We start from the raw sequence: 72,089 nt of genomic DNA, 5'->3' as shown, positions 1-72,089 counted from the left end.
TTGAGCCAAGTCTTACTTGATTAGAAGTCTCTTTTTTTTTTTTTTACATTTTTTTATTAATTTATTCATATTACATCTCAGTTGTTAGCCCATCCCATGTATCCTCCCATTCCTCCCTTCCTCCCACTTCCCCCCTACTCCCCTCCCCTCCCCTAAGTCTGTGTCTGAGGGGGACCTCCTCCCCCTGAATATGCTCATACGGTATCAAGTCTCTCCTTGGTGACCTATTATCTTTCCTCTGAGTGCCACCAGGCATCTCCATCCAAGGGACATGTTCAAATATGGGGCACCAGAGTTTGTGTGAAAGTTAGATCTCCTTCTCCACTCAACAGTGGAGAATGTCCATCGGCTAGTCCAGGTAGGGGTTCAAGGTTTACTGCCTATTTTTTCCTTGGCTGTTGCCACAGTTTGCGGAGGACCCCAGGGCCCAGACTCGCCTGTCACATCGTTGGCTGACCCCAGGGCCAGTTGTGAGGACGGTAGAAACCACAGAAGCTCCAAAGGGATTGTTTTATTTTGTTATAGGGATATCTTCTTTTTTATCTTCTTGAGGGGGAAAAAAAACCAAAAAACTGAGCCATGAGACCTAGCTTAAGTGAAGTATCAGGAAATAGAGGCGGGGTGTGTGTGTGTGGGGGGGAGGAGATACTGTGGGCTACACACAAGGACAGTCTTCCAGAGTCTCTGGGCAGGGGAGGGCGTGAGAAGGAGGATCTGAGGAAAACTGAAACACAGCCTTCAGACCAGCTAGTTCTACCTTAGTTAGAAAAGTAAAACAGGGGGCGTTACAAATTCAGAGCCCATCCTAGAGCCTGCCTCAGTTTTGGGAGCTCCCTGCTCACTAGCAGTCAGAGAGAACACCAAATTGTAGACCTACGACCCAGGGAGTGAGAAAAGGCTGGGGAAGGCTACACCTGGCAGCAGTGGTATTAGCATGCCAGAGGGTAAACATCCTCTGTCCTTGGTGCTGGCTACTCAGCGCTCACTATACAGTGGAGCAAATGCAAGACCCAGCTTATAAAGACCCTTCTTGATTTGGCAGCTGAGCAGACTATGATTTTCTGTGAACTGCACCCATGGGAAACCACGAAGTTGTCACAGCACTGCACATTGTTAGGAGAATGCTGTAGACTGCAGGAAAAAAAAATACTTTAAGCCGTAATTGTGTGTAGTGTTCAGTGAGGTGAGCACTATCTTTAAAATTTTTTATTCGTTGCCAATCTTGCATATATATTTTTGTACACACACACACACACACACACACACACACACACACACGATCAAAATCCCTACCCATTTTCTCCCTTTCCCTTCCCCCTTCCATTAAATCCCTCCTTCTTACCAGGTCTTGTGCAGGACATCACTGCTGAGACTACAGTGTTTTATGGCATTCTTTCTCGTCTGTCAGCTCTTGCGTTGTTTCTGATTTCTTTTCTGTGGTGTTTCCTAGGCCTTAGAGAGAGGAATATAGATGTCCTCTCAAGACTGAGCACCCAAAGTTTATTTCTTCAGCAGGTATGCAGTGATAAGCCTGTGCATCAAGTATTATCCACTGCATACAGAAGCTTCCCTGATCAGTGCTGAGATCAGCAGTAATTTACGGACATAAATATAAATATTTGGGAAGAAGTTGACAACATCCCAACTTAGCAAAACAACCCTTGTAGGTTTCCCCTTAGGGCCTGTGACTTCTCCAGCCATGGGCTTTAGACATAAATTCCCTCTTGTGGAGCATGACTCATATCTGATTAGAAGGTGACTTATTTCTCCCATAACAGCTATGCCACTGTTGCACAGTGGGGCACAGACTGCTTAGCCTAGCAGTGTTAAAATTCTTAGTGAGCACAGCTGAATAAGACTATTGATAGCTTTTCCCTGCCGGTGGCCTGAACAGCACCTCCTGGGTCTATACAACTAAAGTGTGTGGTCGAACACTGTTGTTTCGTTCCAGCAGGCAACCTAGAGGAATTGTAAGAGTTTGTTTTATTTTGGGGGGCCCTGGAAGCTTCCCTCACTAGCACATCACGAGGTGCTACCTCACACCCAGAACTAGGGTGTTTGTTTAATAACCAGTGGCTCCTACTGGCAACATAGTACAGACGCGCAGGTAGCTCTATTCAAACTCTCTTTTAATTGTTATAGTTTTAACTGGGCTTACAGTGTAGCCACTTTCCATCCAGCTTTTGTGTACATCCTTCATATTTGTTAGCCCTCCTCCCTTGTTCCTTCTTACTCTCATACCCAGCTTTTCAGTCTTATTAACTCTGTCCACCTCAAGTCCCCTTTCCAGCTTCTGCAGGGACTCCAAGTTAAACACACATATAAGCAATAGAAGCTAGGACTCACACGCGTGGCATTTGTCTTTCTGTGCCCAGGATATCTCACTCCATATGTTTCCTAGTTCTGTTCACTTACCTGTAGTTTTCATCATTTCAATTTTCTTTAGAGCGGAATAGCATTCCATTGTGCAAATACAGCACATTTTCATTATCCACTCATGACTTGATGGAGATGTAGGCTGATCCCACGTCCTAGCTATTGTTAATATGGCAACAATGAAGGTGGATGTTCTCCGTGGCAGGATATAGAGTTCTTTAGGGCACTGGTATAACTGGGTCTTATGACAGGTCTATTTTTATTTTTATTTTTTTAAGTTTTAAATTTTGGCTTTTTCAAGACAGGGTTTCTCTGTGTGTGTAGCCTTGGCTGTCCTAGACTCACTGTTGTAGACCAGGCCGGCCTCGAACTCACAGTGATCCACCTGCCTCTGCCTCCCAAGTGCTGGGAGGCATGTGCTACCACGCCCGGCCAGCAGGTCTATTTTTAGTTTTTTGATAACTTCCACATGGATTTTCAGAGTGACTGCACCAGTGCCCAACACTTGCTGCCTTCCTCTGGCCAGCATTTGCTCTCATTTGTTTTCTGTCTGAGACAGAATCTCGAAGTAGTTTTAATTTTCATTTTCCTGACAGCTAATTCTATTGAAAACTTAAATAAAACTATCATTAGACATTTGTATTTCTTCTTCTTCTTCTTCTTCTTCTTCTTCTTCTTCTTCTTCTTCTTCTTCTTTTTCTTCTTCTTCTTCTTCTTGGACTAATAAACTCATTTTTATTATATTGTTTGCTTTTTTGGTGTTTAGACTTTTTGAGTTCCTTGTGTATTCTAGATATTAATCTTCTGTCATATGTATAGATAACAAAGATTTTCTCCCCTTCTGTAGGCAGTTTCTCATTCAACTGACAGTTTCCTTTGGTGCACAGACTCTTCTCAGTTTGCTAAATCTTGGAGACACTGAGGAAATCCTAGCCCATGCATGTGTGCTGGATAATTTTATGTCAAACTTGAGGGACCCTCAATTGAGAAAATGCCTCCATAATGTAGGGCATTGTATTAATTAGTGCTTGATGGGGGAGGTCCCAGGTCATCGTGGGCAGAGCCACCCCTGGGCTGCTGATCCTGGCTTCTGTAAGAAAAAAGCAGGTTGAGCAAGCCATGTGAAGTAGGCCAGTGAGCAGCACCCCCCATGGCCTCTGCATCAGTGTCTGCCTACAGGTCCCAGCGTCCTGTCCTGACTTCCTTCAATGATGGACAAGGATGAGGAAGTGTAAGCTGAGTAAGCTCTTTCCTCCATAACTTGCCTTTTGGTCATGGTGTTTCATCATAGCAGTAGAAGTCCCAACAAAGCGCACGTGTCTTGTAGGCTGCACCCTGTCTGCCCCTCTAGTAGTTTTAGTGGTTCAGGGTCTTTGATCCGTTCAGAGATGAATTTTGTTTAGGGTGAGATCTAGTCTCTATGTACAGACATTCCATTTATTGAATTTGCTGTTATTTTTTTCTAACGTGTATTTTTGACAATTTGGTAAAAAAAAAATCAGGTGGCTGAAGTTACCTGGATTTGTATCTTTTTATTCCATTCAATTGACCTATGTGAATGTTCTTATCACGGTGGCTCTGCCATATAATTTAAAATCCAGTATGATGGCATCTCTAGCAGCGCTTTTGTGATGGTTTCGCTGGCTGTCTTTGGTTCTTTATTCTTATGTATAAATTTAATTGTTTTCTTTACTATTTCTGTGAAGAGCGATACTTAGAGTTTGTTTGGAATTGCACTGAATTTGTAGATTTCTTTCGGAGGGATGGCCATTTTCACACAATTCCTCCGATTCATGAGTATGGGAGTCCTTCTGTTTTCAACTTTCTTTTTCTTTCTTTGGTATTTTAACATTTTCATTGTAAGGTCAGAAAATTGGCCAAGTTGTTTGTAATAAAGCCCCAACAACTTGTATGATTCTGGGAATGTACATAGTAGAGGGAGAGAACTGATTCCGTTAAGTAGTCCTCTAACGTTCACGTGTGTACCATGGTTTGTACATGTGTGTGTGTGTACTGTGAATAGATAAATAAATAAATAAATAAATGTAAAAAATTAAAAATTCCACTGTAAGTGCCTTTCATTTCCTTGGTTAAGTTTACTTCAATATATTTTATTTTATTATTTTATTGAGACTATTAGGAACGGTATTGTTTCCCAAACTTCTTTCCCAATATGTTCCGCATTGGTATAAAAAAAAAAAGGCTATTGATTTTATTTTCTGAGACAGGGCCTCACTACATAGCTCTGTCTGTCCTGGAACACATTTCGTAGGAGAGGCTGGTCTCATAGTCAAAGACCCACCTGTGTTGGCATTAAAGGCCTGCATGTCGTGCCTGGCAGATATTGGTGTTTGCATGCTAGTTTTGAATCTTGCCAATTTGCTGAAAGTATTTATCAGCTCTAGGAGTTTTCTGGTGGAGTCTTTAGTAACTCTTAAATACAAATGAGAATACTTTAATTTTTTTCCTATCCTACGTGTACTCCTTTTATTTTCATCTCTTGTCTTACTGGCCTAAGACTTCAGGGATTACGCTGAATAGGAGTGGATGTGGGTGTGGTAAACATCCTTTTCTTGTTTGTAATTTTAGTGGGATGCTTAGAGCTTATCTCTGCTTAGTATGTGTTTATTTATAATGTATGTTCTTTATTAGGTTGATATATATATTTTTTTACTCTAGTCTCTCTAGGGCTTTAAAAAAAATCTCACAAATGCATATTGGTTTTTTCCCCCCAAAGGCCTTTTTTTTATCTGTTGAGATGATCATATATTTTTTGTCTTTGAAGCCATTTATGTAATGACTTAAATTTATTGATTTATATGTATTAAGCCATCCTTGTGTCTCTGAAATGAAGCCCACTTGCTTATAATGGATGATCTTTTTAATGTGTTCTTGATTTTGTTTTGCCAAAGAACATAGACTGGCCTGCTTTTGTGGCTTTTTTTTTTTAATGGTAACTGTGGCTCAGCCTTCTCAGAGATGGAACTGTTCTTTGCCATGTGGTTGTGTATCTTTGTCTACTTCTTTTTAGTGTTCCTTTAGTCTAAACTTTATGTCCTCCTGTTTTTAATCCATACATTTCCTCACTTCTGTTTTCATGACTTTCCTGTACTTTCTGTTTTTCAGATCAATATTAATAAATAACCTTGTCTTTTTGGTTGTGAGCATAGCGTTTAGTGGCTGATCCATCTCTCCAGCCTCTAATTAGTAAGATTACACTAATTTTTTCTTTCAACTCACTTCCATAGTAACTAACATATTAGTATACAGGGTACATACACACTATGTAAGGGATGAATAGTTTTAGTTATCAATTACCGTCTTTTCATAGTGTGTCTATCCTGTTGGGGCAGATGGTGCTCTGCTGTCAGAGAGACACTAGAATCAAGCCTGGATGCTCCCATCACTAGTCTAATGGAGGAAAATTCCACCTGGGACTGCACAACAGCCCATTGTCTCTTGTAGTTTGTAAAATACTTCTACTGGAAGAAGGAATGTGACATAAATTTATTTTTTAAATGTTCAAGAGATGCCTGCATGGAAGAACAATGCTTCTCTGATAACATAGGAGTTATTAAATGAAAGTATCACTATTAGGCATAGGTTACCTTCCTATACATTATTGGTCAGTGAAGTCCCACAAGCACCCAGAACAATACAGGCTACTGCCATTGCTCTTGGTTGCCCATCACAAATGGTAGTTAGACCCTACCAGTAAAGACACCACCTGCTTTGGTTGCAGGACTTGAATTGGCTAGGAAATTCTCTGCATTCTGGCTAGCTTTAATGGTGCTGGAAGGCTCTATGGAGACTTTTGGGGGAAAAAAACTTTGTTTAGTAATGGACTCTGAGTGGTACAATACTGACCTTTTAGGCAAGATGCGTTCATTGGTGCAATAGTGACAGCCAGCTGTTCCCTTGATTAGGTTTAGAGGCTGATCTGAAGAAAAGAATCATGCCCGTTACTGTAACTTATGGCTAAGAGAGCCACAGGAAAATATCCTTGGTGAATATAGTTGTAGAAATTATCAATAAAAGGTACATGTATTAGCTTCTTTCCTCATGGCTGTTACAAAATACAAAAGGAACTAAAGAAAGGAATGGTGTATTTAGGGTTACAGTTTGATAATATAGCCTTTTGTGATGGGGAAGGATGGCAGGAATTGAAGGAGCTGGTCACATTGTATTTGCAGTCAGGAAACATGGAGCAATGCATGCTGGCATTTAGCTTTCTTTCCCCTTTTTACTTAGTCCAGAGTATCAGCCCGACTGCCTCTTTTTCTATTAACTCCTGTGCTTAAAATATATATTAAAAGTAACTTTTCATGTACATCAACTCTGCTTTATTCTTGGTTGTTTTCTGTGCTGTAGTCAAAGACCCTGCGTTATCGGAGTGGAGATGTCTAGGAAGAACTCCCTGCGCAGCTGGAAACAGCAGAGAGTTGGGTCTCTACACCCAGCATTCCTGGTACATGGTCTCATCTGGAATGTGAATTTGGCAGGCTCAATAAATTATTTTGTTAACTTTCTAAAGTTTTGGCTTGATAGAGTTTTGGGGTTTTTTCTTTGTTTTTTGTTTTTTGTTTTTTGTTTTTTTTATTATGATTATCTGTACGTTTTTGGATGATATGACCTGAGCACACAATGATGATAATAGGCAAAAATTAGGTAAAGTGTACTCCCATACAGCATTCTCGAGTGCCAGGTGTTGATGTGATTTTGATTTGATAATCACTTTCACAATCCTTCAAGCTGACAGTGAAAAGAAAAAAAAAGACTCACACTTTGTTTAACTTTTTTCACATGACTTATTTCATTTAACAGTTTTCTTTGGGTTCATCCCTCTTATAGGAAATAACAAATATTTCCCCTTTAGAACTCAAACCGTGACACACGCCTTTAATCCCAGCACTTGGGAGGCAGAGGCAGGCGGATCGCTGTGAGTTCAAGGCCAGCCTGGTCTACAAAGTGAGTCTAGGACAGCCAAAGCTATCACAGAGAAACCTTGTCTCGAAAACCCAAAAAAAAACAAAACAAAACAAAACAAAAAACCTCAAACAGTATTTTATTATGTACCTGTGACACTTTTTCTTTATCTGTTGATCAGTTTTTGGACACGTACTTAGTTTGCTTTTATTTGTAGTCTGCTGTGGACAACACTAAAAGGAACCTGTCAACATATATAGCTCTTTTGTACACGGATTTCATGCTGGTTCTGCAGAGGGCTGGAGGGAACATATGGTAACGCCAGTGTTAATTTTTTTCAGGATCCTCCAGACTGCTTCCTATAATGGTTTACCAATTTATATTCCCACTGGCATGCAAGAGTTCTCTTTCCTCCACACAGCAATTCCTCCCAACAAAGATCCCAAATGTCAGCTGAAGTGAGAAAGCCTGTGCTAGGGAGTGGATGCTCTCTGCAAAGCAGAACCGTATGCAGGCTCTTGGAGATTCTTGGAGCTGCATGCACACTTTGGCTTTGCTTCTTCTATGGGTGCAGCTCAGTCATTTTCAACTTCCATTGCAAAGGGAGCAATGGTTGTAAGGCTATGTGTATAAAACTATGTGAAATGTGTTTTATAGATGCTTTAAGAATTTCCCAAGGATAACACCCTTGTACTGGCTGGTTTTGCGTGTCAGCTTTACACGAGTTAGAGTCGTCACAGAGAAAGGAATCTTAGCTGAGGAGATGCCTCCATAAGATCCAGCTGCAGGGCATTTTCTCAATTAGCAACCAATGTGGGAGGGATCAGCCCATTGTGGGCGGTGGTATTTCTGGGCTCTTGGTCCTGGGTTCTATAAGAAGGAAGGCTGAACAAGCCGGGGGAAGTAATCCAGTAAGCAGCACCCCTCCGTGGCCTCTGCATCAGCTCCCGCCTCCAGGATCCTGCCGTGTTTGAGTTCCTGTCCTGACTTCCTTTAATAATGAACAGCAACACGGAAGTGGAAGCTGATTAAAGCTTTTCTTCCCCAACTTGCTTTTTGGTCACGGCGTTTCGTTGCAGCAAGAGGAAACGTAAGTAAGAAAACCCGCTATGAAATTTTTGCCTTATGCATTCATATCAGAACCTCGCTTACTGTTTATAGCAGCCACAGGGACTCAGAAAGGCAAAATCTAATATCTCATTGTGTTGATAAGAAAACTGGGCTTGAAAAGGAAAAACATGACTTGATTAAGATCTTTACAGATAATAAATATCTAAGCCTATCTCTAACCTACATGGGCTTCACATTCCACTGTTCCATCTCAGCTGTACACAAGGTATTATAAAGCTTAGTGGTGGTGGTGCACACCTTTAGTCCCAGCGCTTGGAAGTCAGAGGCAGGTGAGTGGGTCTCTGTGAGTTTCAAGTCAGCCTGGTTTACAGGACAAGTTCCAGGACAGCCAAAGCTACATAGAGAAATCCTGTATTGAAAAACCAAACCAAACCAAACCAACACCCCCAAAGAAAACAAAAAACACCCCAAACAACAACAACAACAACAACAACAACAACAACAACAACAACAACAACCAAGCCTAAAAGACTTAATTGACATTGGACAGGCACTGTGTTAGATATTGGATATACATGAGGATGTGGTAATGAGCCCACTAGTGTGAGAAAGATGAAGTTCAGAGTGCAGCGACAGGGTAAGCTTGTGTAGAAACAATGTGATAAGAGAGAAATTAATCCAAAGAAAATCTTTAAGGTGTCTGTTTCTGGGAAGAGGTGAATAGGAAGACGGTGGCTAAGATTTAATCAAAACTAGATTCTAGTAGAGCTATTCTGCTTTATGATTAATGTTTCCTTTATTTTCTGTGGTTCCAATATACTGTTTCAAAGAAAAAACCTCTGTGCCACTCTCAATTAAAGATTAATGATAGATATCCAAGGATATGTTGTGTTCTGGGTTTATGTGTGTACTGGATTTATGTGTGGGCAGCTAAGAGACTCCTTTTCCTCAAGAGCTGGTGGGTTTTGTTTGTTGTTTGCTTGTTTTTTGTTTTGTTTTTTGTTTTACAGGGTTTCTCTGTGTATCCTTGGCTGTACTGCACTCACTTTGTAGACCAGACTGGCCTTGAACTCACAGAGATCACCTGCCTCTGCCTCACTGAGTGTTGGGATTAATGGTGTGTGTCACTGAGCCTGGCAAGCTAGTGGTTTGCATTCTCTTTGGTTTGTAGAATGGAGCAGAGATGTTACAGCTATTCCTGTGTGAACAATATTGAGAAGCACTCTGCTATTGACCATGTTGTCACTCTTTTCCCCACAGAGCCAACTTCTAGAACACATGTGGAAAAATAATGATAGATATAGTCACATTCAGGACTAGGATGGTCCTGAAATGTATTATCCTATGAGTTTGTTCTACATACAAATCTCTAGCCAACAATGAAAAGCTTACACATACAACAACATCCAATAAATACTGACCGGATGCCCATGCACATCCACACTTTGCACCTTGCTGAGGAAGTTCTTCCTTCCTTCCTTCTTTCTTTCCTTCCTTCCTTCCTTCTTTTCTTCCTTCCTTCCTTTCTACCTTCCTTCCTCCCTTCCTTCCTATCTTCCTACCTACCTTCCTTCCTACCTGCTTTCCTTTTTATTTGGCTTCCATTTATCTTTTAAGGGCAAGCTTATATTTCCATTAATTCAACGATTTATCTATCTATCTATTTACTTTGTTTTCTGAGGCAGACTCTCACAATGTAGATTGGCTGGCCTGGAACTCACTATGTAGACCAACACAGCTTCAAAATTATAAATATCTGCCTGCCTCTGCCTCCCAAGTGCTAGGATTAAAGGTGTGCGCCATCATACCTGGGCATTCAGCAATTAGTAGATTTTCATCGAGTACTCACAGAGCGCCTATTCTCTACAAGGCATCCAGGACACAACCCTGATTAAAATACTCAGTTGCTGTCCCTCATGGAGCTTACTTTCTGATTCCAAAACACACTGTGAAAAATTAATAACAAAATTTATAAGTCTGTGATAAATGTTTTAGAAGGATAAGTGTACAACAAGTGATCATAAGTCAGTGTAATGTGACCTTGTAGACAGTGTGAAGGGAACAGAAGATTCAGAAATGTTTCTGAGAACAAGGTGTTGATAGAGGATAGGGGTGAGGAAATCAAGGCCAGGAAAGGCCACTGCGGATAGAAGGGACCTCTTTCTCCTCATCCTTGTCATCGTCTCCTCCTCCTCCTTCTCCTCCTCCTTCCCCTCCTGCTTCTTTCCAAGACAGGGTTTCTCTGTGTAGCTTTGGCTGTTCTGGACTTGCTTTGTAGACCAGGCTGTCCTTAAAAATCACAGCAATCCATCTGCCTCTCCTCCCTGAGTTCTGGGATTAAAGGCATGCATCACCATGCCCAGCTAGAAGGGACTTCTCCTCCTCCTCTTCCTCCTCCTCCTCCTCCTCCTCCTCCTCCTCCTTTTAAAGATTTACTTATTTATTATTTTGTATGCAGTGCTCTGCCTGTGTATACATGTGCAGGCCAGAAGAGGGCATCAGATTGCATTATAGATGGTTGTGAGCCACCATGTGGTTGCTAGGAATTGAACTCATGACCTTTGGAAGAACAGTCAGTGCTCTCAACCTCTGAGCCATCTCTCCAGCCTAGAAGGGACTTCTTATGTGGAGGATTTCAGCAGTAAAGTGATCATGGGAAGTCTGAGGCGAGGAAAAGGCCATGGTGGCTACTGGGCAGGACCACAGAGCTGGAGACTAATGTACTCTCAACATAGGGCCAGCCAGAACATTCTATGTTGTGATGGCAAGGGTTTCTGCTTTTATTCTAATAACAAAATACACGACTGAAGAGGTTTGAACAGTAAGGGGGAAGGGACTTGATATTCTTGTTTTACAACTCACTGTGTGCTATTTTCACAGTCAGTATGCCTGCTGGAAGTTATAGCTTTTACTAGGGGCCTTGGAGAGCAGAGCATGTGACCAGAGGGATGGGGGGGGGGGACAAGACTCATAGGGCACATTAGTGATGGCCAGTGGCACAGGTTGAGTTGTATCAGGGTCACATCTTTCTTGTTTTGTGATTTCCTCCTGGCATGCTACTTCTAGGGTGCAGACATCTGGAAGGGCAGGTGACCACATGGACCTTTGCTAGTCACATGGAATGGAATGAGGATAGCCACAGACTGTGGGCATTAACCAGTGAGGAATGGCAGGGTATGATGTCCTGTCACGGAAGAAAATGGAAGCAGAGGCGACTGACACAAACTGACATGATTTCATCATTTTCTATTGGGGAGAGTCTTATTGTGAGGATATTGGAGGAACTGATTTGAAAGCAACAGTATCTTTTAGTAATGGGGGTATGCAAAGTTAGGGGAGGTGTTGGCTGAGCCTGGGAAGAGATGAGTGGGGATCACATCAAAGCCCTGGGCCACTCCCTAAGGTCGTGTAAGGTGTGTAATGCAAGACTGAAGGACATATTCTTTACGTTTCTGGAGTTGAGAGAGGTGGACCGTCCCAAGGAATGAAAGCATAGACCATTGGATGGCAATCCCATGTAGGTGCTAAATCGCCAGGAAAGTGAGCAAGAACTGAGTGAGGTATTGTATGCCACCATTTTTGCACACGAGAGAAGGCCAGAAGGCGGGACCACCAAGTGGAAAGGGATCTGGCCTGAGGGAAGAGCTGTCCCCATTTGAAGCAGCATTGAAGATGACGTCATCTCCTGACTGTGATACAAGAACTTGTTTCGACACCTGCAAGAGGTTTTCTTATGAACTGTGTTTGTTGACAGCCGATTATCAGCCTTTGATTATCTTACTATAGAGGGCACAGTGGAAAGGTTTGCAAGGGAGGGGACAATTGGGCTTTGGCTCTGTGGTCAGGAACCAAGACGGGAATGACAGTGGAAGTGAGGACTCACGGAGGAGTAGATAAAGTCAAAGATGAAGGAAAGATCTAGACGCAGGACCTCTGAGTTCACAGCCTATGCTTGTCATTAGTCAGGGTCTTAGCCTCTGCACCATGTGTCTTAGGGTCAGGAGAGCCTTTGCTGGGAGGGGCCAGCTCGTGCTCTGCAGGATGCATAAGGACAGCCCAGCCTTTTACTTAGGGGATGCCGGTGGCAAATGTAGGCAAATCAAACCTGCCTCCAGATATTACTAAATACCAGTCAGGGGAGGGATTAAAATTGTTCCAGTTTTAAGCTATGAGCCACGGAGTGCATCTAACTCAAGGCTGTGGTGCCTAAGCATTGAAGTGCTTACAGCTGAGAACTATCAGTGTCGATGTCTTTGTACTTTCATGTACTTTGTTTTAGAAGACGGCAGCTTATATACATGAGATTTTTAGTCAAACAGGAGATGGTAGATTGCCCATCGTAGAAAGAGGCCGTTGTCATTGCTTTACAGAGGGGATTCTTCATTTAGAATTCTTTCCCACAAAATAGCCTCGGAATAAAAGCTTCTAACAGGAAATAAAGGGGAGAGGTGTTAAAGTGCAAAGCAGTTCTAACAGTCTGGGTAAAATGAAAGCGAGTGGGTTTCTTTTGTAACTGTCCCCAGAGCCATTTGGCATGAGCACAAAGCTTTGAGAGCTCTCCTCTGTGGAGAGCTGGCCTGCAGTGCCTGGGTGAGCAGAGCCTCAGAGGCGCTTGGCATAGCTCCTGCTGACTTCATGCCCCGTGCCAGTTGGACACGATTCATTGGGCTGTGTTTGGTGCCAAGGACTGGGTGGGAAAAGGGAAGTAAGTTTAAACAAAAGAGGGGGGTGAAGTGCCTGAAGTTAGGCTTTTTGCAGCATTCCTTAAGTGCTGTCTGTCAGCTGCACCGGAGATGCAAACACTTCTACTGCAGTCGTAGCCCTTTTGGGGAAATGGCAGAACATACTGAACATGGCGATAGTGTCACCTCTACCCGCCAGACAAAAGGCTTCATTGTATAACAAAATAAAACATGTTTCTCCTTCCAGTTGCTGCCTTGTGACAGCCTTAAAAATGAGCGTACAAAGGAGCTATCCAGAAACTTGGCAGAAGTTGTTTTCGACATGTTCCTTCCAAAATATCTGATTGGAAAGGGTTCTCAGCTGGTTTTCCTGGCTTGCTGGGCAGTTTGCAAACAATCTCTTTTTCTGGTCAGTTGTGAAGTAGGAGGGATTAACAGCAGTAGTTGGATCTTGTTTCTGATATTTTTAGACATACTTCATCCAAGCTGATTAATTGTCAGTGTGGATGGCAAGTGCCAGCTCTTGTCATGACTACAGAGTTCACATCTGGACTCCTGAGATGGTAGAGTCCCCGCTGTGAGGCTCCTTACCTCTCTCCCTTCCAGTGGCACACGTCAGGGACACTTTCCAGCATCTTAATGAATTATGATGTTAGATGTTAATCTTTCATCTCCACAGTTTCTTTGGGTTTTTAGATATCCTTAGGAATCAGATACCCCATGTAACCTGAAGAAGAAATTTATCCTCCCCAGTAAAAAAAAAAAAAATCCCTAACTGAGATATTCTTCTAGTAAAAAAAAAAAACCAAACCAAACCAAAATAAAAAAACAAAAAAACTCTAAGGTCAGGAGATACAGCCAACTTCTCACAAGTATAAAACTGAATAGCTTACCGCAAGTGTCACAGATTGGATGATTCCACTCATAACATTCCAGAGTGATAAAGAGAGAGATAGGATGAGCAATGGTTGAACCACTGGGGTGACTGGGGATGGCATAAAGGAATTCCTTTGTGAGAACGGAGAGATGCCTTATCTAGATGAAAGATATGGTCACACCCACCCCACACCCCATTATACACATGCCAGAAAACAAAACCACCAACAGTCCATGCAATGAAAAGAAATGAAATCAGAGGAAGGCTGGTACTTTGGGTAACTGTGCAGAGTTATTATAGATTCCGTGGTTTTTCATTAACTGTGTGGCCTAAGTATAGATTTCTTGTTTTTTTTTTTTTTTAATAAGGTATATAAAATGCCACCGTTAGGAGAAACTGGATGGTAATACATAGAAATTCTTTATACTATTTTTGTGACTGATTATGAATCTTAAGAATTATTTCAAAAAATTAAAAATAAGCTATAAAACCAACTTCATGTCAGACAGCCTGATAGGTGATTAAGAAATGCATGAGATGAATGACTCAGTAAGGAAAAATTCAGCATTATGTTAATGATTTAGAAGACAATGAAAAAAGACTTTTAAATTTTCTCTTTTTGGTACAAGGACTTGCGACACAGCCAGGCTGCCTTTGAACTTGCAGTTCAAGTCCTGCCTCTGTCTCCCAAGTGCTGGAATTACAGGTGTGTGCTGCTATGGCTGGCTAGGTAGCATTTCTGAGAACTTAGTACCAAATATTGGTCAGGGCACTTTGATATTCACAGGAGCCTTCCTTAAAAATAAAACTTGTGGGGCTGGAGAGATGGCTCAGTGGTTAAGAGTGCCGCCTGCTCTTCCAAAGGTCCTGAGTTCAAATCCCAGCAACCACATGGTATCTCACAACCATCTATAATGTGATCTGATACCCTCTTCTGCAGATAAAGCACTCATGTACAATAAATAAATAAATTAAAAAAATAAAACTTGTAGTTTGAAAGTATAATTTTGTGTATTTGGTAAAATTGTAAAGAAAAGAGAATTACTAATGATGCCAGTAATATTTAATGCTGAGGACAGGAGAGCAGTGTTGCTGAGGGGTTGGAATGGTGAGGCTTGTGTGTGTACACATATATACATATATGTACATATTTTTCTATATGGATGTTTACTTTAATTTTTAAATTAAAATTTACATTAATTTTAATTAATTAAATAATTAATTAATTCTTAAGCATGTGTGAGCTCACCTGTACACATCCTATCGAGCACATTTGGAAGTTGCAAGACACTTGGCAGGAGATGCTTCTCTTTCCAGTGTGAGGCTGCCTTCTACTGCAGTGATCAGACAACAGGGACGAAGCAACTTACAGGAGAAGGAGTTTAATTGTGGCTTCTACTTCCACAGGGTTGGAGTCTATGTCCATCATGGCAGAGGGCATGGTGTCAGGCAGGCCCGGTGCTGCAGCAGGGCACGGGCACACACACACACACACACACACACACACACACACACACACAGAGAGAGAGAGAGAGAGAGAGAGAGAGAGAGAGAGAGAGAGATGCAGAGAGAAAGACAGAGAGAGAAGAGAAGAGAAGAGAGACAGAGAGAAGAGAAGAGAGAGACAGAGACAGAGGCAGAGAGACAGAGAAAGACAGAGAGAGAGACAGAGAAAGAGAGAGAGACAGAGAGACTCAGAATGGTGGGAGTCATTTGAAACTTCAAAGCCTGCTCCTGTCCCTATGACACATTTCCTCCAACAAGTCCACACCTCTGAATCCTTCCAAAACAGTTCCAGCAACGGGGGTGGCTGGGGGGGGGGAGGGGCAAGCATGCAAACATGTGAACCTATGGGTGCCATTCTCATTCAAACCTACCGCATCAGGCTTGGTAGTAAGTGCTTTTGCTCACTGAGCCATCTTGCCAGCTCATTAGCCATTAGTGTTAAGCAATGTATACACACATGCAGATGTAGTTTTAGAAGTTAATAAATGGAGTCTTGCTATGCATTACTCTCTGATGGAGATTTCTCACTCACCAGTGTGTCTTACAGATCTTTCTGTTGGAGTCACATGTTCTGCCTCAGTGGTATCAAGTGATGACATCACAAGACTCACTGCTCTGGGTGATGGGCTACATGTTGCAGACAAGGATGAGTGAAGATCCAGTTCATATGGCTTGGGCCATATGTGTGACCCTCATGTCTCTACATTTGAAGAAACACTGTCAAAGTGGCTGCCAAAGAAGCCTGCACTGAGTTTCCTTCCCACAGTCACGCGTGTTTATTCATTTTGCATCATCCTCCCTATAAATAACTTTTAGCAATCTGAGAATTCTTCTCAATCAAAGAGATATTTAAAAAAAACATCATAATGTTTGACACACATTTTCTATAATTCTTAGTGAGGTTTTATATTACTTATAATGTTAATTTCCCATTTGTACCCTATCTGGTTATATCTGTTTTCCTTTTTATTGAAAAAGTTTTTCTTTTCTTTTCTATCTCTTTCTTTCTTTCTTTCTTTCTTTCTTTCTTTCTTTCTTTCTTTCTCTTCTGATTTTTAGACATTGCTTGTAGTGGGATAGTGGGAGTGACTTTGTTTCAAAACAAGATTTCTCTGTGTAGCCTTGGCTGTCCCGGACTCACTTTGTACACTAGGCTGGTCTTGAACTCAACAGAGATCTACCTGCCTCTGCCTCCCAGAGTGCTGGGAAGGAGTGGCTTTTTATGGTGCAAGTATTTCATTTTGGTCTGTTGCTTTGCTTTAATATTTACTGGGTGTAGTTTTCTTTCAATACACTTTAAACATTGAGTTGTAAACTCAGTAGCTTTAAAAATATTTTGTGTCTGGCTAAAGAAAACTTCTTCCAAGATCATAAAATTATCTTAAATTTTTCATAGTCAACTCTTTAGCCAGAGTTCATTCCCGCCCCCCACCCCCCACTTTCTTTCTAGATAAGGTCTTTCACTGGAGCAGGCTTAGGCAGCTTGGCCAGTGAGTCCCCGAGAGCCACCTGTGTCCATCTTTATAGTGCCAGGAACAAAAGTGAGCACTACCATGCCCTGCTTTTTTAGGAAGTGTGAGTTCATGCAAAGCAAGCACCTTACTGATTAAGTTATTACCCGACTCTTCAGTCAGGAGGAGTCAATTCTTCAACTGTAGTTTAAGAATGTAGCTTTGTGCCATTTTTCTTGAATGGATGTCCACTCATCTTTTCTTTTTTGTGTACTGTTTGTTTTTCTTCTGAAACTTTATTCTCCTGTTTATTCTGTGGCCTACATACTCTGTAAAATAATACCATTTTATTTTACCTAGGTAATTTGTATATGTGTGTGTGTGTGTGTGTGTGTGTGTGTGTGTGTGTGTGTGTGTGCATGCGTGTATGCACTCTTGGTCCTCTGAGACACTCTTATTTTACTCTTTTAAGTTCTACAGAAAACCCTGTTGAGTAGTATTCCATAGTGTAAATGTACCACAGTTTCTTAGTCCATTCTTCTACTGTGGGACATTTAGGCTGTTTCCATGTTCTGCCTATTATGTATAAAGCAGCTATGAACATGGTTGAGCATATGTCCCTGTTGTGTGGTAGGGCATTTTCTGGGTGTATTCCAAGGAGTGGAATAGCTGGGTCTTGAGGAAGCCCTATTCCCAATTTTCTGAGATAGCACCAGATAGATTTCCAAAGTGGCTGTACTAGTTTGCATTCCCACCAGCAATGAAGGAGTGTTCCTCTCTCCCCACATCCTCACCAGCATGTGGTGTCGCTTGAATTTTTGATCTTAGCCATTCTGATGGGTGTAAGATGGAATCTCAGTGTCGTTTTGATTTGCATTTCTCTGATGACTAACGAGGACGAGCATTTCTTTAAGTATTTCTCAGCCATTTGATATTCCTCTGTTGAGAATTCTCTGTTTAGTTCTGAGCCCCATTTCTCAATTGGGTTGTTTGGTTTTGTGGTGCTTAATTTCTTGAGTTCTTTATATATTTTGGATATTAGACCTTTGTCAGATGAAGGGTTGGTGAAGACCTTTTCCCAGTCTGTAGGGAAGTGGGAGGGAGGGAGGATAGGAGGATACAAGGGAAGGGCTAATAATTGAGATGTAATATGAATAAATTAATAAAAAGTTTTTAAAGAAAAAAAAAGAAAACCCTGTTGAGGTGTTTACTGTATTTCTTTGAATTAAAAGTTAATTATAGGCTTGATAATTTATAAATGCTGGTCTTCCTTTCATTTGGAAAATGAACTCTTAGTCTGTTAGTTAAAATGTTTTCTGCGTATTTTCATTTATAGTTTTCATTGGTTGGGGTATTTAAATATTTTCTAACAACTTTTGTTAGTTCTTTTTCTGGAGTAAAAAGTTACTGATTTTATAATATTATCTTTGTAATTGGTGACCTTGAGGAACCATTTTAGTTATCTGTGGCTTTTCTATTCTTTTCTTTGATTAAAAAATATAATCTGATAGCTACCTGGTAGCAATAAAAATGTTTTGTGTTTTGAATTTTTAAAACTTTATTTACTTTTCTAATTTTATTAATTAAAGTATCTAATATTTTAGAATGTATTTGATGTATTAGACTTTATTTTTCCTGGCATGAATCATAATCATACATTTCTAGTTTTTGATCCCCAAGTATAATGTCTATTATAATAATTTTATTAAGTAGGAGACTCTTTTCCTGATATAGTGAGGTGAGGCAGTACATGTCTGCACTGTGAATACTGGGCTTACCAAACACTATTTAGGTTTTCCTACCTCAGATAATAAGTCCTGGAACATTTTGAGCAAGGTATCTTTAAAATCTTCCATTTTATGATAAAGAGATCGCCCACTTTAGCTACTGAAGGCGATCAAGTTATAGTCCCTCATCAAAACCACCTATTATTCAGAAAAAGATAGAAACAGATGGAGAGCAATTTTAAAAAATTGTAGCCTTACCTTTGCAAATCTGTTCTTAATGCTCTGTTGTATATAGAGCATTTAAGAGTCCTTATATACAGATGGAAATGTGTCTTTCCCTGTGAAATGGGACCATCTATCACTACAACTGTTTACTAAATATCAGGCACATCATTGCATTTTATTGTTTACCAACTATTATTTTATGTTACTTTATGTAACTAATTTTTATTTTTCATGCCTGGAAGTGTTATCAGTCTCACCTTCCTGAGGAGTGATGCCTGCAGAGACACTACTCATTAAACAGTCTCCAAGCTCACTCTCTACCACTTTACTAAACACATTGTTTTATAACTTAGTTTGGAAAAAAAGCACATAGATTTTTTTCTTGATAATAACTATCTATATCAGAAGAGGTGAGTACTCCAAAAAATTTATATATTTGTAATAAGTGTGTGTTTTCACCTTATATATCAAATATAGGACTGTATATCATATCAAATTACATGTATCTAATATACCATATTTAAATTACATGTATGTTTACACTTTATATCACATATGTAATATAATACACATTAAGCACATATCACATCATATATAAATACTTATATATTTTGTCAGAACAAACAAAATAAATAATACTGTATTGACATTTAGTAACCACATTTTGTTGAAACTTATAATGAGTTAAACATTGTTTTGGGCACTAGACCTAAATAAGACATGGTTTCTGAGACTCTAGTCAATGTAGTGGTGTGGGGACTTGTAATTAAAACAATTACTAATTACAAAAAAAATAGTTATAGGGTCCCAAGTGTGCACTGAGCATGGCGACTGGTCTTGCCTGACAGACACATGACAGAATTTCTGAGGGTGTACTGTAGATAGAGAAACTGGTAGGCTGGATGCTCAGTCTATGAAATCACATTAAGTAGAATTGGATCTAAGCACCCTCTGAGAGCTATACTGACCTAGCATCCTTCTTACTAGAATCCCTACGATTGGGCTCTCCTCGCTATGCCAAATCGTCAGAATGAATTAAACATGTAATCAGAAGGCTTATTGTGTGCTACTGGAATGCTTTGCTGAACAAGAAATTAAGTGAAAATGAAATAATTTCCTCTCTCAAATATTGTATGCTCCAGGCTTCACGAGACCCATTAGCACTGTAGGACTGCACAGAGGAGATCTACATTACTTATAACACACGAGATACTGAAGGCTCCTTTAACTTCAGGCAAATAAGCACGATAGCATTTTCTGTCCTTAGCTCTTCACTTAGTAATTTTGCTTCCCCCTTCCTAAAGCCTACAGATAATTTTTTTGAGACTTCAGAGTAGGCAGTCATTTTAAAGAAGCAGTTTATTCGCTCAGTATTTTGAGTAAGTCAAACCTAGCATCGTCGCAACACTGGAGTGAGAATTCCACCAGGGCTCTGCTTTGCTTGCAGTCAGGCCCAGTGGGTTCTATAAATGTGAAAATTCTTATCAGTGTGACAAGGAGGAAAAGGTCATTGTCTTTTGCTGGACATTTGCAATGGCTCTTGAGCCTCATTACTTCTGATCTGGTAATTGGGGATCAATGGCATTAACTACTTTTCTCAGTGCGAGCTTGCAGAGGGAAAAGCCAGATCAGAGGTGGAGCTTCCTGGTACTGGAATATCAGCTTTCCCCACGTATCACCACAAACTTTTACTTTTTTATTTTCTAGAATGGGCTTCAGATTCTTTTGAGTATTTTCAGGTTGAAAAGTGTGGTGCATCCATGCCCACACCTCAATCCCTTACGTCCAGGTGAACGTGGGGCCACCCTAACTAATAGATAAGATACAAGTGACACGATGTGACATCGGAAGCAAAAGTTCTTCCTTGTTTACCAGAACATTTGTTCATGGACTCCTGAGCCACCGTGACAGGAACCTGAGTGTGCAGATGTCACCGTGCTGTTCAGAAACCCAAGACATATGGAGTGGCAGCGTGTGCGAGCACCGCAGGTGACGGCTCTAGCTAAACACGGACTTTGGAGACGTCCCGGTTCATATGCCAGACACTTTTCATAATTGAAGAAGCCGCCGATGATTCCAGCCTCCAACTCTTCATCTGCCTCAGACATGTGTCTCTTCCTACCTGAAGCTCCGGACCACACCCTGGAGAAGGCAGGGAGACCATCCGCGCGTGCATTTCTGACCCCAGAATAATGAGCGTCATAAAATTCTTACTGTTTTGTGCCACTAGATTTGGAGTGACTTCTCATGCAGCAGTGTTTTATAAAGTTGGGAAGAGCCTTACTATTACCTGATCCACCTTTCTGTCTCACTGTCAGAATCTCATTTGGTTTCCTTTGTATCTCCCCCTGTCTGCATTCACCTCTGCTGGGCACTGAACATAGGACCTTGCATATGTAGGCGAGCATTTTGCTGTTGAGCTACGCTTGCTGTCTTATCCAGAATCTCAGCCATTTCTTGTAGAGACGCTCCAACACACTAGGAGTAAGTCTATTGTAGGTTTTGAACTTTTTCAAACCTATTTTATTTGGGGTTCTTTAATGCTTACACCTTCCTTCCAACCCACATACCTTAGACTTAGGAGAGGAAAGAGGTTAATAGGAACAGAAGAAGTAGACTTTTTAAAATGCTCGGTTCCTTGCAGCGATTCCACTGGCATAGTTGGCAGGATTCCAATACACCAGTTAAACAGTAAAGCAGCAATTCAGTGAAGGTGACTGTAACTGCAGCCACTGCAACCCGGAGCAGCAGCCGGAGCTGGAAGCCTGGAAGCCTTCACTGGAGCGGTTCTCTCTAGAAGCACCTTGAAGTGAAGTGATGAACAGCTAAGACCAAAAAAAAAAAAAAAAGCCCCATTTCTTGTTTGGGGCTTGTATGTCTCCTCTCAGAGTCCGTACCAGGTTGTTTATCAGTTGGCAAAGACCGTGCCTCCCTGCAAGAGGCGGTTTCTCTTCCAGTGGACAAACATCACCTGCTCTCTCACAAGTCTGTTTTCAGAGGAAAAACACTGCACACACTCACACAAGTCCGTTTCACATCTCACATTTGGGATCAAAACAAAAACATATTTATATCCACTACAGTATACTAAATCATGAATTTAGGAGGATTTTGTTGTGAGTAATTTAAGTTTTATGCAAAGGTCAATTCTTCAGCTCATCTGTACGCTAAGCATCCTCCTAGTAAGATAATTCCTGATTCTGAGTAGTGGCTGGTACCCTGGAATCTCTGCTGTCCATTGTGGGTACCACGGCACACTTGCCTCCCCTGTTGATGCTCCTTGTTGCTTGCTTACCCTAGGCGTTTTATAGGCCTGAGAGGTAGATGATCCTACAACCTGCTCTGAGCATTGACTTCTGAGCTCAGGAATTCTTCCTTGTTCTGCTTTTAGCTTTGAAAATTCAAGTTCAGGTTGCATCAATGAAACACGTTTCGCATTTGCAGTAATTATGCAATGACTAGAACATCTTTTAATACTGAAAAAAACAGTACAGTTTAAAGTAAGCATAAAAATCCCAAAGCTTAACACGTGTGTGTTTTGTAAAACTAATAGACAAAGACACAAATGACAGATGCAAGATAATTCTATTTTGAGAATTTGTACCCACTCAGCATTTTCCTCCCTTTTAGCTACAGTCCTTAAGAACAACTGTAGAATGTGGTGGGATGTAGCATCCTGAGATGCCCAGGCCCCATTCTAGTCCCTCCAGAAACAAGTTGTTCTTCAACACTCTTGTTCCTCGGGCCATACTACTCACATAGCATATTTTCCAGGATCCCTCAACTGTGGTGCAGTGGAACAGGCAGATGAAACTTTTACAAGTTTTCCTGAGCCACGAGGAACCTACTTATAGTGAATCCTAAGTTTCAACTTTAAGCAATAAGTCTGTTTTATATAACTTGTGTTCTATCTCTTTAGAACCAAGCAAGCAGTGAAAGATCTCATGTTGTACCGTGAATCGTTGCCATCTAAGGGGAGGCTGGATAGAAATGACCGAAGATGCTGCCCTTCTTTATATGGCAAAATGACTGCCTCCTGCTGGGGTTGGGTGTGATGTCAACACCTTCCAAGGCAGGAAGAAGCAGGATGATCTCTGTCAGCCTAATACTTGATTAAAATAGACGCGTCTGGGAGAAGATAGAAAACTATGGCCACAATGACCCTCATTGCCACCCCAGTGCCACTGTGGTGGTTTTGTGGAGAACAATACAATATTGGATACATGATATCAATCTATTAACCCTTAAAATGCGCTGTTTTCCTTCTTTTTAAAGAGATGAGGATGAAAAGGATTTTGCATTTGGTAGCAACAGAGAACCATCTGCTGTTTCAAACTTGTCCCAGGATCGTATTAATTCTCTCACTTTGTGTCATAACGTAGTCGGAGTCAAAAGGGATCTGGGGTGTTTGATGAAAAGCAAGTCCCTCAAGTCAGGTAAGCTGCTTCTCCTTTGCTTAGTCAGAGGTCCGTCACACAGTTTCTCTAATACAGCCGTCTGAAGAAGGAAGAGTGGCTTTGAGGGGAGCTTTAGTTCCGTTTCCTAGGAGGGTCTCAGCACCATCTAGGCATGGCAAGGATGATCCACATTTCTTTGACATTTCAACCTTAAGATTTTTCTGGTATTGGAGTCAAAGAATGAAACTGGGTGATGTCACAGGATGAGATTGGGATACTGACTTTGGGAGAACTCCCTTGCGTAGGTATTTTGAGTCAGAAGCCAAGAAATAATTAAGTGCCAGTTGTCCTCAGGCTTGACTGAGGCTTCAAAATAAAAGCCTATCTCCCGGATGTCTAAATTCAACTCTTTTCTTGTTTTTGTTTGTTATGAAACAGGATCTCACTAACCTTAGTGGATCCATAAGTCACTCTGTGGACCAGGCTGGCCTGAATTTATAGATTCATCTGCCTTTGTTTCTGCCTCTAGAGTGCTGCGATTAAAGGTGTGTGCACCATGCTCAGCTTCTAAACATGTTTCATCCTAGTGAGACCTGCTCACAATGTAGTATCATTCTGGCTTCTGTCTTATTCCAGACACCGTTATGAACAAGCATTTAAGGCTTCATAGTTTCCTGTTGTCATCTCCATTGCTGCAGCATGGGCAACCTACTTAGCTTTCTAGTGCTGTGATAAAGACTATGACAAAAGGCAACTTGAGGAGGAAACATTTTATACACATCCCAGATAATACTCTAACATGAAAGGAAGTCAGGGTGAGAATTCAAGGCAGGAACTCAAGCAGAGGCCATGGAAGAATGATGCTTACTGGCTTGCTTTTTCAGTGTGTATTTTAACAAGACCCAGGACCACCGGCCCAGGAATGGCACTCTGTTACAATAGGTTGGGCTTTCCCACATCAGTTGTCAATGAAGAAAATTCTTGACCATTTGTCTATAGGCCAATCCTGTGGAGACAGTTTCTCAGTTGAGGTCTCCTCTTTCCAGATGACTCTAGCCTGTGTGAAGTTGGCAGAAATCTAGGCGGCCCAATGGCATCTCTTATAAACTCTTAATTTTTCATTCACATACAACTCAGAATTTCACAGTGGGTTTCAGTATATGCGATGATCCTTGATTAATGAGCAACAGGAGCTGATAGATTTATAGTTTCTTTCTTCTTTCCTGATGGACAACATAAGTGTCCTACACAACTCCAACGCATGTCATGCCCAGGCTCATGGAAAGGAGGTGACCTTGGGGCCTAGGTGAAGGCTTGGCAAATAAAGTGCCTGTCACACAAGAACAAGGATCTCTTGGATATCGATCATCCATATGAAAGTGTTGGGGACAGAGAGGGACAGGGGATCCTGGGGGTCCCCTGTCCAACTCCAGGTTCAGAGAGCAATCCTGTATCGAAAACTATAGCTGAAGTGGTATTGACATATGTCTTCTACGGGTGTGTATACCCAAATGAATACACACACACACACACACACACACACACACACCAAAAAAGGTCAACTCAGTATTGCATTTATTCTCTCTCTCCTTGTTCCTTCCTTTCTTCCTCCCTCCCTTCCTTCTTTCTCACTCCTTTTTCTTTATTTTTCTACTCTTCTCCTCCCACCACCCCTCCCCCCATGTACGTACATGTGCATTTGGAAGTCAGAGGACAATCTGTAGCAATCAGTTTTCTTTTTCTATCATATGGCTCCAGGGATCAAATTTAGATCACTAGGCCTATAATATGTGCATTTACGGGCTTAGCCATCTTTCTAGTATTTTCCATTTTCGATTTTCATTTCTTTTCTCTTGTTCCAACTTCTGATTTCCATGATCACATCACCCAACAAAAAACACTTGCATTTAAGTGTTTGTCTTTGTTTTTGAGAATTGTCTATAGTGAGGATAAGTGTCCCCAATGTCCTACAGAGGCTTTGTCTGAAGCTCATGGCTCTATTGGGAGATGATGGAACCTCTAAGAATTGGAGCCCAGTTGAAGGTTGTCTAGTAATTGTATGAAAGCTTGGTGTGTTGGCTAGTTTTTGTCAATTTGAAACAAATATAGACATATTTTGGAAGAAGAAATCTCAATCAAAGAGTTGCCTCTATCAGATTGTTGTGTGGTATGTCTGTGGGGGCATTTTCTTCATTAATTATTTATGTGAAGCATGGACTGGCTTAGACATGAGCTCTGGTGCCCCATATTTGACCACCTCACCTTGGTGGGGAGGCCTGGTGGCACTCAAAGAAAGAATAAGCAGGCTACCAAGATGAGACTTGATAGCCTATGACCTTATAGTGGGGGAGGATGTCCCACTTGGTTTTAGACCTAGGGGAGGGGAATAGGGTGAGAGTGGGAGGGAGGGAGGAATGGGAGGATACAAGTGATGGGATAACAATTGAGTTGTAATCTGAATAAATTAATAAAATTAAAAAAGAAAAACCAAAAGAAAAAATTAACTAAAAAAATTATTGATGTGAGAGGGCCTAGGCCTTGTGGATAGTGCTCCCCTCCCTGGGCAGGTTGGGTTGAATAAGAAAGTTAAGTCGAACAACTCATACAATGTAAGCTAGTAAGGAGTGTTCATGATTCTGGCTCAGCTCCTGCCTCCCGGTTCCTGCCTTGGCTTCCATGAGTGTTTGACTGTAAGTTGTCAGATGAAATAAACTCTTTCCTCTCCAAGTTGCTCTGATCGTGGTATTTATCACAGCAACAGAAACAAACTAGGACACCTGGGAAGAGGTGTGTGGGACCTCAGCCTTTTCTTTGGCTTTTCCCGTCAACAATAAGGCACACAAGTTTGATCTTTGTGCGCAGATACCACAGGCCCCAAAGGAATTGTACCACCAAACCAAGGACTGGAACCTCCAGCCTTGTGAGCCTAAAGAATAAGCTCATATACCATATAGTTTCTGCATATTAGGAAGCTCACTAACGAGGAAGTCTCAGTGAGCCTCTGTAACAGCACGGTTTCATAGGCACTCTCAGTCAGATGCTCCATAGAACCGCATCTCTGGCCTCTCCCCTCCTCTCTCCTCCTCTCCCTCCCCTCCCTCCTCTCCCCTCCCCTCCCCTCCTCTCCCTTCCCCTCCTTTCCCCTCCTTTCTTCGCCTTCTTCCACTTCTCTCTCTCTTCTCTTTTACTAGCCTCATTTTATAAATTACAGAAAATAGAACAAGTTAAGTCGTTTCCTTTCAATCAAGAAATACATCGAGTGAACATTATTTAATTGCCAAGCGCTATTCTAAATGGTTTCTATATACTCATTAGTTTACCTCGTACAACAGCTGTATGGAGGAGCCAGTATTATTGTTGCTGTTTATTTAGATGTGAAGGCAGAGAGGATTTTAGTTACTTTCTGTAGACATTCTGGGCAGGAAATATCGAAGCTGGAAGAGCACCTGAACTTCCGTGTCTTCTGGCAGAGCAGAGTTTGTAAAGATTAGAAATGTCAGAATGAGAATCAAAATGAGGATCGAGAGAGTGATTAGTGGCGTTTGATTGATAACACTTAAGGTGCAGCATTACAGCATTTTCTCAGGCCACTTACAGAGAACAATCAGGCTCTCCAGCGGAAGTAGACAGTCCCACTCACAGTAAAGCACGCGCACCTTAGCCCCACAGAAGAAATGGAAGGTCTCTGGCTGATTACAGATACCAGCCAGCCAGCCACCCCCGACACCCGCTCCTACCCCTCTACCACCCCACAGACCCCCCCACCCCCCACCCCTGCTCCTCCCCAGCTATGATAGAAGCTCTCAATCCCTGCGGGGACCAGCCAGTCCCTCTAGCTGGGACTGAAGGTTGCATTTGCCGTACAAAACAGAACCAAGCCGCCTCGCCCCCGCCCCCCTAGTCCCCGCCCCAGCTCCCTAGTCCCTGCCCCCCAGTCCCCGTCCCCAGCCCCCCCCCCGCTTCCTCCACCCCCCCACCCCCCCCCCCCCGCCGTCCAGTAGAAGGTCTCATTCCTTTCAGGGAACAGACTCAGATTGTCCAGCAGAGTTGGTCTCATTCTCCACTGGGAACAGACCCAGTCCCTCCAGCTAGAGCAGAAGGGCTCACTCACCAGAGACGTGTGCGTCAGCTGCTAAGGTGCTTCACGTGACTGCCGGAAAAGGAGTAACATCACGATATTTATTTATGCTATTCGCAAATGGATGATTCTACCTAGTAATTTATGACAGCTTCCTGGACTTTTAATCACAGAAATGGCCTTACAAATAATTTCGGCCTGTCATCACAAAATAAATAGATGGTGTTTACCACGTCAAGCTCCTGGTAGAAGTGGCTGGTAACAACTGGGAAACAAAACACATAGGATTAGGTAATTTTTAAAGTGCTTCATTTTTCACCCTCCTTCGCTTCCCTCAGCTTTTCGTGTTCTGCTGAAGTCGAGTAAGTGTCTTAATTAGAAGAAGCAGGTCATGACTCCACAGGGAAACAGAACCATTATTCTTCTGAGACATGTCCTAATCCTCCCGCCTGAGGTCAGGCTGCATGAATAAGAGGTTTCCTGGAAGAGAGAGCTGTTCTTTTCTTTTCTTTTCTTTCCTTTCCTTTCCTTTCCTTTTGTTTTCTTCTTCTTCTTCTTCTTCTTCTTCTTCTTCTTCTTCTTCTTCTTCTTCTTCTTCTTCTCCTTCTTTTTGGGTTGAGCTGTTGCTCATTCCTTTTCCCCACTACCATTAATGCCCAAATCTAAAATACACACTGCGAAATTTAGTCACGTGGCATGGAGTTATTCATATGGCCAAGTTTATTAATATCCCGGGACACTGTCCCCAAGTGAAAATGAAACGCACATCACAGTGATAAGAACTATAGCCAATAAGACCACGGGGAAGTCACTTCATCGCCCCCCCCCCCCCCCGCCCCCTGCCCTCCGCCCCAAGCTTGTCCTGCAGCCCCAACAGCAGCTGCAAAGCTGAACCGGAGCACAGGGTGCTCCAGAGTAGGCTTGTAGAGACATTGGAGTGCAGCTTCCGAACACGAGAAGGACTGAGGGATCGTGTGCCCAAAAGATGTTCACGATGGCCCGTGGTTTCCTAACGCAGGCTAACATCAGCTTTATGTTCCTCTCCTGGTTACGGGATGGTAACTGAGCAGTCGGTATCTGCCCCAACACTATTGCTGAGGAGGTGAGGGGAAAGCCATGCACATCACCTGCTTAGCACAGCGATGGCTCATCGTTTGATAAGAAGTGGTGGGACTGAGGAGTGCAGAAGGGTAGCTCAGCTCAGTGTGCGCGCGCGCGCGCGCGCACACACACACACATGATAACAAATGCATGGGTGAATGAATAAACTTAAGAGAAAGAAGTGGTGGGGATGGTGTAAGGTGCTTGCTTGAAAGCAGGAGAACCCGAGTCTGATATCCTGGTAAAAAGCTGGGTGTGGTACCTTGTGCTCTTCATCGAAATGATGGAGGGGTGGGCACAAGGAGCTCTGTATCTAAAGTTTCTGTGACATTCTTCTGTTTTGTAATATCTTGGGGATGTTACTGTCTTAGATGTCATTATTTTGTTTATTTTTCTAGGGCTGGTGTAACAAATTACCCGAACTTATTGGCTTTAAAAAAAATGTGTTTTCTTAGCATCCTGGACTCCACACCTTTTGAAATCCAGGTGTGGACAGCTCCACGTTCCACCGACTGCTTTCTAATGGCGTCCCGAACTTCTTTATCTTTCATTTTGAACTTCAGAGATCCTCTAGCCAAGACTTGAAGCCACCTCTAAGTGGCCTGTGAGACCTTGGGTAATTTGCAGAACTTTTCTGAGCCTATCTGTTGTCCTTTGTAAAATGGAAACACAGTGCTCAATAGTTCGGAGCAGGGCTGCCTTTGCAGAGGACCCAAGTTCAATGATGGCACCCATTGGGCAGCTCACAATCATCCATTACTCCCGTTCCAGAGGAATTGATGCCCTCTTCAAGGCACCACAGAACCAAGTGCACACATGGTGCCCAGACATACACTCAGAAAAAAACATACATAAAACAAAGATGAAAGAAAATAGGAACTCCCCCTACCTAACTGTGTTGTTATAAGAGATTTAATGAACTAATGTAAGAAATGACCACAGCCGTATTTCTGGGTCACTGGAGACCAGCTAGTTGTTACTAACGGAAGCACAGCATGTAAGGATGTGGAAACACTTTAAATAGTCTTATTCTGAAAACATCCAGGACTTTTGGATTTGGCAGAATTTAAAATGTTGGTGTAAAGGCTCTGTTAGTCCTTGCAGTCACGTTGCTAAAGTAAAGATGGCTCAGGATCTATACTGCCACCTTTGCCCATGTCAGCTATTACTAATTACCTCAGCATTTCTTATTTTGAAGGTGGCGCTAGCATCCTTTTAGTACAGTTGTTGAGGTAGTCATAATGAGTTAGTCAGAGATGGTACTTAAGGCAAAAGTCTAATTTTCATTTTTGCCTGGATTGTTAACAACTCTAATGATGATGCAATGTCCTGGTAGCTGGTGACATTATAGTTACATACAGGTAATAGTGTGTACCATTTTCTACAGCTTTATACATAGGTGTAGGTATGTATACATGATTTATGTATAGGCCTAGGCTTTATTGACATTATTTAAAACAATTTCAAGAGTTTATCATTATTACTGCTAGAAATCTTTAGGGAATTAGAATAGAAACCTAATGACTAGGTTTAGGGATAAAGTGATAAACGTACACAGGGTCTCATAGACAGAATTCCAGGGACATCAACTTTTGGACTGTTCCCCCCACAACTCTTTAGTTCCTTCACTTTTAATTTTAGCATTAAAATCAGAGATTTCCATCTTCCTCCAGAGGGGGAACACTGCACACACACACACACACACACACACACACACACACACACATACACACACACACACACAGCCCTCCTGTCCTTCCCTACCCCTGATTGACACAAAGCTACATATATTTGCTTAGGTTTTCCTTGTATACACATGTACTTACCGTACACTCTCAAAAGGAGTATCTTCCAAAAAGGGAGCCAATGTATGTAAAGGAACACACACACACACACACACACACACACACACACACACACACACACACACCCCATGTAGGTGGGGAAGATGAGAGTGAAATCAAAGGGTGATTGAGAGAACTTGGCAGAGAAAGCGACTTCTTCCAACCATTTAACACGCCCACATTAATCCACTTGGGTGACCAAATGCAAACGACAAAGAGAGCTACAACCTTTTCCAGGTCAAGAAATGTAATTACTTGGAGGAAAAATTTGGCAAAATAAGGAATAAGCCAAGCAAAGACAGCAAGAGAAAGGAATAAAAGCAAAGGCAGGCTGTGACGTCTGGGCAAGCATTATGCACTGCGATGCCTTTCTGTTTAAAGGGAAATGGTAGGGGAAAAGTCTTTTTTATTTGTACAAGTAATAGAAAGCTGGTGGTCTCCCCTTTCAATGGTTCTTTGCCATTTTCTGGAAGAAGTAACAGAGGTCAGACCAGGAGAGGGTGAATTCTCAAGACTGGACAATTTTCTCTGGAATTCTCTTTGGAAGCAGCTTGTATTGCAAGGCGTGCCTGGCTCTGCTCCAGGAGCTCAATGGAAAGTGAGGTTCTCTTTTTGAATTCCATCCAGCGCTATTACACCTTCAGAAGACCACTGTTACCTAGAGGGCTTCAGATGGAACCAGCCACGCTTGACACGTGGGATGCAGAGTCAAAAGGCCCTTTGACAACATGAGACCCGTCAGTCAGGCCAACTTATTTCAGAGCAGGGCAGTTGGCGACAAAAATCTACTCAGAGGTCCCTTCAGGAGAGCAGTCCCTCAGCAGCTTCGTGGTTTTGTTGTTCATCAGGAGCAGAAAGCAACAAAACAAAACACCCAACACAAACAAACAAATCCAGTAGGTTTCACCAAAAAATCATGGAGAAAGGGAGCATGATGGGAGCTCAAGCTAACTTGTACATCAAATGCTTACCCTGGGCAGGGAAGGAAGGCCCTGTTCAAGACTCCTACGCCGACGGTGGGTGGGACTGGGGTCACTCCCTTTAATTAAGTGAGGCAGTGAAATCTTAATCTCTCAGAGAACCAAGTAAAAACGGAATCATAGGCCAAATGAAGACACCGAGAGAGGGAAAAGGGTTTGGGATGAAGGGAAAGAAAACAAAGTTGATTCTGATTTGCACGGATACTGGTTTTTTTTCTTTTTTGTTTTCTTTAGAACTGGTGCAGCAAAGAGAGTTGGATGATGTGAACAGTGACCGTAGCTTCTCAGATGCCGCCCCCCCCCCAGCCCCATTTGCCCTTTTCCTCCTTTTTATCCATTCCCTTCTTCCTCTTTCACCTCCTCTCTCCATTCATCAAGGGCTGTGTTCCTTTTTTTTTTTTTTTCCCCTGTCCTCCTTTCAGTATTAAGTAGTGGGAGTTGCGTCCAGGAGCTTAGCTCTGGTAATAAGCCTCTTGTGTGGTAACTCCATTTATTCTTAGATACACACAACCTGTTTTGAATGGGGTATGGAGCGAAACTCAAATAGAATTAACCGCCCCTTTCAGGGCCGGCTGAATGCCAGCCCGGAGTTCTCAAAATCAAGTTTCAGCGACTGGCTTCTTCTGAACAAAGTGCAAAGGAATTGACAATAGTAAGTGTAACAAGACGGAGAGAATTTTATTCAGCACTATTCTTCTCGAGGAAGGCACTGCATATGTTTGGGAGAATTACTTTGATACACCACTTTGGCTGGGGATTAAGCCCTCAAATATGCACGTAACAAAAGGCGGTCCCCTAAACTGCTTTTGAAGGAGGTGGGTGGGTGGGGGGCGGGGCGGGGTCCCTGCTGCTGGTGAGGGCTCTTTGTCTTGCTGAATTCAGTGCTTGGCTGCCTTTGCCGGTCAGGAGCGGGAAGAGAGAAGGACTGCAAGCCGGAGAAAGGAAGAAGTTCAAGTACTTTGGGAAAACCTCCAACAACGGAGAGACTCTGACAAAGGCACTGAAGCCAGGGCTTCTCCACAGGCTCCTTAGCTGAGACCTGCCTGAGAGCCAGTATGTTTAACTTTTCGATGGTGAAACTTTGAAGCATGTTAAATAACTACAACAGTATCACTATTCTCCATCTGCACACTTCACTTCTGCCCAATTTTCTTATTGCGTTTATATCTTCCATATTATTTTCTTTTTAAAAATTTTTTGATAGTTAATTTTATTTTTTTAAATTTATTTCTGATTCATTTATCACTTTACATGCCTATCATATCTGCCCCCCTTTCCTCCTGCCCCCCTCTACTCTTTTCACCCTATACCCCACCCCTTTGTGCTCAGAAAAGTGCATTCCCCCTTACCAACCTACCCCAGCATATTGAGTCGCATCAGAACTGAGCTCTTGCTTGTCCTCTGAGGCCAGGCAAGGCAGCCCGGTTAGGGCAAAGTGATCAAACGCAGGCAACAGAGTCCATGTCACAGACAGCACCTGCTCAACTTACTAGGGGACCCACATGAAAATCAAGCTGCCCATTGGTCACATATGTGTAGGGGGCCTAGGTCCGGTCCATGTGTGCCCATTGGTTGGTGCTTCAGTCTCTGTAAGTCCCCATGGGTCTAGGTTAGTTGACTCTGTTGGTCTTCCTGCAGTGTTCTTGTTCCCTCTGGGTCCTTCTCTCCTTCCCTCCCACTGTTCCACAGGATTTTCTGAACTCCATCAGCTGCTGGGGGCGTGGAGAGCTTTCAGAGAACTATTAAGTTAGACTCCTGTGTGTAAACATAGCAGAGTATCATTAATGGTGTCAGGGGTTGGCTCTCTCCTACAGGGTGGGTCTCAGGTTGGGTCAGATATTGGTTGGTCATTTCCTCAGTCTTTGCACGTCTTGTAGGCAGGGAAAATTTTTATTTGTTTGTTTGTTTTTGTTTTTTTACCTTTGCTTTTTCTTTCTTTCTTTTTTAATTAATTCATTCATATTACATCTCAATTGTTATCCCATCCCTTGTAACCTTTTATTCCTTCCTTCCCCCTATCTCCCTCCTGCTTTCACGCTATCCCCCTCCCCCCTATGACTGTGACTGAGGGAGACCTCTTCCCCCTGTATATGCTCATAGGGTATCAAGTCTCTTCTTGGTAGCCTGCTATCCTTCCTCTGAGTGCAACCCGGCCTCTCCATCAAGGGGACATGGTCAAATATGGGGACCCAGAGTTCATGTGAAAGTCAGTCCCCACTCTCCACTCACCTGTGGAGAATGTCCTGCCCATTGGCTAGATCTGGGTAGGGGTTCGATGCTTAATGCACGTATTGTCCTTGGTTGGAGGCAGGGTAAATTTTGGTTCAAAGGTTTTGTAGGTGGACTGGTGTTCCCCTCCCCCGGCTCTAGGTCCTGCCTGCATAGAAGGTGGCCTCCTCAGTCTTGTGTTCTCCGTTGCTAGGAGGCTCAGCTAGAGACATCCCCCACATCCCCATATCCTCCTTGTAGCCTACACTCCCTTGGGCCCTCCTTGTTATTTAGCATCTTTGGGTCTGGGATTTGTAGTATAATTATCCTTTATTATGTGCCTAATATCTGCTTATAAGTGAGTACATGCCATGTGTACCTTACTGGGTCTAGGCTATCTCACTCAGGATAATCTTTTCAAGTTCTATCCATTTGCCTGAAAATTTTATGATGTCTTTGTTTTTAATAACTGAGTAGTATTCCATTGTGTAAATGAGCCATATTTTGTTTATCTATTCTTCATCTAAGTGATACCTAGATTGTTTCTAGTTTCTGGCTATTATGAATAAAGCTGCTATGGATATAGGTGAGCAAATGTCCTTGTTGTATGGTGGAGCATCTTTTGGGTATATGCCCAGGAACTTCTTTTGGGTATAGCTGGGTCTTGAGGTAGTGCTATTTCCAATTTTCTGAGAAAGTGCCAGATTGATTTCCAAAGTAGTTCCACAAGTTGGCACTCATCAGCTATGAAGAAGGGTTCCCCTTTCTCCACATCTTCACCAGCATGTGCGGTCACTTGAGTTTTTTTTTTTTTTCTTTTTTATCTCAGCCATTCTGACAGGTGTGAGATAGAATCTCAGAGTCTTTTTGATTTGCATTTCTCTGATGACTAAATTCTCTGTTTAGCTTTCTACCCCATTTTAAAAGTTGGATTTTCTGGTTTGTTGGTGTTTAATTTTTTGAGTTCTTTATATATTTTGGATATTAACCCTTTGTCAGATGTAGAGTTAGGGAAGATCTTTTTCCAATCTATAGGTTGCCCTTTTGTTCTATTGACAGTGTCTTTTGTTTTACAGAAGCTTTTTAGTCTCACGAGGCCCCATTTATTAATTCTTGATCTTAGAGCCTGGGCTGTTGGTGTTCTGTTCAGAAAGTTGTCTCCTGTACCAATGAGTTCAAGGCTGGTTTTCACTTTCCCTTCTAATAGGTTTAGTATCTGGTTTTATGTTAAGTTATTTATCCACTTTGAATTGAGTTTTGTGCTGGGTGATGAATATTAATCTATTTGCATTTTTCTATATGTAGACATCCAGTTAGACCAACACTATTTGTTGAAGACACTTTCTTTTTTCCATTGTATAGTTTTGGCTTCTTTGTAAAAAATCAAGTGTCCATAGGTGTGTGGGTTTGGTTTGGGATATTTTATTTGATTCCATTGATCAACTTGTCTGTTTCTATGCCAATACCATGAAGTTTTTATTACTATTGCTCTGTAGTACAGCTTGAGGTCAGAGATGGAGATACCTCCAGAAGTTCTTTTATTGTATAGGATTGTTTTAGCTATCCTGGGTTTTTTATTTTTCCATATGAAGTTGAGAATTGTTCTTTCAAGGACTGTAAAGAATTGTATAGGTGTTTTGGTAGGATTTGCAATGAATCTGTAGATTGCTTTTGGTAAAATGGCTTTTTTTTTTTACTGTGTTAATCTTACTGATTTGAGAGCATGGGAGACCTTTCCATCTTCTGATATCTTCTTCAATTTCTTTTTTCAAAGACCTGAAGTTCTTGCCATGTGGGTGTTTCACTTGCTTGGTTAGAGTTACACCAAGATACTTTATATTAATTGTGGCTATTGTGAATGGTGTAGTTTCCCTAATGTCTTTCTCAGCCCATTTGTCATTTATATACAGGAGGGCTATTGATTGTTTTTAACAGTTAATTTTGTATCCAGCCACTTTTCCAAAGGTGTTTATCAGCTATAGGAGTTCTCTGGTAGAATTTTGAGGGTCAGTTATGTATACTAACATATCATCTGTCAACAGGGGTGCTTTGACTTCTTCCTTGACAATTTATATCCCCTTTCTCTCTTTTTGGTATTTTATTGCTCTAGCTAGAACTTCAAGTACTATACTGAAGAGATATGGAGAGAGTTTTCCCCTGATTTTAGTGGAACGGCTTTGAGTTTCTCTCCATTTAATATGATGTTGGCTATTGGCTTGCTGTATATAGCCTTTATTATGTTTAGGTATGTGCCTTGCACCCATGATCTCTATAAGACTTTTATCATGAAGGATGTTAGGTTTTGTCAAAGTTTTTTTCTGCATCTAATGGATGATTATGTGATTTTTTTTTTCTCTTTCAGTTTGTTTATATGGTGGATTACGTTAATGGTATTTTGTATGTTGAACCATCCCTGCGTCTCTGGGCTGAAGGCCACTTGCTCACTGTAGATGATGTATTTAATGTGTTCTTGGATTCAGTTTGCAATGATTTTACTGAGTGTTTTTGCATCAGTGTTCATAAGGGAGATTGGTCTGAAATTCTTTGTTAAGTCTTTGTGTGGTTTAGGTATCAGGGTGGCTGTGGATCATAGAATGAGTTTGGCAATGTTCTTTCTGCTTTAATTTTGTGGAATAGTTTGGGGAGTGTTGGTATTAACTCCTCTGTCAAAGTCTGCTAGAATTCTATGCTAAAACCATCTTGCCCTGGGGCTTTTTTGCTGGGAGACTTTTAGTGACTGTTTCTATTTCCTTAAAGGTTATAGGATGGCTTAAACTGTTTATCTGATCTTAATTTAACTTTGGTAAGTGGAATCTATCAAGAAAATCATCCATTTTTAATTTAAAAGGTTTAAAATTTTTTTCCTAATTTTGTTGGGTATAGGCTTTTGAAGCAAGACCTGATAATACTTCTTTGGATATTCTTAGTGTCCGTTGTTATGTCCTTTTTGGATACTGTCTCTCTCTCTGCCTCTTAGTTAATTTGGTAGAGGTTTATCTATCTTGTTGATTTTCTCAAAAAGCTAGATCTTGATTTTATTGATTCTTTGTATCTAATTCATTGGTTTCAGCCCTGAGTGTGATATTTCCTGCCATTTACTCCTCTTTGCTGTGTTTGCGTCTTTTTGTTCTAGAGCTTTTAGGTGTGCTCTTAAATTGTAAGTATAAGAACTTTCCAGTTTCTTTATGAAGGCAGATAGTGCTATGAACTTTTCCCTTAATACTGCTTTTGTGGTGTCCCATAAGTCTGGATATGTTATGCCTTTATCTCTATTGAATTCTAGAAAGTATTTAATTTATTTCTTCATTTCTTCCTTGACCCAGTGATCATTGTGCTGAGCCTTGTTCACTTTCCATGAGTTTGTAGGTTTTTCTCTTGTTGCTGTTGTTGAAATCTAGCTTTAATCCATGATGGTCTGATAAGATACAAGGGGCTATTTCAGTTTTCTTGTGTCTGTTGAGACTTGTTTGTGACCCAAGTATATGGTCAGTTTTGTAGAAGGTTTTGTGAGGTGCTCAGAAGAACATATATTCCTTTGTGTTTTGGTGGAAGGTTCTGTAGATATCTGTTAGGTCCATCTGATTCATGGCATCTGCTAGTTTTTATTATTTATCTGTTTGGATGTTGTAGGCATAGGTTGTTGTGTAGTTTAAATGCTGACTTCTGTCTCAATGTTGTGTAAACACTGCTCCCCAATTGTTCCTTCATATGCCAATAAAGCAGATTACAGTCAATTGCTGAGCAGAAGAGAGAATAGGGCTGGACTTCCTGCCAGCCACGGAGGAGGGGTTAGAGGAGGTAGTGGGAGACTGAGCCAGGGTGTTCAGCCATAGGAAGGTGTGCGAGAAAGATGAAGAGGAAGGACCTGGAGATGAGGAAAGCTACAAAGTTCAAGTATCACTGGGATGTTTGCTGGGAATAAGACAAAATAACCTAGATGGGTAAGAATAGACATAAACTGCTCAAGGCTGCATTGTGAAGCTTAGTTTTAAACAAATAGGAGAGGGTCTCCATTATTTGTGTGATAACTGAGTTAAGAAATAAGCTAAGAGAAACAAACACTGTTTTACAAAAATAACTTCAACAAGTTTTTGTCTCGATGACCAGTCTTTTGGTGAGAGTGGGGTGTTCTAAGTGCCTCACTATTAATGTGTGGCAATCGATGTGTGATTTAAACTTTAGTAATCTTCCTTTTTACAAATGTGGATGCCCTTGTATTTGGGGCATACATGTTTAGAATTAAGATGTCATCTTGGTGGATTTTTCCCTTTGATGAGTACAAAATGTCCTTCCTCGTGTCTTTTGATTAATTTTGGTTGAAAGTCTATTTTTATTAGATATTAGAATGGCTACTCAAACTTGCTTCTTGGGTCCATTTGCTTGGGAAACCTTTTTCCAGGCCTTTCTTCTGAGGTAATGTCTATCTGTATTGCTGAGGTGTGTTTCTTGTATGCAGCAGAATGATAGATCCTGTTTACACATCTATTCTCTTAACTTGTGTCATTTTATTTGGATAATTAAGTCCACTGATGTTGAGGGTTTTTAATGACCCATGATTACTATCTCCTGTTATTTTTGATGTAGAGACCCATGTAAAGTCAAAGGCTTGAAGAAGTATCTAGTGGCTCTTCTGCTTTGCCAACTGTCATGATAGATTTTTAAGATCAGATCATTCTCAAGGAGAATGAAAAGAACAAGGCATTACTGAGATTGTACTAGAGTTTTGTGTATTTCTCTTCTTTTGGTTTTTGGTGCAGTCGTGTCATTTATTTCTTGTGCTTTCTTGGATGTAATTTACTTCCTTTGTTTGGATTTTTTGTTATTTTTCTAGTATTTTCTGTATGGTTGAGTTTGTGCTTAGATATTGTTTAAATTTGGTTTTTGTCATGGAATATTTTGTTTTCTCCATCTATTGTAATTGAAAAGTTTTGCTGGCTATAGAAGTGTGACATCTATGGTGTCTTAGGGTCTATATGATATCTGTCCATGTTCTTCTGGCATTTGAAGTCTCTGTTGAGAAGATAGGGGTGTTTCTGATATGTTTGCCTTTATATGTTACTTGGCCTTTCCCCCTTGCAGCTTTTAATATTTTTTTTCTTTGCTCTGTACATTTAGAGTTTTGATTATTATGTGTCAGGAGGGTTTTCTTTTCTGGTCTGATCTATTTGATGTTATGTAGGCCTCTTGTATGTTTATAGCAAACTCTTTCTTTAGGTTGGGAAATTTCCATCTATGATTTTCTTGAAAATATTTTCTAGGTCTTGGAGTTGGGACTTTTCTCTTTCTTCTATTCCTATTATTCTTAGTTTTATCTTTTTATCCTTGATTTCTTGGATGCTTTGTGTCATGAATTTTTTTTTTTTAGATTTAACATTTCTTTGACAGATGTATCAATTTCTTTGATTGTATCCATCTTTCATTGATTCTTTCCTCTATCTGTCAAATTCTATTTGTGATGCTTACCTCTGTAGTTCTTGTTTTCTTCCTTAAGTTTTCCATCTTCAAGATTTCCTCATTTTATGTTTTCTTTATTGTTTCTATTTCCATTGTCAGATCCTGAAGCATTTTATTCATTTCCTTCACCTGTTTGTTTGTATTTTCTTGTATTTCTTTAAGTGATTTTGTCATTTCCTCCTTAAGGGCCTCTATCTATTTGATCATATTTTCCTGTATTTTTTAAAAGGGATTTATTAATTTCCTCTTTAAGTGCCTCTATCATCTTCAAAGTCATAGATTAAAGATCATTTTCGTGTGTTTTAGTTGTGTTAGGGCATCAGTGGTTGCTTGCAGTGGGATAACTGGATTCTGGAGGTGCCATATGGCTGGCTTTTGATGATTGTGCTCTTACACTGGCCTTTAGCCATTTGGTTGTCTCTGACATTGGCTGGTTGTTCCTGGTGCCTGATGGATTTCTGAGGGTACAGGAAGAGCCCTGTGCAGGAAGATGAATGTTCCTGGAGTAGCCCTCACCAGGACAGTGGGTATGGCTGTTGGCAGGCTGTTGGATCTCAGGGAATAACCTGCAGTTCTCCTCGGGTGTTTGTGTCCCAATTAGATCCTCAAGTGGTGGTGGTGTTTGTGTGTGTGGGGGGGTGGTGGTTGGTGTGGGGTTGTCTAGCCTGTATGATCGTGAGGACCAATGGATCTCTTTAGGAACCCAGAAGCCCTCCTCTTGCTGGGGGTACATTCAGAGTCATCAGCCCCGCCACTTGCTCATTTGCACCATTGCCTTTGAGCTCTAGCTGCCTAGACACCTTGCGATCTGGATGCCAACATTTTGGAGCAAGATTCTATATGAGCCTGAGGTAGAGAATAGTGGACCAGAGGCTGGGACTGTTTCCCTGGATCCTGGAAGTTTTGGGGGGCCACAGGTTGGAACCAAGCATCCCCGGAACCTGGAGCTTTCTCCAGGACAGAGGGAATAGCCAGGTGGCCATAGTCTAGAACTGGTTGTTCCTGGAACCCATGGGCTCTCCTATCACCTAGGAAACATAGAGGCTGGCCTCTCAGATGCTCTGCAGTAACTGGGGTCCTATTATTCAGAAACAATGAAAGCTGGGTGTCACCATCTTGGATCTCTTAAGGATTTGACTTTAAATGACTATCTTATCTTAGGAATTCACTGGTTAGTTCAAGATACCTCTAGTTCTTTAATTCTGTAACTGCCCAAAGAGAATCTATCTATTTGGGGGAAGTTAGCACACTCATGTTAAAATTTGAAATGTCTTAATCTTTTCTTTTGCCTCCTACTTACTTCAGAATTTATTGTTCCAATGTGAAGCAATGCTATGGATTTGCAGTTAGAATATGGCTTTTTGAAAACTGAATGTAAATTAGCAGGATGAGACCATTCTCTGTGTAACTGTAAAGTTCTATTAGTCATGTTAAAGGTCATTAATCTTGTGAGGAAGTAGCTAAAGCTATAGAGATCCCTGTAAAGTCAAAGGCTTGAAGAAGTACCTAGTGGCTCTTCTGCTTTGCCAACTGTCATGATAGATTTTTAAGATCAGAATTTTCAAGGAGGATGAAAAGAACAAGGCATTACTGAGATTGTACTAGTGTCTAGTTCCTGTTTTGAGCCAAGACAATTCTGACTCAACTATAAAATATGTGAAAGTCATATGTAACATACTTTTTTGACAAAAGAAAATGTCTTACTATGGACTAGTAAGAAAATGTCTTACTAGTCACATGCATTTACAAGTTCAAATATTCAAGCTAAATTATTTATTTGGTATTTTAGAGTTGAGAAGTTAAATGGGAGGTCAAGTGTAACAAGACAACACTAACTTCAGCATGCCCTGTAACTTAATGCTCTCATCTCATGTTTATTAGGGATCTTTTCCTTTCTGTGTCAACACCGTTCTTTGCAGTTACTGCCTGACTGTATGCACTTGAGACCTAGTGTATTTTAGGTACTGAAATAAGAAAGTGATAATACTTTTAAATATTGTCGGAACTCTATAAGATGCAAAGTATTGCATCAACTCATTTCATCTAGACTGTCAACTTGAACTCTGTAGAAACTGCTGCCTTTTTTTTCACCATTGATTCTTGAGTGGCCCCTTTATCTTTATGAGACTGTATCAGATGAAAGCCTTGAACCTGATGGTCCTGGAGGTTTCTTGCAGCTTTAACATGGCAGCCCTGAGCAAAATAAATATCAGAAATGACTTTGTTCTAACTTTCCAGAGCAGTTACAAAATTGAATGTAATGTAGTAACAATGATTAAGATAATCCTTGAAGTAGCTATTTCAGTGTTCTTTGGTCTGGCCTTTTAATCTGAAGTAGTTCCGCCATAAAGATATTTGTTATGAAGGGCCTCGGTACCATGCCATACATGAGTGCAGAAACAAACTTACCATGTTTGTTTTGTCAGGCAGCTTGCATAACCTAAGTCAGTCTCTATATCTTCAGAGAGTGGATGTTAGGAGCGCTTCCCTATCACTTGCTGTGAGGATTCAGTGTGTTAATCTGGAAAAGCATGCAGAGGAGTGTAGAGTGAGTTCTCAGTGTGCATTGGCTGTAGCTCTTCAGTTTGCATCTGGCACAGTGAGGGGCTAGTGTGCCTTTGCTCGCCTTGTCATCATCCCTACTTTGCCGTTGTGTTTGGCCTCTTTTTAACATTTCCCCTTCAATTGCATCTCTCTGTGATTATGCACATAGTCATACCCACTTCTTGTTACTTAGTATTGTTGAAACTGTGTTAGATGCCCAAATAGTACATTACTTACACTTTCAAGACTGCCAAACTTGATAGAACTGCTGGCCCATCACCGTACATGCCTAGGCTGGCCTAAAATTTACCTTGTAGCTTCAAGCTATGGGCAAATCTCCTGTCCAGCTTCTCAAGTACTGGGATTAAAATTGTGAGCTACTGCGAGGCTAGGTGGCCCACATTTGTAATCCCAGCACTCGGGTAGGCAGAGGTAGGCAGATCTCTGTGAGTTCAAGGCCAGACTGGTCTACAAAGTGAGCCCAGGATAGCCAAGACTGCCCAGAGAAACCCTGTCTTGAAAAGCAAAACAAGAGAAAACAAAAAAACAAACAAACAAACAAACAAAAAACTGGGTAAGACTGGCAGTTGTTAGCTTTTTATCACTGCCAGTGAAAGAAATTTATTAAGAGCAAAAATCAAACTCTCCTAAAATCGAGAACATTTTAGCACACTGAGCAAGACAAAGTAGCAGTCTCCTTCAGCTTGAATCAGCTTAGCCTAATGGGGAGTTGGTTACAGCTTCCTTATTTTCAAAGACCAGCCTGGGACTATGGTCACATTGGCTTGAGATGCCAGCAGTGCCTGTCCCATGTTTGAGAACCTTTGAGTCTGGTGAAGACTTAAGAAACATAACCAAGAAGACACCAGGGAGATGAAAATGTTAGTTGTTGGTGATACACGGTCTTTTACAGAGAATGGTAATCGTTCCTTCATTTTGTTTGCTGAATTTTTACTTTCCAGCCTTTGATTAAAGGGTTTCAGAATATCAGCATCATACTTGATGTGGTGGGAGAAATATGTTTTCCGTCCATAAAGAGGCTAATGACTTTTCTTCTGTTTATAGCTGAGTGATTTGCTTCTAGCAGGGCTGGCCTCTGCCATCCTTATTGAGAGAGTCCTTGCCTGCAGCCTGCTGGTGCCATTTGCATGCTAATCATTTCTGTAATTGATCTTGCCAGGTCTTTTCAAACCTTGTAGGAGGCAGTGGCCCAACTGCTCTGAAATTAACTAAGGACTGCAGAGTTGGCCTCCCTGGAGAGGAGCTGTGTCACGTGAGTACCCTGGTGCCATCAGTTCCTCCACCCAACTGTGCCCTGTGACCCTGCACTGGAGGATTCTGGTCAGTGTGCAGGTAAAGTAGCCTTTAGGGTGATATACACAGATTGTGGTTCGGGTTAGTAAGAATTTATTGTTTCCAAAGTGAACAAGAGAAATTTAATGTTGTTTCTTTCCCTGTGATATTAGAAGAGCAGGTGGTGAAACCAGTGGGGAAGCAGGTGCTGGTCACGTGTTTAGACCGTGTGCTGGAAGGGACTACCACACATGCTGAGTCATTAATGTACGATGGGAAGACGAAGGAAAACAGAGTTGCTGAGTTTTATCAAAGATCTGGTAACAGCCCTGCCTACAAGGCCAACTGCTGTGTTGTTCCTTCTTGGCTTAGAAAGTGCAGTCACCTCATGAAACCAGACCCACTTCGTAGTTCCACAGTCACGGGGAAGTTTCTGCTGCTGTGATGAAATACCTGATGATGGGGATGCTGTAAATGAAAGAGATTTATTGTTAGCAGACAGCTCCGGAGGTGGGAGGGCATGGTGCTAGCATCTGTTTGGCTCTGGTGGAGCCTCATGACAGATGGCATCTCAATGGTGGAACGAGTGACAAATAGTACACGCAGAAGATGGATTCAGGGGAGCTGTCAGTCTCCCTTAGCGTTGCTATTCTCATGGCAACGGACTCCACCCGGTGAATCTACTGTTGTCCCTTATGAGGATGACACCCTCAAGACATAATAGCTGTCCATATTTGTCAGCATCACCAGTCTGGGTACCAGCACATGATACCTTGGAGGACATGCTCAAATCAGATCTAATCCACAGTATCCATGATCAAATTCCCCAAAACAGAAATGAAAATTCATGGGAATGCAATGGCTTGCCTAAAGCTGTATCCTGGGCACAGGACTCTGCAGTTAAGGGAAGTTATTTAAATTAAAAGTAATTAAAATGGGAACTTCAGCTCCTCTGATTCCCTGGTCACCTTTCAAGTGCTCAATGGTGATACATGACCAGCGGCTCCCTTATTGGAAATCATGGATAGAGGACATTTTCTTTTGTGTGTGTGTGTGTGTGTGTGTGTGTGTGTGTGTGAGAGTCAAATATGCCTTATTAGACAGTTTTGTTTGGGAGATTCCTGATGTCTTCCTTCCCACACGCATAATTTTCACCCATAATTGTTACAAATAGCAGGAAAGGCACACCTTCAGGTAAACAAAGAAACAAACTCAGAGTATTCTATTTTCTCCCTTCTGGAGACAGTGGGAGGAGTACGCTTACCCCAGTTTTCTAGCCATAGTGCTTATCTTTTTGTTTGTTTGTTTGTTTTTGAGACAGGGTCTCTCTGTGTACCCTTGGCTATCCAGGTCTTGCTTTGTAGACCAGGCTGGCCTCGAACTCACAGTGATCCGCCTGCCTCTGCCTCCCGAGTGCTGGGATTAAAGGCCTGCACCACCATGCCCGGCTTCATAGTGCTTATCTTTAAGCATCTTTCTGGCGACGTAGAATGACTGAAGCATGGTTTAGCAACGTGGTTGCATTGACTTCTGGGTGCTACTTTTTCTTTACAGCTAATATTGATCTAGCAGTAAGTTCCTTACGAAATCCATAGAGCTCCTTGTGGAAAATTTGGCCAAGGTGCTACGAAGTTAGAGATGTCTCAGGGATTTAAATTAATACTGTAAATCTCAGGATTGTGGGGGGGGAATGAACTCACAGCTTTTCTAGAAGCTTCCAGTCTGCCTCCAGCATTTGCCTGACTACCATGAGAGCTTGCAGGTACGAGACCAGAGGTGCTGGTATTAGGAAATATTGAGTCAGCTTGATGCTTATGCCCAAGGATCTCATTTGGAGTTGACTTTCTTCCTGAGATCACCAGCAGGATATGATGCTTGTGACAGAAATGAGACGGGACTGGCTTAGCCCATGGAACTCAGCTCTGCAGAGGGACAGTATTGGGGTGTGAGCAGACAGGGTCTGGGGGTTGTCAGAAGTTGAAGGAGTCCTAAAGTATGGGGTGTAACAGGCACTGCAGTGGGCAATGGCCTGGTGAGCGGTACTATGTTCTTTCCTATGGTAGTTCTGGTGTCAGTGCTGCTTGCTGGCGGGTGGGAAGCTCTGAATTTGTGAAGGGTTGCGGAAGTTAGGAGGGATGCTGAGACTCTGTTCTCCAGTCTGCTCTTATGCTGCTCGGTCATCTTTTGCAAGAAGGTCAAGATTTTTAATCTGTATTTTGCCTCGAATCACAGTGTCAAGAGATGGGATCAGAGATGGGCCTGTAGACCTCTGCATCTCTATATATTTTGGATACAAGACCTTTGTCAGATGAAGGGTTGGTGAAGATCTTTTCCCAGTCTGTAGGCTGTCACTTTGTTCTGTTGACAGCGTCTCCTGCCTTACAAGAAGAACATTATGATGGGCAGATCTGGGCTCAGGGGTCCTGCTCAAACTATGGTACCAACCAAGGACTATATGTGCAGTAAAAATTGAACCCCGACCCAGATCTAGCCAATGGACAGGATATTCTCCACAGATGAGTGGAGAGTGGGGTCTGACTTTCACACAAACTCTGGTGCCCCATATTTGACCACGTCCCCTGGATGGGGAGGCCTGGTGGCACTCAGAGGAGGATAGCAGGCTACCAAGAAGAGACTTGATACCCTATGAGCATATACAGGGGGAGGAGGTTCCCCTCTGTCACAGTCATAGGGGAGTAGGGGGAACACAGGAGGGAGGGAGGAATGGGAGGATATAAGGTATGGGATAACTATTGAGATGTAATATGAATGACTTAATAAAAAAAAGGAAAGAAAAAAGACCAGCAGAACCTTCCATATTTTCTTGAAACCCTATACGTACCTGTTTTCTGTTAAACTGGAAGCCTAAACCTCTGGGCATTCAGCGAGCAAATAATTTGCACGCAAGTATGAACATTTTTCTTTTCTCTTGCTAACCTATTACCAGTTAATTTGAAGGTCTGTTTCCCCAGTCCAACCTAAGTGGATAGAAGGAAAGTTCATTTTTCTTATAACATACAACTCAAATCTTCAAGAGCTATCCCATAGTTATATGATACGGGACCGTACTGTAACTATTTTAGACTTTGGGGGTTATTTGGTGTCCCTTGCTGTGCTCAGCTGTGCTCCTGCAGTGTAAGAACACCCATAGGCAGCACTTACATGGACAAGTATGGGTATATTTCAATCAAGTTTTATTTGTGGGTACTGAGGTTTGCACTCCATAAACTTCTCATGTTTTTGATTTCAACTACTAAACATTTTCCCCAGCACTCCTTAATTTGTTTGCTATATAAAATTGGTAGCTGGTTGGATGTGGTGTAGGCCATATCTTGGTGACTCTTTGTCTAGACCCTTATGTCTAGGCCTTTTTTGACTTCATAGGACACATGGAGAATGATGTTCGAACCATACGCTGAGGATGGTGGAGCAGGAGTTGATGGATTGTTAGCTGGTGGGCTTCTGTCTGTATTGAGAACTGAGACCATTGACAAATGTGTAACTCATTCACTCATTTTTCAGGGTAGTGATGAGACAACCTAGACAGTCTCTCCATCTCCTGTCTCAGTATACGTCATGGTGCAGACCATTTGAAGACTGACCCTTCATAGATGTTTCCTGAGTGGAAACCCAAGAAGCGATTTTCTGGTAACTTGCAAAGCCTAGAAATGAACAGACTATGGTCTGAGTGCTTATTTATCAAAATAATGCAAGAACACCATGGCTTAAATTATACATAGATGACTATATTAGAGTTTCCACTGGCTGAAGAAAAAAGTTGTATCTTCTCAGAAAGTGCTATCCTGCACCCTCAGATGCCATCCGTGGTAGCCATCAAAGCTGTTTTTCAGTACCCTTGCTGCACTGTGTCCTGGGCACTTCTCTGTACACTGGAGGTTAGGTAAAACCATGACATCTTGATTGTTGGGCTATTTGCAATGATTTTTTTTTTATGCTTTACTTAAAGATCAAGAATGGCTTAGAGACTAAAAAGGGACATGGACATGTACAATTCTAGGTTATGGTGCAATGTTACCTAATCTCCCAACCAAGTGTCAGCGTACAAATTCTATAAGTCAGCTGGATATTATTCTTCTGAACGGGTCTGTTCCACATGGAACTGTGTCCCTCTCCTCATATTCAAATGTTGAAGTCTTACTCGACAGTGCCTCCGAATTGCTGAATGGAACTTATTTAAAATAGCGTCTTGACAGAGATAATAAAATAAAATAAGAAAAGATTTGATTGGGGGTGGTTCTTCATACAACATGATCAGTATCTTTGTAAAATGGGTCAATGTAGAGAGACAAGATGGAGACAGACTGGAGCAATGTTCCATCAAACCAAGGAATCTCAATGATTTCTGGAAAAATCACTGGGAGTTAGGGAAAAACATGGAAGCAACTCTTCTTTACAGTTCTTTAAAGGAGTAAGCACTGTTGATGCTGAGATCTCTGACTTCTAGTTCCTAGGGCTGCGAGGCCATAGATCTCCCTTGTTTAAGCCACCAAGATTATGGCAAGTTGTATGGCATCCCTAGAAATTTAAGACGAGTATGTATAAATGACATATATAATATATATATATATATTATATATGATACATGCATACACACACATACATACACGCACATATACATATGATGCACATATATGACAACAACAATAACAAACCTATTATTTTCTTGGACTGAGAATGAAGTTCAGTTGTTAGAGTGATTTTCTAGCACCCACGAGGTTCTGCTTTCAGGGTCCAACACCACATGATATCAGGAATGGCAGTGCATGCTGGTAATGCTGGCATCCAGGAGGTAGAAGCAGAAGGATCAGGAGTTCAAGGTCATCCTAAGCTTCTAGAAAGTTTGAGGCCACCTTGGGCTGTATGAGACCTGTCTCAAAACAAAAATGTCTTTTTTTTTTTTTTTACAAAAGCTTTAATGTGCTAGAACTCACATAGCCCACAACTTATCTACTTTTTAGAGACACAACTCAAGGATATATATATATATATATATATATATATATATATATATATATATATATATTCACAGAGCTGTTCAATTATTAATCAATCACATGTAGAATATTGAGAGCCTGTAACCATTAGCAATAACTCTCCATAAACCGTTGCTTACTTCTAAGCAACCACCTGCTTACTTTTTTGTTCCTCTATCAGCTTGTTCGGGACGTACCACATTTTGTTTCTTTTGAATGATATGAGCTCATCTACATTTGGGTCCTTAGGGAGATGTCAATATACTCCTCCAAGTAGGTACCTGGAACAGTAGAAAGAAATGACTCCACCCAAGTTAGCTCAAAAACCAAACCAAACCAAATACCACAACAAAAAGCCCAGTGACCTTATTGGGCCTACATATAGGAGCATGGGGAATGTTAATCCCACTGGGCAAGAATAAGATCACTCACACAATTTTTGAGCCAAATATGAAGCAAACTTTATTAAATACTGGCCAGGAAGACAGACGACACCAGCCAGGTCTGTACCCAGGATTCCCAGAGAATGGTGCCAAATCATATTAGACAGGGACATTTTTTTAATTAATTAATTAATTCACTTTATATCCTGGTAGTAGCTCTCTCCCTCCTCTCCTTCCAGCCCCACCGTCCTCCCTCTTCCCCATCCCCTCTTCCCTACTCCTCAGAAAAGGGGAGCTCCCTACCAACCTACCCCAGCTCATCAAGTAGCATCAGGACCGAACTTGTCCTTTCCCCCTGTTCATAGCAGCTTTGTTCGTAATAGCCCGAATCTGGAAACAATAGCTGGAAATACTACTCAGCTATTAAAAACAAGGAAACCATGAAATTTGCGGGCAAATGGATGGAACCAGAGAAGATCATCCTGAATGAGGTAACCCAGACCCAGAAAGACACACATGGTGTATACTCACTTTTAAGCAGATTTAGACCTGGGGAGGGCGAGGGCGGGCAGGCGGGCGGGCTGGGTGGGTGAGAACAGAAGGCCTGTAGAGAAAAGAGCAACTGTGGGCAGGGGCATCTCTGTGACAAGCTGGAGACTTAAGTCAGGGTACTAGGATATGAGGGGGACTCCGACTGAAACTTCTCGTAGAGAAGGACTTTCTAGGGCAAACCCCGCAAGACAACATTTTCTCCACCTTCATCCAATCAGGGGCAAGCATACATCCTGACCCATGTCCTAACTTCCTACCTCCTGCCTACATGTGACCAAGCACATCCTGTGCGATTGGGGCAACCCACCTCGTTTACTGAAGTGAAAACACACAGCTATTTGTCTTACCTGAGCAGCCTCCAACATTCCAGAAGGTTATATGTCATTGGGCATGTGGGGCTTACAGATTAGAGGCATTTTTGTTTCATAGGTCTCTTAAGTACAGTCATTTAAACTTATAACTTTAGCCCTCACAGAGGGATGGGAGACTCGAAGGCAGCTGCATCATCAAGAAAGCCCATCCTAGCATGAGCAGCAGCAACTCACGAAAACCTCATCCCTGGGGCTCTGGGAACGACTCGCAGGTACCTTAGCCAGTCAGAAAGTTCCTCCCCTCCCCCCCCCCCCAGAAGTTGTTACTGTCACCTCCTTCCCTCAAGAAAGAAGAGATTGAAATAGCTACACAGCAGCATCCCACCACTTCAGGGCTTTGCTGTCGCTGTTTTTGTTAAGTGGGATCGTTCCACACAGCCCACTCTGTTCTCTAACCTGTGGTGTGCTGCCGCCAGAGGCTTTGGAAGTCTAGGGTGCTAAGTACGAACCGGGTTTCGATTCCTGTTTTTACTGGCTGCTCGTGGATCAAATTCTTTGCACATGTTCACTTGGGTTATTTTCTTGTCTTTTACTATTCAATCCTGTGAGCTGGAGTTGCGGGTCAGGATTTGTTTCACTGACGACCCGCCTTTATTGCTTTAATCAGCAAAGTGCAGATAGTTTCTGTTTTCTGTGGACTTTGTGAGGGCTGCCTCTGAGGTCTGGGTATTTTGTAAGTATTTGAACATAGGATACAGGCCAGGAACTAAGAGGGAGGAAGAGTACGAAGAGCACTTGAAGCTGAGAGAGGAGAGGGTGGCATGCCATTCCAAACACGCACGGCTGTGTTCAAGCCTGTGCTCAGAACTGCCTCCTCGGCATCCGTTCCTTGTTCTCCGGGTATCTCAGTTATACATCCCAGGTGTCTCCCCCCCCCCCTCACAAATCCTTCTTTTCTTATAGAATTTGATCCCACTCAATACTATATAAACTGAGGAGAAAATTATATTTCCTTACTTAAGCTTACCCTCTTGGAAAAAAACCTTGCCGTTGCAAAAGTGTTGTGGGGTTCAGCTGTTGCCTAGCCTGCGTGGCTGCCTCTGCTAGAGTTCATATATCATCCAGAGGAAAAGGACTTTTTTTTTTTTACAGGTTTGTTTCTTTTCCTTTCTTTAAGCCAGTTTTTTTTTTTTTTTTTTTTGCATCATTTGTTCCTAATTGCCTGCACTTGCTGAACTCTGCACACAAGGTTGCAGGTAAGTTGAGTAAGTTGCTCACCTCCCGCTGAGTGGATTCTGCCTTTGTTACCTGGATCAAAGCAGAAAACCCCTCTTCACGGCTGTCTATGCAAATCCACAGCAGATAAATGTGAGCTATCAGAAGCCAATTTGCTGGAAATCTGCCCCTTAGTAATTGGCTTCATATTTCAGCCCTTAGAAAGAGTCTACTCTCATTACACCTCTGCCTTTTCCCCTCAAGGCAGAGAGAGAGAGAGAGAGAGAGAGAGAGAGAGAGAGAGAGAGAGAGAGAGAGAGAGAGAGAGAGAGAGAGACCCTTGGAGACAAGGAAGGAGAGAATATGAAACTTCAGATAAATGATTATTTTTTTTCTTCTTACTGGCTTTATTCCCAGGTGTCCCTGCTCAGTCATGCTTCCTCCGCAAAGTGCCCCCTTTAGCTGGCCAGGCTTTCTTGCCAAGGGTGATTGTGTCCTTCTCATCCCAGGCTCACTTTACCCAGATAGGAAGTGACAAGCAGGGAGACCTCTTGCTCCCAGGATCTTGGGAAGGCAGTACAAAGCCTTACATCAAACAGAGCCACCAGACCGGCTCTTTGGGGTTGCATTAGGCAGTCAAGCATTTGTTGCCTGCTGAATGTCATCTCATTTAACATTTTGTTAAACAACTTCTAAAGGTCTTAACAATATGACAGATGGGCCATTGACTGGGCCTCTTAGTAGCTAAGTACCAGTTTTACCGGGCTGGATTGTGTGTATTGTTCATCCTGTTATTTAATGCAAGTCCTTATGCCTCCAACTCCTTGTTCACCCCTTAACGTACGCTTTCTGTGAGACCCTGGGACGTCACATTTCGGACCAGTTTCTACCAGAAGCACAGTAGAAAGAAAAGAGGAACTTGTAACTTGTAAAAAAGAAATGCAAAGACAGATAGAAAGAAACAGGCAGAGATAGAAAGTGTGTGTGTGTGTGTGTGTGTGTGTGTGTGTGTGTGTGTGTGTGTGTGAGAGAGAGAGAGAGAGAGAGAGAGAGAGAGAGAGAGAGAGAGAGAGAGAGAGAGAGAGAACATGCTTACACACTCAAACATACACTGAACTGGGTGTTTGCCCCTGCTAGATCCTAGGGATGACAAAGATTTTCTTTTTAACCAACTTCATTTCTTTTTGACCAACCTTCATTGGCAACTATGACTTCTCTTCCTGAGTATGCCTTGACGTCTGCAGCTTTGTGATTCACTGTGTCACCAAATTTTATGGAGAATCTTTTTATCTTGGTTTAGCCAGAACCTACATTCTTTGTGTCTAATCAACCATCAATATCTGAACAGATTCTTTATCCCACCCCTCTCCTAGTTGATGTCTACCTTCAATAAGATCCCTTTTAAGTTGTTAGCAAGAATAACAGATAGTTTAAAATGTTAATTAATTTATTTTTGTTTGTGTGTGTGTGTGGAGTAGGTATAGGAGATATGTGCACACACGTATGCAGATGTGTGCACACGCGAGTGAGCAGAGGCCAGAGGAGAACGTCAAGTGTCCCGTTCTACCACTGTCTACCTATTTTCTTCTGAGATCAAGTTTCTCACTGACTCTGGAGTTAGCTGGTAGTCAGCAAGTCCCAGAGAACTTTCTGTCCCTGTCCCCTGTCCATCCTCAGCAGCACTGAGGTTACAGGCATATAGAGGACTTTTCCACAAGTGTGATCAGTATTTGAACTCAGGTCCTCAAGTTTGTGCAGCCAATCAGCTCTTATACATTGAGCTGTCTTCCCAGCTTCCAATTTTATTTTTTAAACCGAAGAACAATGATTACACTTGGTGACGGGGGAAAATGGGGAGGAGGTAGATATGAGGTCCAGTGCATTTCTGTAATGTGTGATGATATTGTGGACATGTGTTTGGCAGCAGAGGCAGTGACACTGTTGCTATAGATACGCTCCTAAGGCCCACTCATGTTTACTGATGGTCACTGTGTCCTTCTCTCTTGGACATAACCAGTTTGGCTTCCACCATCTATAAAGGATAAAAGGAGGCCATGGGCTTCAGCAGATTATTTCTGGGGCTCCTGTCTCAGGCAGAATTTAAATCTGGAGATGGAAGCCACCTCTTGTTTTTTGTTTTGTTTTGTTTTGTTTTTTGTTTTGTATTCCTAACACCTCTCAGTCTATTTATACCTAACAGAGAATACAATCGTGGAATTCAGTGTAGACCCATGAATATTGATTAATCATCTTTTTGTGCAGCGATGGTGTTAGGTATTCCAAGTAAGAAGAAGAACAAAATAGATGGGTCTAATCACCATCTTATTTTTGTCTGAGGATCAAGTGGCATGGAAGACATACTTTATTTTGGTAGAGTCTTCAGAATGGTGGAGAACATCTCTCTAGAAGAAATAACTTCCATGTTGGAGATTTTTGAGGAAAGGTAAGGAGACTACAGTGAAATGTCAGGAAAGGGAAAGAGAACGTATCTCGTAAAAAGAAAAATAATAGACTGAGCACAGCCATTGACTCAGGAAGGCTAAAGATGGATGTAGGGAAGTGTGAGTATTTTAGGAGCACAGGTCAGAATATAAACAGAAAGGGGAGAGATAGGGGAGGGGGTTGTGAGAGAGGAAAAGAGGGACAGGGAGCTATACTCTTAGTATGATTGGATGCAGGAACGGGCATCCTGAGACAGGATGAGTGCAGAAGGGTGCAGGCCCAGTTGACTTCTGTCATCTCAGAAAGTGTGATAAATCTAAATATAAGAGCTAAAACAATAAAAGCAAGAAAAAAATGACCTCGATTTAGGCAAGGTTTCAGAAATAAAACACATACAAGACAGAACATAAAGTAAACCACAATAAATGAAAGTTCACCCAATTGAAATATTTGACCTTCAAAGTATACTGTTTAGAAAAATCACAGATGAAAAAAATCTTTCAGAACAAGTATCTCCTGAAGGACTTTTCTCCAGACCACATCTTAAAACAATTCAATAGGAAGACAAAGACTTTATTTCTTTAAGTGAGTGAAGCATTTGAACCAAGAACCAGCAAGAGGTCAGTGAGCATACCAGGAGAAACACAGTGCCATCAGTCAGTAGAGATGTGCAAATTAAAATCACCACAAAATATTATTATCCTCTCCCTGGAATGGCTAGAATAAGAAAGCCTGGTGACATTCAGGTTGGTGAGACTGTGGCACACTGCATCTCTCTCATATGCCCTTGGCAGAAATATGGAATGAAGCAGCCATTGTGGAAAATATTTCAGTTAGTCATCCTTACCGTTCACACAGAAGTACCACTCACGTGTTTGCACAAGGGAAATAAAGGCATATGTCTAGATAACATTCTGTACATGAAAGTTTTCTGTTGTATTTATAATAAATCAACAGCTCTAAATAACCCATCAAACAGTTAACTAGTGCTTAGGTAACATACACACACACACACATACACACCCCCCCACATTGGAACTCAACACTAAAACAAGAAATAACTAACACTGCATACACTAACAGGTATGAATCTTGGAAGCTGTTCATCAACAGAAAGACGACAGAACTAAACAATCCCATGACTGTTTAAGTTCAGTTATATGAGGAAAGGGAAAAACAAAAGTGATAGACATTAGTAACTGCCTGAGGCTTGAAGTAGGAAGAGATCGTTAATGGCAAAGGGACATTCAGTCAATTTTAGGGTGATAAAATGTTCTCCATCTTTAGTATAATGACCAGGACATTCCTCAATGGACTTTACTTCAGTTCCAAGTTCCAGCTTCTGCCTTGCATCCCTGCCCTACCTTCCCTGAAAGTATAAGGTTAAATAAGCCATTTCCTCCCCAAGTTGGATTTGCTCAGCATCTTATCAAAGCAGTGCAAAGCAAACTAAGACACTGAGTTGGGTTAACGCTGCCTATAGGTGCCTATAGGTTGTGGCACCATCTACTGTAGCAAGGATGATCTCGCAGGGCACACACACCTAATTTTTATGTGTTGAGTTTTAGTCTTGTTACTTTTCTGAATGCGTTTATCAGCATGAAGAGATTTCTAGTAGTGTCCTTAGGGCCATTTGTTTATGTCATCTGAAAATAAGGATACTTTGACTTTTCTTGTTCATATGCTCTGTATCTCTCTTCTTTTCTCTTACTGCTGTGCATGAGCCTTCAAGTCCTAAGTTGAGAAGGAGAGAATGGACACCTTCCTTGTCCATTTTAGTGCAAGTTCTTCAAGGTTTTTCTTGAGGCATTTAATACAATTTTGGCTATGGATTTGTTCTTGAGGTATGTCTCAGATATCCCTGGATTCTCTAGAACTTTTATATGAAAATTTGCTAGGTTTTGTCAAACTTTTTTTTTCTGCATCTAATAAGATGATTATATGATTTCAGGACTTGGGTCTATTCATATGGTGGATTACATTGATTGACTTATCTATGTCAAACCATCCCTGCAACTCTGTCATGAGGCCATCTTGGTCATGGTCAATGATCTTTTTAATGCAATTTAAAATTTGGTTTGCAAATATTTTATTCAGAAAATTTTGAGTCTATATTCACCACAGAGACTGGTCTGTAATACTCATTCCTCTCTCTCTCTCTCTCCCTCTCCCTTCCTCTACTCTCTCTTCCGGTTTTGATATTAAAGTAATATTGTCACTGAAAGAAAGAATTTAGAAGGGGAGTTCCTCTCCACCTTTTCTTTTTTTTTCTCCTTTATTAATTTATTCTTGTTACATCTCAATGGTTATCCCATCCCTTGTATCCTCCCATTCTTCCCTCCCTCCCATTTCCCCCTTATTCCCCTCCTCTATGACTGTTCCTGAGGGGGATTACCTCCCCCTGTATATGCTCATAGGGTATCAAGTCTCTTCTTGGTAACCTGCTGTCCTTCCTCTGAGTGCTAATCTGAGGAGTTCATTGAAGGTCTGGCAGAATTCCATGCTGAATCCATCTGGCCCTGAGGTTGTTTTAGGAGGGAGACTTTTACTTTCTATTTTTAAGATGTATTTTTATTATCTTTATTTATATGTATGTATGTGTATGTATCTGTGTCAGTGAATGGGCACATGTGTGTTCAGGGCCTATGGGGACCAGAAGAGGGCATCTGATGGCCAGGAAATGGAGTTACAGGTGGCTGTGAGCTAACCGATGTGGATGCTGGAAACTGAAATCTGGTCTTTTAGAAGAGCAGCAAACACTCAACTTCTACACCACCTTTCCATCTCTTTAATTACTGCTCTTATGTCACTGATTGCTGTGGGTCTGTTAAAATAATTTACTTCATCTTGACTTAATTTTGGTAGGTAATATGCATTTAGGAATTCATCCATTTCTTTTAGAGTTTCCATTTTAGTGGAATATAGACTTTTAAAGTATGCCATTTATCTATCTATCTATCTATCTATCTATCCATCTATCTACTGTCTATTTATTTATTTATTTATTTTTGTTTTTTTGAGTTAGGGTTTTCCCTGTGTAGCCTTGGGTGTCCTGGCTTCACTTTGTAGACAAGGTTGACCTTGAACTCACAGAGATCTGCCTGCCTCTGCCTCCCAGAGTGCTGAGACTACAGGTGTGTGCTACTGAGCCTGACAAGTGTATCTTTATTATTCTCTGAGTGCCTTTCTTATATCTATTTTTCTAACTTCAGGCCTTTTTCTTTCAAGTACATTGGTTCTAAGAGGTGACTCTTACTCATTGTTTTGTTTTTTCTTGTATTTTTTTCATTTTTACTTTATTAAATTTGCCCTGATTTTGACTGTCTCTATCTACTGCTTTTGAGTATTATTTGTTCTTATTTTTCCAAAGCCTCCAGTTGCATCATTAATTTGCTATTTTGAGAGAGCTCATCTCTTTCTCTAGGCTTGCAAATTTTTTAATGATTTTATTGAAAATATTCTCTATGCCTTTGTTATAGCATTATTCTTTCTTTTTTACCCATAAACCGAAGGTTGGGTCTCTTTATGATGTATCAAAGTTCATCCATGCTTTGTTCATATATACTTTAAATATCTATCATCATTATTAAATTATCATTATAATTAAATTATCAATATATTATATAAATGATTTAATTCTTCTGCCTCATCTTTCATCCATGATTTGGTTTTCTACTTGGTCCATTACATTGGTGAGGTTTTTATTTGTCCTAATGAGTTTTTTTCCTTTCCAGCATTATTCCAATTTGGAAGCTCAGCTCAAGAGCTTGCACTGTCGTCATTTTTTTTCCTGAGTGTTCTTGCCTTCCAAGCTTTCATAAAAATGGCTCACTAAGTTCTGAGTGTAGCATGCTAGGGCTTCTTTATCCCTAAGTCAAGAAGCAGACAGTGACGAACGCATGTGCTCTACTTGTGTATTGCCTATATTGTTCTTTTTGGTATTGTTCCGGAGTTCATCCCAGGGAATGGTGCTACCCACAACGAGCTGCTCTTCCAAATTTAATTAACCAATTAAGATAATTCCGCACAGGTAATTGCAGAGGCCTGTCTCCCAGGTGACTCTAGATCTCAACAGGTTGACAGTTAAGAGTAACCATCGCATAGCTGTTATTTGATTATAATGTGCAAATCTTTCCGCTTAGGATTTTGCCTTTAATGCAGTGGAATTCCTCTCTGTGGTTGAGTTTGACTTTCACATGTTGATAGATAATTCCTTATGCTGTTCCCACTCTTAAATGTGGACTGAGCTCTGCTTAAACTTAAGGCTCAGTGTTAGTGTGGTGTGAAATACAGAGATAGCACAAATATTTCTATTTTTAAAATCATGTAATTTATCTCAAGTCCACACACAAAAAGAATTAAATAATGGATTAAGAAGACTCAAACTCAGTATCTACTTAATTTCCTCCTGGAAGGAGAAGATAGAGGAAGGTAGGAACCAGCCAGATAATGTGCTTGTACTTGTCAATGAATGGATAAGGCTTTGCTTGTCACACTCCACTTTCTCTTGAAAACTTCAGACCGCTGGGGATTCTGTTCTCCAACACACAAGAGATGCTGTAACTCTTTTCTTTTCTTTTTTCTTTTTCTTTTCTTTTCTTTTCTTTTTTTCTTTTTTTTTTTTTTTGCCACCACCTCACCTGTGCTGGGTGCCTTAGTGGTTTCTATAGGTACAATAAAACACTATGGTCCAAAAGCAAATTGGTAAGCAAAGGGTTTATTTGGCTTACACTTCCACATCACTGCTGCTCTTAAAGGAGAGGAACTCAAATATGACAGGGACCTAAAGGCAGAGGCTGATGCAGAGGTCGTGGAGGAGTGCTGCTTACTGGTTTTCTCCCCATGGCTTGCTCAGCCCAATTTCTTATAGAACCCAGGACCACCAGCCCAGGAATGGCAGCACCCACAATGGGCTGGGACCTCCACTATTAATCAGTAACTAAGAAAGTGCCCTATAGTACTGCCCACAACCAATCTTAAAGAGTCATTGTTTTAATTGAGAGTCCAGCCTCTTGGAGGACTTTAATGTGTGTCAAATTGATGGGAAATGACCCAGCACTTTGGAACTGCTGCTTGTTTTGTTATGGCATTGTACTTGATTAAGAGGCGACACACACTTAAAGAAAGATACCTGGGCTCTTGTCTGGGCGGAGCCTACACCTTTTTACATGCTTAGAAGCAGAAAATCTGGCATATCCTGCCATGCTTGGCCTGGGAACTGGGAAGGCTGAACTGGAAGCTTATGTTGACTACACTGCTCACTCAGCTTCTGAATTTAATTGGCACCCTGATGGACAGGCAATTTCTGGGTGATTAACCTAGTTTGGTTTGAGTAATGACAATGACATCATTGAGGAGAAAAGAGAGAGGGATGGGTGAGGGTGAATTATAATGTGAAGGGGCCTCTATGAATAGACTTTGCCAATTGTGTTGGGGGGCGCTCACTCTTTCAAGGAGACTCACAGTAAACAGCGCACAGGCGATGCTGGGTGACCAATGCCCTCTTTACCCTGGAGTCAGAGAAAATAACTCTGACCTCCAACCCTATAGCAACAATTAGCCTAGAAAAGCCAATGATAAACTGAAAATCTAGTATGCACAGACCCAGTGCAGAGGGACAGTGGGGGTACATAGAGAATATTGTTTTCTCTTTTCTAGTCTACAGCTTCGAGCCTTTCATATCATTGTTCTAACACGACTGTCAAATTCTCACTGACATGATGTCATGCAATTAAAAAAAAACATTATCTTATATTTAAGAGCTAGATTATTTCATGTAAAAACTTGGGGTTCCTGGAGTCTCCAAAAAAATTCTCAAATATGGCAACAACGAATCTGTGTTGTTGCACAGCCCACCAGTCCCAAACTCACCCTCTCCTTATCAACAGGACAAGCATTCCCTTGTGTCTATTTGTCTCCTTGCCCTCCCTGCCCTACCCTGTCCCCGTTATCTATTTCAGTTATCTGTTTGGTCCCTGTTGCTATTTGAGCCTGTGACCTACACTCTAACAAAGAAATACAAAGTCTCTGATAAAGAAAATAAAATTGGTAGTTCAGGGAAAACTTAGTGGGTCCTGATGGGGAGATTGCCTTTACCCTAAAACATAAATGTTCTACCTACCCATGTTGCACGAGAGATAAATATCTGGTCTTGGTTGATGTTTTGGCCCAGTCTTTGGCCGGACAATGAGTGGTCCCACTCTCCCCCCCTGGGGCTATGCCTTTCTTAGGGAAGTTTTTAAACACCTTGTGTTTAGCTTTTGGCAAGTAGAATAGAAATAGATACACAGGAGCTTTTGCTGTTGTCTTCCCCGTGCAGTTCTTAGCGCCGAATAATTTCTTCGATTCTCAATGTATCTAGTATGCCTTCTGCGTTTCAACACTGCTTTATTTCCGTAGTTGTGTGGTTAGAGGGAGTGGCTAGAACAAAGCCCTTATTTTTAGGACTCAGCTGCGGCACTTCACATGGATTTGATTAATTTTCCTCTTTATTTTTATTCAAAATGTCTCCTTATTCCCATCTAACTTTTCTTCTTGCTTAAACTTTGACTTTGAAATAACAAAGGGCTGACTATTGCCCTTTAAAGTTTTTTCTTTTTCTTCTTCTATGTGACCAGGCTTTACAAAAGGCTATTTTATTCTAAGAAATTAGGTTTCTGGTTATCGGGAGCCCTAAATAGACATGAATTACAAGAACGTCCTTTGAAAAACCCCATGCAGCACTTGTTTCATTAAATTCCATGGAGCAACCTTAATTTAGTGGAACACTGGATAGGCTGTTCTTTTAACCTATTATCACTTTGGCCAGGCCCATAAACCATATTCATGGATGATTCCATCAAGAAGGACAACAGTGGGATTAATATTATTTCAGGACACAGTAAATGCCACAATGATGAAGCTGTGTAAGATCTGGTGCTCACGGTGTCACACTGAATGCATTGACATTTACTCTGCTATCACTTCATTTCCAATATTCCTTCCAAATCAGCCGATGCTAATGCTTCAGTATGTGTGCAGAATACAATGTGGGTGGGGGTTGGGAGGCTGGAGAGAGACTGTACAAGTCCTTTGCTTTCCTTTTGGTATTCAGCACAGGCAACTATACTTGGATAGTATTTTATGTGCACCGGGACCTCAGATGTTAGTTATTAGGACCAGAGGCTCCCAGAAGCTGAGGTTTTTCTAGAGTTGGCTCAAAATTGGCCACTGAATCCATCTTAATTGCGACTGAATTTTTGTTTCTGTCGTGGTTGTTCTGGTATGAACTCGAAACTCATTGTTCGGTGTTCTTGGCATGATGGACCTGGGCTCATAGGAAATGGGAATGACCATAATGGCAGATAACTTAGGAAGTCTTATGTGTGGTCCTCCCTGGATCTTCTTATCTATAAACGTGCGCCTTTCACAGCAGTAGAGCCACAAAGATGAGAAGTATCTGAAAGCCTATGGGCGGGTTTTGGAAATATCTTTTTAAAAGCTAGTGAAGACGTTATCTCTCCACAATGCCATTGCTAATTGTCCTGTCATCTCTCCCTCCTTCCCTCCCTTATTCTTCCCTCCTTCCCTCTCCTCTCCTCTTCTTCCAATGTCCTTTCATCTCTCTTTCTGTGCGAGGAGTGCAGGGAACTAAAGGACTTTTCACATGCTAGGCAAATTTCCCTTTTGATTTTTGAAGGAGATTCTTCGAGTTGGAAGAAAGTTGGCAGCTGCCTGGTTCACGGCTCTCAACAGTCAGTGTGATTGCAAATCTCCCAAAGGTTTAGTCAGCCCCAGAAACTATAGTCTTAGAGTTTCCAGGCCTGTCGTCTGGCCAAAGATCTGCAGAGCACCTCACTCTCAGGAGATACAGCCACTGGCTCAGAATCAACGAGAACCAGCCAGTACGTGCTTCTTGTTAGATGAGCTTTCTGTTCATGTCTAAATTTCAATTCTACGGGGACATGACATACTTCCTTAAGGTGGTCAACAGACTCTGGATATGAGTTCTTTACTTTGCAGCCAAAGTTGCACTCATAGACTTACTTGTTTTTCCCCCAGCTCCTACCTAATGCAGCAAGTACACAAATGTCCTCTTTATTGAAGGGAAGGTTGGCCCTTCTGTATTTTAACCTACAAGAAAGGCTTCAAGTGGGAAGGGACAGCTGATATACACGTAACCTGTCTCCCCGAGGTTCATCCTTCCTGATAACCTCACTCTACCTTGCTGACAGACAGAAACTCTTGTTCTCAGTTTGGCTCCACGCTGCCTAAAGCGAGTGAGAAACTCCGTCTTTTGAACTCATATCTTTTAAAATGCATGTGCATATTTTTGAAGACTATAACATACTTTAAAAATCCCTACTAGATTATACATCTATGGATGCAGAGAGAAGGTCCTAACTATCTCTAAATCCTCATCATGTCTTCTATACATTTTAAGGGCTCAAAGTATGTTTGTTAAATTGAGTAACATGTAGCAACTACAACAGGGAATCTATAGCACCAACGAAATATGAAAGCGATGGGGCAGTAATTGTCATACTAGGTGGGACAACAGTGGACTTAGTATTACATGTGGAGTTCGGAAAAAAATGAAATTTTCAGTGGAGCCAGTAACAATCGAGAGAGACTTTATGAGAAAATTGGGTGTTAATCAAAAAGCCAGGTCAGGAGAGCTTGAAGGGGACAGGACTCAGCTGCATAAGGGGCCACAGGGAAGTCAACTACAGCTGGACGTATCAATAAGTAGATCACTAGCATTTTGGACAAATGTTTGGGGAAGAAGCAGACTGTGATGCTTTGGGCAGCACAAATTGCAATGTTGATTATTACAAAAACCATAAACAACACAGAACAAGAAAAGAAACCATTGTTCACTCTCAAGTCCCAAAGGTTTTCTGAGGCTGTGTGTGGGACGATCTGGCTCAGTCTGTCCAACCTGTGCTGCAGTTTGAAGAGCTTCACGGGGTTTTAAACGGACAAAGCGGACAAGACGCCAGGCCACAGGATATGTCTTCCGTGTCTTCCTGAGCTTCTCAGCTGATCTTAGTTAGAAGCCATGGGGTAGTGGTGTGTGTGTGTGTGTGTGTGTGTGTGTGTGTGTGTATAGGGGCAGCGGCTGGTCCTGGGAGGCAACCCCCTGCAGGTGTCACAATCTCGGGAGCTCCATGTGCCAATCAGTAAGTGAGAAAGGAGCAACTCGTGGTTGAATTGGACGGTGAATTGGTAGGTGTGCCATGCATCCTACTCCAGCACAGCTCTATTATATTGTATTGCCTGAGTTGAAGAACTGAATGAATAATACTTGCTGGTGTGGTATGTATGGTAAGTAATATATGTGTGTGTGTTGTATGTGTGATAAAACTGATCACTTTTAAAGTTAATTTAGAGGCTTAATTACACTCATTATTCCATCCCACAATCATTCACATCATCCAAGGTCAGATGATCTTCATCTGGCCCAGACGGAAGCACTGTACTCGTGAGCATGCACTTCTTCTTCGGCCTCACTTTGGTTCTGGTAATGCCCAACCTTCTCAGTGTGGCTCTCTCTAGGACTCTGTCAACTCTCCCCATCTCCCATCAGGGGGATTATACAATATTTATTTATTTTTATTCTTGACTTACTAAGATGTCTTTAAGTTTAATTTATAGTATTTGATAAGATTTACTTTTGTATCAGAAAAATACTTTGTTGTATGCACATATACGTTGTGGATCCACTTATTTGTCCATGGACATGTGGGTTGTTTTCTGTTTTCTGGCTCTTACCAATGCTGTTATGAGTGCTGGTGTATAGGGCTAATGTTCTGTTGGTGTTCTCCTTTCAATGGCTGAGGTATGCACCTTGGAGTAACTGGGGTGGCTGGGTCATATAGTAATTGTGTCTGGAACTTTTTGTGGAATTTCCAAACTCTTCATATTTTATTATTATCACAATCATCATCATCATCATCATCATCATCATCATCATCATCATCATCATATTTGTTAATTATTATTTAGCACTTAGAATGTTAGAGATGCAGGGGTATTGAAAGAAAAATCCATGAAAGAGTGTTCTAAGAATGGTGCAGGGCAATGGGCACAAACTATAAACATCCATGGCAATGCCATACTAATTCTACAGGAGTCAGGAAAAGTTTATCTTATTGGAGATAAACTTGAAGAAACAGATACAATTAGTGAATGGCTAGGAAGCCACCAAGTTTCAGAATGATGATTCCAATCCATGTGGCAGCATGTGGGCAGGCGTGACACGTACTGAAGGCGGGAATGAGGAGCCTACAGATAACTTACACTGACCTCTCCAGTCTGGACCACTGTGAAGTCCAACTGCCAGTGCCACAGGTAGCTGGGAGGTTGAACACTGGGAGTCACAAACAAACGAGGCATACTTTGTGTGCTCCAGGCAAAGACCACTCATTCTGCAGGCAGATGCTGGAGGGCGCCCAGGAACACTTGCACATTTGGACTGCACAGAAACATGCACAGACTGGCGCACAGGCCACAGGTAGGCATACAGGCCTATACACAGACACACACACACACACACACGCATGCGCGCTCACACACGTGCTCACAACTGGAAGCAGTGAAGGCTTTAGACCCAAAGGTCTTATTTATGAAAAGCCCACACAAAAGTGGCATTCTGCCCAAAACAGTCACTACTCACTTTCGAGTTTCCTGGACTTCCAGTATCAGCTATTTTGTGCTGACCCATAGCTTCGCAGCCGTACAGCATCAGTCACCTTGGCCAGATACCAAATCAGCACTATGTTGTCTAAACAGATTTGGTACTTAGAATCCTGTGTTCCCTATAGCCCTTCAGGCTGCTGTGTCTAAAAATGCATCACCCAGATTCAGTGCTACTGCATATGGGAACTTGGAAATAGTCCGGCCCATACGGTGGAAGTCTTAGTTTCAATCTCTGTTTCTCTGTCTGACTCTCCCTCTGTTCTTTATTCCGAGACAGGATGGGTTGTATGTAGCCCAGCTTCCAGCTTGGCCTTGGATTCATGATCCTCCTGCCTTACTCAGACTCTCAAATGCTGGGATTATAGATGCACGCCAGCATGACCAGAAATCTCTTAAAGTATTTTATATGTATGTGTGTGTGTGTATGTATTTGTTTGTGTATTTATTTGTATGTGCAAAAAGAATACCGTTAACTACCCTGTTTCATGTGAGTGCTTTATGAACGTTGACATCATAAGTACTTGAAAATGTATATATGTGTATAAGGCGTACACTAACAATCCATCATCGTGCGGCTTGTTAAGTATGAGGGAGAGCCCGTTTTCTAAAAACGGAGGCTACTGTATTTCTGACACCACATGACATTTCCTAACAAGAGGAGAAGTTGGAAGTCAATTTTCTTTTTTCAATTTGCTAGGCAGCCACAGTAACTGGAGAGGTTATGTGAATGCATGATTTGTATGTGTGTGTGTGTGTATGTGTGTGTGTGTGTGTGTATGTATGTGTGTGTGTACATATATAAAAATATATATACACAATTCTGTGCACATCCTAGTGTGGACCAAGTCACAATAAGAATAGCATGACTAGGAAATGGAATTTCTTGCGGGAGACAATTTGTGAGGGTGGAAATTTGGAGTTGGCCTAGGCTTGAGGCTGCTGGGGTGGTAGTGTGGGAGCTGACTGGGGGGGGGGGGGAGAAGGGGGAGGGGTCTGGGAGTGCAGGGAAGGACGCGTGTCTTTCCCACTCAGAGTCTCCACCTGTCTGTTGTGGGTAAGCAGCAGAAGTCAAGCTCCTTGTGATCTCCCTGGGCCGCAAAAGAAGAAGGCGAGTCCTTCTTGCCTGCGTCCTTTGTTTCTGCTCAGCGAGGCCTGACTCTTGCAGGCCTAGAGCCATGGGTAGCACCTTTTCTGCTTCTTAGGAGGGATGCAGTAAGGGGTACAGTCCTGGATTTCTCTTCCTTGGCTCATTGATCTCCCACACCTCTTCCTCCTCTCCCCACAAAGTGAGGAACGCACTTACTTAGACAGGCTTGTGGGTCTTGGGAGCAATACATTTGCTTTCTTGTGTCTTTACTCAGGGGACCACCTAGGATCTTCGCTTGCTGTTTAAACAAGATGCCTGACCAGGGCACCCTGGGCCTTACCCCTGGCTGGCAATGCAGCCAAATGTAAACAAAGAAGGGCTGCACCTGGACTCAGACGCTGTGTTTACTAAACAAAACCGACAAGTTCCCAGGGTTGTGTGAGGGAGGGCTACAGCTTTCAATCCCCCAGAGCTGGCGAGGATCCATTTTATTGAGCTTGGTAATGACGGTCCTGTTGGAACAGCTGGGTAGTTCCTATTAGCCCTAAGAGACTGGGGAGGGCAGTTTTTCTTTAGAAAAATTATGTTTTTCATTTAGACCAACAACAGCCTGGTGGTCTCAGCATAGTTTCCTATATGTTTAAAAAGAGTAGGAAGAGTGGCCCAGACTGTTCTTCAAATATTAGGGTGGCTGGAGTTGGCAAATACAATCATAAGACTTAGTTAAATTATTAGATAAATTATTTTGGAACTTACATATGTATTAGGGACATCACTGCTCTAAGAAGGTATTAGTGGGTTATTTAAAATGTACATATAGCCCAGCACACCTGTGATTCCAGCACTCAGGGAGGCAGAGGCAGGAGGATCTTTGTGAGCTTGAGGCCAGCCTCTACAAAGCAAATCCAGGACAGGCAAGGCTACACAGAGAAGCCCTATCTTGAAACACCAAAACCAATCAACCAATCAACCAAATAAAAACAAAAATACAAATGTAACTGAGTAGCCTGTACTTTATTTGGAGATGTCTAGTCCTTTTCCTAAATCAATTGCTTATATGCCACTTGGGGTAAGAAACTGATGAGAATAGGAGGTAGGTATTGCTCAGCCAGTAGGACCCCAACAGTGAGTGCTTGTGCCTCTTGCCCTAGGTCAGAAGGCAGAAATATCTTTGCTTTGTCTTGTAGGAAGTTCTGTTCTTGCTGGATGGCAGACGTGCCAGAAGAGAAGTCCAGCTTGCTCTTTCTCCCTGTAAATGAGCACCCCTGTCTGGGACTTATATGAGGATGTGACTAAAACCACGGCCACATGCACACCTCATGGGTGGGATAGTTAGATGGACTAACCCATCAACTCCTGACCCCCACCCACCACAGGCCTCACCCCAATGTCTGCCAAAAGTCCCACTGAAAGCCTCGGGACCGATGCCTCGGTGGTACCCTTTTTTCTAGGAAGCCATCCTGCTGTATAGAACATCTACCATCTTTCCTTATGGTCCCACCTACAGTCCAATACTAAAACTTCCTTTGAGATTCACCTACCTGTAGTCCATGGGTTTCACCTTCTAGTTTGTGAGAAGGGAACCTGGAGGTGATAGGATATTTGTCCCTTCAAGGACACCCCACTTTCCCGAATCACACTGGTGCATGGGCTAGGAAATTGCAGGACATGAGTCAGTGCCCTACTTTATTTTGTGTGTGTGTGTGTGTGTGTGTGTGTGTGTGTGTGTGTGTGTGTGTGTGTGAGAGAGAGAGAGAGAGAGAGAGAGAGAGAGAGAGAGACAGAGAGAGAGAGAGACAGAGAGAGAGAGAGAGACAGAGAGAGAGAGAGAGAGACAGAGAGAGAGAGAGAGAGAGAGAGAGAGACAGAGAGAGAGAGAGACAGAGAGAGAGAGAGACAGAGAGAGAGAGAGACAGAGAGAGAGAGAGAGGAGAGAGAGAGAGGAGAGAGAGAGAGAGAGAGAGAGAGAGAGAGAGAGAGAGAGAGAGAGAGAGAGAGAACTTGTGGAAGTGAGAGGATAGTTGTACGGTGTGGGGTCCACTGTATGTGAGTGGTTTGGCACCGGATATAAGCGAAGGGGGTGTAGTAAGAAAACTACTGACATGTCCACTCCATTGCTTGGTTAGGTTTTTATTGTAGATAAAGGAGAGGAAGTAATCCAGGGGAATATGAAAGAGTACAGAGCAGAGAAAGAGACAGAAGTAGAGTGCATGAGGACAGTGCTGTCTGTGAGAACAGAGAGAACAGCCAGAAGAGAGTGGAGAAAGCAGAGTGAGAGTAGCCACTGTGGAGACTAGTAAGAAGTGCCACGTTATAAGGAGGGGGCATGTCGAGGGCGGGTAAGCCCAGGAGCTGGAGGGAGTTTAGGGTAGAGGAAGATGCTGGGATGGACTTTGAAATGTATAGCAAGTACTTTTGAGTAGGGATGGAGGCTAGCATGGAGGCTAGCATGGAGGCTAGCATGGCCTTGAGAAGCTGGTAGGCACCACAGGTAAATGTTAATTTGGAGAGCTATGTGTCCCTTTGCCAGAGGTAAGGGCAATGGCTCCTTTTGGTCGAGGGGAACCAGCTTCACAAGTTTCTGAGGAATGCTGGCATTTAGCTAACTGCTAGAAATCCTCCTATGGTCCGGGTTGAGTTCCTTTCTGGATATTTGGAAAGCCTTTTGGAGCTTGGAGAATTGGAGTTTCTTTTAGACCTGTCACCCACATGGTCTATTTTTCACGCTTTACTTTAGCCTTATTTGCGCTTAACCTTCCTGTCTTCACCTACAGGGAGGAGGTGTGATCTGTTCTAGTCCCCATTTCTCTGTCTTGTATACATTCCCTTTGACTAGGAGATGGCATGGTTAAATTTGTTTCTTCTTGGCCCCTACGTGGCCAGGAGCCAAGAGTGAGAGCGTAGCTCGACAGTGTCCTTCCTATGCCAACATAAGAAAGCACACAGCTTCAGTGTGACAGAACTAACACTTTGAGATACTTGGACCCAGGAGGTTACACAGATTAACAAAGGCTGACACCAAGACTGGGAGACTCACAGCTTATGCTGGTGATCCCAGATGAACCTGTGGCACCACAGCACATACATAGCACATAGCAGCCATGCTAGCTTGGTGAACTGGGCAACTGGAATGTTCTAAACATTTGTAAGGAGGGTGCTGGAACTACAGGGTCTTTTTTTTTTTTCACTTTGGAAGCTGCTAAACTGCACTTCCTGTCTACTCAGGTAATTAATTTTATTCCTTCTCAAGTCTCTAATGAGGGTGAAGACCAGATAGTTTAGTTTTACAATTAAACTTAGTTGTTTAGGTGTTAAGATGTTTTTAGGTCTAGATAGATGTTTTAAATTGATAGAGTTGAGATACGATAGATATTGATTTATATTCAGAATTTTAGACTCACCGATTTATATTCAGAATTTTAGACTCACCTAGATAGGAAATATGTTTTCTTTAAGATTGCCAAATACAAATAGCCAAAACACTATGAATGTAACATTAATATAATTCCTGATTGTTTTATGGTCTTTCTTGCTGTATGTAGTTTATTTTTATATATATGTAATAATATAAATGTATATGTAAAAAAAAAAACCCCAAATTCCTAGGGCAGAAGAAAAGGGTTTCTGCTTGTTTTGTTTGCTTATTTTAGATGACAGTTAGCTCAACTGTCATTACTCAAAGTCTTGTTAGATCTATGAAAATGACTCTACAACAAGAATACCCATTCAGGTCACATACCTGGAGGTTTTTTTTGAAAACCAGTTTACCTCTTTGGCTTTCAGAATCTTCTTCTGAAAAATGGATGTGGATGTGGTGGTTTAAAGAAGAATGACCCCATAGGTGCATATATTTTAATGTTTAATTGCCAGGAAATGGAACTCTTTGATAGGATTAGACAGACTCCAGCACTGTGCCTGTGATCATGATGCCTCCCAACCACGGTGATAATAGACCTTCTGAAAATGGAAGCAAGCCCCTAGTTAATTTTTTATATGAAAATTGCCATGGTTGTGGTATCTCTTCATAGCAACAGAACAGTGACAAAGACAGAAGTTGATACCAGGGACTGGCTATTGCCGTGACAGGCCTGACCCTGCTATTTGTTGGAGGAATATAAAAACTTTGGAACATTGGAGTAGAAAAACAGCTGAACATTTTAAGTATAGCTTAGTGAGCCATCCTAGTAGTGGCATGGCAGATAGTGTTGCTGAGGGCAATTTGAACTGTGGAGGTCCAGCTCAAGAAGCTTCAGAGGGGAAGAATATTAGTAGGTGGTCTAGAGACCATTGTGATATTTTGGCAAAGAATGTGGCTGCTTTTTGCCGTTGTACAAAAATACAATAAATTGAAGAGTTTGGGATTAATGTCATTGGCAGAGGAGATTTCAAGATAACCCAGTATTGACTCTGTCATGTGATTATTAGTAACCACTCTTATGCAAGTCTATGATGGAAAGGAACAAGCTGAACCAAGGGAAATGCAAAGTGTAAAGTTTATGAATAAAAGTAGTATCAGGAAGTATAATGGACCTAAATCCAGTGCTCAATGAGATTAAAAAGTTTGAAGAAAAGCCTGATGTTAAATGGAATAAAGGAAGTAGTAACTTCAGGACAAGACTCCACCCAGCTAAGTTGCACCTTGTGAAGAGGAGATAAAGGAAGGATTAAGTGGTGGAGGAAACCATCAACAACAGAAAGCTGATGCAAGTGTGATTGAAGGGGGAGGCTAAGTTCCAGTCTCATCAAGCAGCAGAACTTGGTAGCATCAGCCATGTGGTTCTGCTATTACAGTCAAGAATACAAGAAAAGAGTTGTGGAATCTTCTCCCATAAATAAGGATGGCTGCGGAGGCCAGGTGTATGTCAGGGTTGTCCCTGCATGGAGGTCCAGAGAGGCAATTTATGAACCTCAAAAGGTGAAGTCTGAATTGTGTTGGAGAAGTCAGAGCCATGGGATACTTGCCAAGGAGAGCTTCTAGCAGGGGGGTGGGGTGGGGGGGAGAGGGTTGCAGTTAACAAAGATGAAAGCAACTAGATTACTGAAGTGTGCATTGACTTTGTGGTTTTCCCAGCTGGTCTTTAGTCTTGCTTTGGTCCAGTACTTCTCACTATGCTCCTTTTTCTTCTTGTTTGGAGTGATAATGTATATTTTGTGCCACTGTATGTGGGAAGTATGCAATCTGATATTTGATTTTGATTTTACAAGGGGCTGTAAGTTACAAAAATGCTATGAGTCTCAGAGACTTTGAGCTTTAGACTTTTTAACAGTGTTGAGATTGTGATAGACTGTGGGGTTTTTTGGACTGAATGTGTTTTGCATTGTGATATGTACTCTGGGTAGCTCACCAGAGATGGCCACTCAGACACACTTAATAGTCTATTGAAAGTCTTTATTCCAGCTACTTGAGACCACACCAGGGATGGGGGCCTAGGTGCAGCCCTGAGGGTTCAGCACACACAGTTTTTAAAGGCAGACCATGACCTGTCATGTTGCTCAGCAGCCACAGGGAGGTTTGCAAAAGCAAGCAGTTAAGAGATGCTAAGATAAGCAGTTAGCTAGAGAGAGGGGTTATGAACAAACAGTCAGTTTAACAGATGCTAAGATAACTTAGTGCATCCTGACCTTTGGTTTCTAGAATAGGGATGGGTAAGATTCCATGGGATTCTCCATCAAGGAGATTAAAATCCTAGTTAAACCTGAATGGTTTCAGCAAAGATACAAGATGGAGGAACTTCTGTACTGTCTTGCCCTGTCATACATGGTTACACGCTTATGGAGGCCAGCAGATGGAATGTGAAAGAATGGTTTCCGTAGTCTCATATCTTTGAATGCTTCCTCACCAGGAATGGAAGTCTTTGAAAGGTTTAGATTTACAGTGCTTCTCAACCTGTCTGTCTCAACCTCTTGGGGGGTTGCGAACAGATATTCTGCATATCAGACATTTACATTACAATTCATAGCAGCAACAAAATTACAGTTATGAAATAGCAACAAAATAATTTTATGGTTGGGAGGCCACCACAACATGAGGAACTGCATTAACTTTTTACAGAAATAGGAAGGTTGAGAACCACTGGTTTAGAAGGGTTATGGATGTGGCCTTGTTGGTGAAAGTGTGTCACTAGGGTAGGTTTTGAGGTTTCAGAAGCACACATTAGGCTTTGGATCAGTCTATAGTTTTTTATTACTTCACCAGTACCATGCCTGCCATGTCTGTCACCACGCTGCTTGCCATGATATTAATGAGCAAAGATTCCGAAACTGTAAGTTTCCAGTTTCGTGCTTTCCTTTGTAAGAGTTGCCACGGTCACAGCATCTCTTCACAGTAATAGAACAATGACTAAAACAATGGAGAATTTGAGTTAATTCTCTTTTCAGAAGAATGTCTCAGGTATAGCCATTGACTCATGAACTGAATTGGAATAAAGCAGGGAAGAACAGACCTTAAAAAAAAAATCCAACAAAGCAAAACTGTAGCTCTTTTAGATTGAAAGCGACTTTGGCCCTCAACTTTCCCTGGGCAGGAGCCAGTCTTAGGAGATTAAGTGTGGGCTATTTCTTGGTGCCTCTTTGTTACTGATTGATGACAAGCTAAATATAGAACCTGGTTGGTGTTTAAAAGAACTTAAATCTACTTGACAGTTTTACTATAATCAAATTGTATGATTGGCGAGCTATCTCATTGAAGAGGCACTGATTTTCCTGGGTGCTGGTGAAGCTGCGTGTGTCATGGAATGTGAGCTGTGCGTGAGACATTCATAGTGGGCCCATGCATGAAACAGATGACGTACAGAAGAGAAACAAGCAACCAAGCACTTGGTGCCATGGCCTGTGAGGTTGGGCCTGGAAACTTGATTTGGAGTGATAGGAGATTAAGAAAGACAGACACAAGTAACTTAAAGTGACTGGGTGGCCCTTACCTTCAGATAGAGACGTGGCAGCAGCCTGGATACACAGCACATTTATTATGTATAGCATGAAGTATGAGGCAAGTTAGGTAATCTTGGATGGTGGGAAGGGTCTCAGGGGAATTTGGTCATGAAGTCACTGGGCCAAGGAAGATGAAGTGGATGCTTTTGGCATGTACTGTTTTTAGCTTAAAGTCGACAGTTTTCAGCATCTATACATAGACCAGGGAAAAGTCTTGTCATTCTCTGATCCTGACTCAGGAAAAGCCCTGCCATTCTCACTAGTCCAAAGCACTGGTTTTCTTCACGTGACTATGCTTATGGCATAAATACTTATTCATACTGGGGTACACTTCTTGTCATACTATTTTGTGGCATGGCTTCTAACTTGTGTGTCATGCACAAATTTCAGGAAGGCTTAGATCACTCCTGGGCCTTTCTGGTTCCTGTAGGGTGCTTGGGATAACTTAAGCCACAGCCACTAGAACACATTGTTTCTGGTAAGGAAACAATTTTCTATATGAGCCATGATATGAATTAAGATTGAATGGTTCTTTCCTCCTCTTCCTCCTCCTCCTTCTACTCCACTCCTCTTCCTCCTCTTTCTCTCCTCCCTCTTTCTCCTTTCCTCCCTCCCTTTTCAAATTATTTTTAGTGCCACATACAAAGTAATGGATTTTATCATTGCATCTTCATACATATGCATACATACATATACACATGTGTGCCATCATTCTTGGTTCCTTCCTCCCACTTTCTCTCTTGTGCTTTATTTCC

Source organism: Acomys minous, assembly GCF_964271855.1.
Source record: "Acomys minous genome assembly, chromosome: 10".
Classification (NCBI taxonomy): domain Eukaryota; kingdom Metazoa; phylum Chordata; class Mammalia; order Rodentia; family Muridae; genus Acomys; species Acomys minous.
The sequence above is the reverse complement of the archived record's forward strand: the minus strand, read 5'-3'. Positions refer to the sequence as shown.